The following is a 72089-nucleotide window of genomic DNA, read 5'->3' on the forward strand; positions in this document are numbered from 1 at the left end:
ACTCGTCGAGCTGTTCTTCAGACTCGGCGAGTGGAGTCGGGGTGGCCCCGCAATTCTTCCACGAGGAACTCGTCGAGTCAAGAGGGATACTCGATGAGTAGAAAGGGAACATCAAGAATTGGTGAGGACGTCTAGACTCGCCGAGTCGCTTTAGCACTCGCCGAGTCCGGTCAAGTTGACCGTTGACCGTTGACCGTTGACTAGAGTCGACCTACATGTGATTTATTAGGGTCAGTTCTCTTGAAAGATAAAAGTATTAATAAGGGATATATGATATTATAGGGAGTCTGTAGCTCGGCGGATTGAGTGCGAGTGATTTCAGGAGTCGCTAGCTTTCATTACCCACGAGGTGAGTCTTCTCACTATACTGTACCCGGAAGGGTTTGACTGTGTGACCGGAAGGTCGGATATGATATGTGTTATACATGCTATAAATGGTAAGGTATTTGCTATGCGTGCTATGTATGTCTATATGGGCCGGAAGGCAATATGTTATGTGACCGGAAGGTCGGATTTGCTATATGATATATGTGCTATATGTGGTAATTTCAATGTATTATGTGCTGTGTATGATTATGGGCCGGAAGGCAAAATGTTATGGGCCGGAAGGCGAATATGTTACGGGCCGGAAGGCGAATATGTTATGGGCCGGAAGGCGTTGCGTTGTAGACCGGAAGGTCAGGGCCTGGAAAGGCGTATATGTGTAAGTAGTATACTGGGGAACTCACTAAGCATTATGCTTACAGTTGTTATGTATGTGTTTCAGGTACTAGCGAGGACCGTGGGAAGGCGCCGGTGTGACGCGTACACACTGTTGATATTTTGAGATCTTGGGGATTTTATGATTGTATTTTGATATGAAATTTGGAATAATTATATTTGGGTTGAAATAAATCACGTTATTTTAAATGAAAATTTTGTTTGAAAATTTGCGTTGTTACATCTCATGTCGATCTCGTGAAGTTTTCAATTGTTCTCGGGTCTGGATGATCTTCTCGACGGTTTCACGGATGATTTTAGAACAAATTGTGGGTACTACTGGGGAATCGACTTTTGGCTAGCTGCATGTCTTCTACCTTGACCTTACACAAGGGAATCTGCACTTTTGGCTTTAGAGGGTTCCAAATGGTGTAGTCTGGATACTGGTGGGATAACCGTTATTATTCGAGGGCTTGATCAAAGGTAAAGGGGTATCCCAAGTCGCTCAGTAATTTATGATACATGCTCCGAGCATGTACTCCATGACCTGAAAAATACTCTCTCTCGCTCTATCCAATTGTCTGAGGATGATAAGTTGTACTCATGTGTAGCTTGGTTTCGTGAGTTTTTTGAAGGAATCTGCCTAAATCTTGAGGTAAACCTGCTATCTCTACTAAAGATAATGGACGCAAGTATACTATGCAGTCGGACTACTTATTGGATGTGGGTTCGTGTGAGTCTTTCCATCTTGAATGATTCTTTGATCGGAAGGAAGTGAACGGATTTTATCGAAATCGCTCGGGAAAACTGGATACCTTGACGGTGAAGTCCATGTTGGTCATCTTTTATTTCCATTTGGGTATCTCGGGCTGCTGGAGCAATGTCGTGGGTTTCTAACTAGGTTCCTCAGGTTTGAGCGAGTAAATGGGTCTAGATGGTCATTGTCAATGTCTTAGTCTTGTTGTCTCAGCTTTCCTTTCGGCTAAGGGTGCCTCATGTTCATGTCTTTATGATCGAAGCTATGTTGTAGTCTCTTAAGGTTAGTGAAATTTGCATACTTGGTTCCATAGAGATCATGTTTCTCATTCTTCAATGCAGGGACTGCTGCTCCTAATTTACAAGTCGTGAGTTGTGTTGTTAACTTTGTGTGCCTTTTGTTTGTCTCAAAGCGTGAATGACAACTTTTCTTTCTTGCCTAGGCATATGATCTAAACTCTGATTGGACGTACTGCAAAGGACAATGAAGTCCTTTGTTTCTTCTGGCAGGGATAGGTTAGGTGTGATGTATAAGTCTTACTTCAATGCTTGGAATGATGTATCTCACTTTTTACTCCAACATAAAGGGTATACCTTTCTGTGTCGGAGTGGTTAGGGGTTTGGTGATTCTGGAAGAATTTTATGAATGGGTCTGCAATACTAGCCGGCGAAACCCAAGATGTGACAGGTTTTATATGGGTGTCTTCGGTGCCAACCAATTCTCTATTGCTTCGACCTTATGAGCATCCATGTGTATGTCTTCATCGCTCACTACATGACTAAGGGAAAATGGTTTAACCGAAGGATATCAATACGAACTCTTAGTGATCATACCGAATCCTGAATACTGTCTTGGAAACATTATCCTCGCGAACTCATAGCTGATGATGTCTCGACCTAGGGTCCATCTTCGAGGAGTAGCTAGCTCCTGAATTCTATCGAAGAAGTCATCTACTAGGGAAAGACGATATCGGTTTTGACTGTTAACTCATTAAGTCGACTGGATAACTCCTGGATTTCTCCTGGGGGAAAATGGTACGGAGATTTGGTTACGGGGGTAGTATCCATGGATTTAGTCGATACGAGGCTCGACTTGATGTTCAGAAGGAATTCTCGGGAGCTCTTCGGGAATATATCTGGAATACTACAGTTTTCGGGGACGCTATAGAGGTCTTTAACTTCTTGGTTCTCGCTGATTGCATGGACTAGGAATACCTAACACTCCTTTTTGCAGAAGTTTTCGAGCTTTGATACAGAAAATGATGCGAAGATTTGGGCCAAGCTTGACACCATATCTCATGAGGGTCCGGTTAGAGAGGAAATTGATACGAATAGCTTTTTCATAACAAAGTGTATCAATATGATCAGGACTCAACTGATACATGCCAAAGATAACATCAAAGCTCTTTATTGAAATTGACATCATATCAATGAGGAAAGAATGATTACTCAATGTAAGGATATAGCTTGGGGATAAGTCGTTAGTGCACTCATTCTCACTGGTAACCATATTGATGACAAATGTTTCGGTTATTAGACGAGGACTATGTTTATGAAGATATTCAAGTGAATGACTAATAAAAATTTCTTGACACTAGATTCGAAAAGAATGCGAACATAAGAATTGTCGAGAAGAAATATACCCGCGGCGGTGGGATCAGCGGCTGCTTGCTCTTGCTTCAGAGCTAAACCCATCTTGGTGTTGTTCACGTTGTTGGTGGTTGCTGCCTTTGGGCAGTTTCGCTTGAAATGCCCGATTTCTCCACAACCATAGCAGGCTTGTCCGGTACTCGATCCGGAAATCTTGATTGATTAGCTGAACTGGTGTTTTGCAGTTTTGAGCAGAGTGGCCCTTTTTGCCACATCTTTTGCAGATCTTCTCGAGGCACGGGCCAGGGGTATAATGGTGATATTTGCACTTGTTGCACCAAGGGAGATTACCCGCATACCTAGTGGTAGGTTCTTGAGCTATAGGCACAGCAACAGGAGTAGCAGCAGCTTGAACTGTAGACACAACGACAGGAGTAGTGACAACTTGAACTGCCACAGTTTCGCGCCTCTTGGAGGGTCCTTGGGAACTCTGACCCTTCCGCTTTGTACTCTTATCACCTTCATTTTGATGTTCTTGAACATTTTCATGGTTTTGGAGGTTGGTGTTACTTCTTGGTCCACTGAATTTTTCGGGGCAGAAGTATGTCACTGCGGTTGTCACTGCAGCAGAAATAGCCAACTAGAACATCACTGGGACGAATCGAGAAGGAGGTGGTCACAGAGGGCAGTTGTTACTTGAACTGGACCGTTTCTTCGAAGACATTTCGATCTAAAGTGATTAGGAAAAAGAGGATGGTAAGTCCTCTACATTAAATCAAGAGATATGATACAAGGGGTATCTCTTTATGACATACATATAATTCTATTAAGCGATAAAGTAGGAATGACTTATCAAGGCAGATAAACTATCGCTAAAGAAATGATCGAGGGGCAATGCTTGAATGAGAATTTTCTACAACATAGTTGGATCTAGAAATACTCCCATAGCATTTCATGATTCACTGCGACGACTGCTCGTTGTTTGGGGTGCTTTGGTAAGTTTTAGGCATGCGGAACACCACAGTCACTCCCAGGCACATGTTGGTCGTGTCTTGAATGAATATTGTTGATCAGGCTATATTGACCCTAGACACGACTACATAACTGCCCAGGTTTAACCGCAGCATACAACACCCATTTACTTATGTTTTGTTCTACTTGTAGTTACGGATGTCGGCGGTTAGGTATACTTGTATGTTTTTGAAAATACTTATTTTGAAACATACTTTTAGTTCAGAGCACTTAGGCCCCTTAATGTTTATAGTCTTATACCATGTAACGTTTGGTATACTCCGAAACCGAAGGCGGAAACGTCCTGGGGCAGAGGTGACTTCATGTGAATATCATAACCAACGTACATAGTAAGTGAAGTAAAACACAAAACATTACATTTTATAGATTTCATTACATCAGTTGAAAAGTAAAGTGTTACAAGTTTTCATAGATACATAAGTTTAAACAAAAGAAAGACGTGACTTCCAATCGCTTCGTCTTCTGCAAAAGGATGCGGGGTACCTATCTTAGTAGAACCTGAGAATACAAGCATTTTAAAAATCAGAATAAAGCTGGTGAGTTCATAAGCGGTTTGTTTTTATAAAATTGTACAAGATTCCTTTTAATTTCTGAAAATGTTACAACCCAAGGAAAATCCCATATTTTCGTAATGTGAAAGATGTATACTGAAAACCTAATTAACCCTGCAAAGTGTGTTTGTTTACCAACCCAAAAATGTAATGTAAAAGATGTATACTGAAAGTAATGTTTAGTAGTTCTGTTATGTTACACTGTTCTGGTTATGAATTGTGATTACCCCAGGAAAATCCTATATTTTCCTAATGTGAAAGATGTATATTGAAAGCCTGGTTACCCTTGTGAAGTGTGTGTTAGTTTACCGACCCGATAAGTAATGTAAAAGATGTATGCTGAAAATGTAATAGTTTTAACATGTTTATAAAACTAATATATACCAAGTAAACTAGTTACTTAGCCCATTATTACTATAAAGTAAATCTTTGTTATCCAAATTGCAAGTTCTATAACCATACTGAAGACTAAATATGGCAAAGGAAGGCCAATATTTTCTATGACTTTTGTTACCCTTGAACCTTTCGGTTCGACTGTAGCTAGCAATCCAGGTGCAGGATAGTCAATCCCGTATAGATCTATGCACTCAAGTCCCTCTCTCCTCTGATCGGAAATTCTGGTTACAGGGGCGGTCCTCCACTCGTGTATCTCTGTGGAGTGTTTTCCGAGGACGTGTCTCCAATTTATAGGAATAACAAATCTAAAAGATGATCCTCCACTCGCGTATCTCTGTGGAGTGTTACCGAGGACAAGATGATATACTAAGTTTCTAGTCCAATGATCAAAGATTATGTTTTTAGCTATTATATTGTGGAAAACCAATTGTGAAAATATAAGGTACAACAATGTATAATGTTTTTCACAAATAATAAGATAATGAAATCTGCAAGTTCCACCGGTTATCAGTGTTATGAGTAACAGTGTTAAAAACATAAGTAGTATAAAACACAATACATATAAAATAGTTTTGAGTACACGTATTACTTGTACTTTGCTTGTATTCCCCCCCTGAAAACAGTGAAAAACATTGAAAAATGGTAGGGGTATGAACTCACCAGATGAGGAAAGGTGTCGACTAGGATGCCAAACATCGGATCAAGGCTTGAAAATGTGTGAGGCTCCTATGTAATATGAAATGATACACAAATGTACCTAATTAGACTTTAAATCACTAATTAGATAAGCATTTACACTCCAAGATGCGAAAATACATTAATTAAGTGTTAGGAGTGACCCGGGTAGCATCTAAGGGTGTGTAGGGCATAGATAAAGAGTTTACTCTTCAAAAGTAAGCCCTTAGGGGAGTTTACGGTCCTATGACCATATTATCATGAGTTTATGGCCGTAAACTCATGGGTGGTGTGATCTTGGATGCTAAATGTTCTTACAACGCACAAAGGAAAGTTCTAGGGTTGATTCTATGGCTTAAGAGGTTGATTCTATGGCTTAAGAGGAGTTTACGGTTTATGAAGATGCTCTTGGGGAGTTTAATACCTTAAACACATGAGTTTACTACCTTAAACTCGTATATGTCTGTGAATCATGCGTTTTTGTGGTTGAAGGTTAAGCATACAAGGTTCTGGGTTCAATTCCAAGCCATACAAGGTGTTAAAGGCACTTTAACACCCATTTGAAGAGTTTATGGTCCAAGAAGATGAGTTTATGGTCTAAGGAGACGAGTTTATGGTCTGAGAATGTTCTTCGACCATAAACTCAAGTTTGATCGATTTACATAAGTCTTGGTGCATCACATGAAGGATTATAAGGTTCTACACTCTCATGGAAGCATCATGGAAACATTTGGAAGTGTTTAGGGGCATTTTGATACTTTAAAAGGAGTTTATGGTCCATGAATGTGGTTTTATGGTCCAAGCATGTTCTTGGACCGTAAACTCATGTCCAATACTCAAATGGGACGAATTTGGGGTCCTAAGTTCATGCATGCAAGTTTCTAAGCCATATATAAGCACTAGAATGGGTTTGGAGGGGTTTTAGGGCTTCAAAACCCTCTCAAGGGGTGTTCACGGTTTTGGGAGGGTCCCTAAACCATAAACACTTGTTCTTGGGTGTTTTTGGAAGTTTCAAACATGAATTTGCATGCCAAAAAAGTTAAACAACTAGCTAGGATGAAGTACTTACCAAATTGAAGCTTGAAATGGGGTTTTTGGATGAATTTCGAATTCTAGAGAGAGAGTGTAACATCCCGGAATCGCAAGAGTAGAGTTGAAGGGCTAAAAGTGTAAGTTTTATAGGGTGACTCGGCGAGTCCATGGATAGACTCGGTGAGTCAGGTCGCGACTATGGTTGCGTATCAAGTGGCCTACTCGGCATGTCCAAAGATGGACTTGGCGAGTAGGTGCTGTATAGAGAAAACCCTAATTTTCGAGGTTGAGCCCCATATAAAGAGCATTATACCCCTCCACAGCCTCCCTTATCCCCCCCCCCCCTTGAGTTCCAGAAACCCTATATTCGTGGAGAGTTCATTTGTGGAGCAAATTAGAGCTTGGAGAGGCGTTGTTTGTAGAGATCTTGAAGGAGAAGTGGTTTGGATCAAAGGGCTTTGCTTGGATTCGAGTTTGGTTGCTATTGAGGCACCTTTTGGAGGTAACACTTTCGTTCTTGGGCTGTATCTTTCTAGTTTCATCATTTTGGGGTTTGTGGGGAGTATATCTTCGTATGTTTTGGAGTTTGGAGGTTAGATCTGAGGTTGCTACCTCAGATCTGGAATATTGAAGGCCTAAAGTGCATTAAAGTTCCTGTGTTTGAGTGCTTAGTAAAGCCACCATGTCCCAAACCTTGGGTCTAAGGTGAATAAGGCTTAGATCTCCTTAGATTCATGTAAAGTTTGCCACTTTACGTGATGGATGGATTGTAGGAGGTTGGATCTATGTTTTGGATCAATTGCATGGCCTGAGATGCTTCTGTATGGATTCAGACCGGTGGTACTCGACGAGACACATGGGTGGACTCGACGAGTTACTTGAAGATGGCCTGGAACTCGACGAGTTGGAAGAACAACTCGGCGAGTAGGTTGAAGATAGCCTTGGACTCGACGAGTCCATTTGGACTCGGCGAGTCTTGTCGAGGAAGTCCCAATATTTCTGGTTGAGTCGAGGAATCGGTGAGTCAAGGGATGACTCGGTGAGTTGGGTGCGAGTGGACTCAGAGTCGTTAGACTCGACGAGTCTTGTGGTGACTCGGCGAGTTGGGTCGCTGATTGAAGGAAGTTCTGAGCGTATGGACTCGGCGAGTCATCGGGTTGACTCGGTGAGTAGGGACAGTCAGGGGTTGACTTTGACTTGTCCAAGGTTGACCAGTTGTCTTCCAGGGGTATTTTGGTAATTAAGGGTATTTATTGAGTTGTATGTTTTGATGTTCAGTGGAGGAGTTCGTGTCAGAGTTCGGAGCAACGGGATCTTATCCTTTCAGCCGACAGTTTCGAGGTGAGTTATCCTCACTATATCAACAGGGTCTAAGGCACCAAGGCCGGCCCTTTATTGTATTGAGATTCGGTTAAGGTTATTACGTTATTGTTTGATGTGTTTGCATCCTGGTAGCTAGGATGGTACATGCTAGGAGGCCTTGCTTAGGTCAGTTTCCCGATATACAGAGTGATGCTATGCTAGTGACCGGTTAGGTCGGTAACCCGGTTAGAGTAATGATATGCTATGTGATCTTCTTGCTCAGTTTGTTGACTATGACTGTTATATGAATGTATGTTTTGTGCACATGGTTTTTGGACTGGAGATGGGTTGAGGCGGGTCCTGCTTTGTGCTGTAGGCCAAGATACCCAGGGCGGACCGGATGTTCCAAAGGCCCAGCGAGCGGTCCGGATAGGCTGTAGGCCCCACGAGGGCGGACCAGACGTGCCGAGGCTTGGAGAGTGGCCCAGGCCGACTGAAGGCCCAATGCGGGCGGACCAATCACACTGTAGACTCAGAGAGTGGACCAGGTGGGTTGAAGGCCCGATGCGGGCGGACCAACCCCACTGTAGACTCGAAGGACATGACTAGACCTGGAGGATGGACCCGATGGACTGAAGGCTCGATACGGCGGACCAGTCACACAGTAGACCCGATATGCATGGCTATTCTATGTTCTGTTACGTTAAGTATGTTTTATATGTTTTGGACCAGAAGGGCGTATGCGTGGTTGGTATTTTGGGGGTATCTCACTAGGCTTTCGGGCTTACAGTTGTGGTTTAATGTTTTTCAGGTTCCTCAGGAGAGCGTGGCAAGGCGAAGGCGCGATCGTACCATTCCTCATGATTTTGTAGCAATATGATTTTGGGAATACTCTAATAATTTGTATTAAAAACCTTTTTGTAAACATTTTAATGAAAATCGGGTTGTTTGGAAATATTTAAAATTGGTTGTATTTTTTTTTCGGATGTTACAAGTTGGTATCAGAGCCTTGGTTTGAGTGAATTGGAGGAACACTTGTGTGACTCCAGTCTCAAATCGAGGAGGGTTTTCAAAATAGAATCTAAAATGGTTTTCAAAATAAGTGAAGGAGGACGCGGAGGTACGATCAGCCGGAGCCAATAAGTAGCCCCAAAATACCATACATGACAATTGTTTTCTTGAACTTTGATAGAACAGCATGCTAGAGTTAGGCTAGGGATCTTCAGGATTTCTTGATGAGTTGTCTGATTTATGATGCCTGCTAGCCTAGGGTTCCTTGTGAGAGATTTCTAGTGTTCCTCTAGTTGTGAGGATAGAGCATTGTTATGTATGTCGCTAGGGTGTTTTGGGAGTACTTCATAAAAATATGGGTTGGTGTGGAAGGTAGTATGGGCCCGTACTACTTTAAGCACGGACTCATACGCATATCAGGGAAACCATGACCTCTGGGTTTGGGATGAGAACTGGTTCCCGGGATAGTGGAATATGTCTGAGATTTGGTGTTTTATTTTCAATATAGAGATTTCAGGGCACGCTGAGAGTGGATCCGGGTCAGGATCAGGAGCAGGAGAGGGAGTTCCGGGTAGGTCTGTACAACCCGAGGTTGTCAGCCAGATGAGTACGCACGAGTTGGATGCGAGGATTCGTGAGATCTTGCATGATGAGGTTACTGCATTGTTTCGGGCTGAGCTGCCGGAGTTGTTTGGGTCGATCAAGACCGCCATGGTGGAGTATTTTGATGAGCGCTATGCGGCTCTCACGGAGACGGCTGCCGCGGCGGCTACCGCAGCAGTAGCAGCGGAAGGGGGAGGAGCCAGTAGAGGTTTTCAGTATCGGGACTTCGATAATACGAAGCCTCCCACTTTCGATGGAGTTCAGGATCTGATCGTTGCTATGAGGTGGTTATCAGATGTGGAGGGATGTTTCTTCACGTGTTCATGCCCTGCTGATCAGAGGGTGAGGTGTGCTCTGAACTTGTTGAGGCTCGGAGCAAAGGATTGGTGGAGATTGACCACGGGGTCATAATCGGATGCGCAGAGGGCTGCGATTTCATGGGATCGGTTCAGAGAGATGTTCAGCACCCGTTATGTTCCGCAGGTTGAGAGGGAGAGGTTGGCTCAGGAGTTCTTAGAGCTGAAACAGGATTCGGAGTCGGTGACGGAAATCAGCAGGATGTTTACTGAGAGGGCGATGTTTTGCCCTGAGTTTGCTTCGGAGCAGGCTCAGATGTCCCGATATCTGAGTATGCTAAAGAGGGACATCAGACAGTTTGTGTCTGCGCGGAGGTGCGAGACTTTGCTGGAGTTGCAGGAGGCCGCCAGGCGGCGTGAGTTAGAGATTGAGTTACAGATGCGTGAGCTGAGGCAAGCTCCGGTTCAGTCGCAGCCGGCGACGAAACGGTCTAAGACCGTTGATTCCAGGATGGGAGATCAGGGTAGCCACGTCTGTGGAAAGTGTGGAAGGGGTCACGCCGGGGTTTGTCTGTCCGGTGGAGCATGCCGCAAGTGCGGAAAGGAGGGACACTATGCGAGGGATTGTCGGCAGTCAGTGCCGGTTCGGGATTTGAGGATATGCTATCATTGTCATCAGGTTGGACATGTGAAGGTCAACTGTCCACGGCTTGCTGCAGGACCAGTGCAGGCTCCAGCACCGGCTACGTTGAGGATCACAGGTGGAGATCAGGGTGGAGCGGAGCCCCCAAGGGCTTAGGGTCGTGTTTTACAGCTTGCTGCTACGGGTATGTTCTTTCTGCTGTTTTGATTATTTATGATTGTTGTGGAGTATTGTTATCTATGGTTTTGTTGGTTGGTTATGGAATTGCGTTTCGGGTTTTCGTGTGGTATCCGTTGTTCCTGGAGGGTTTGGCGAGTTGTGATCGAGATTTCGTTTAGTATCTTTTGTTCCCTGAAGGATCGTTATGGTTATGGATTTGTACTTCGAGCTATCATTGATTATCCTTGTGAGGATTGGTGGCGGATGTGGCGTTGGTTTGAAGGCCGGGTGGATTCTGCAGTCTGAGGAATGGATATTTGAAGATTGCGTTCCTTTCGAGCGGGTTGTTCAGTGTGGGAACATGATTTTTATGAAATCTGTTGGCGCTGGTGAGAAACATTTTGCGTGTCAGTGTTGATTTTATGCAAGGTTACTTTGGGAGATCGGTGATGGCGACCGGTGATTTATTGTCAGTATCTTAAGTGGGGGAGAATTGGAGATTCTCCGGATGATCGTTGGGTCTGAGAGGTTGTTTAGCTGCTTGGGGAAATTCAACGATATTTCTATCAGTCGGGAACAGGCTCGTATGGGTGAGTAACAGGCGTGCGGGGCGGAATACAAACCTAGAGCAGTTGATTGTGGAAGGCATGGGAGTAGGCCGGGATCAAGGATGTATGATGGAGATAGAGTTCGGAACCCCTAGAGGGATAGAACGGTATGCACGGGAGGATTTCCCAAGGGGATAGTTCGGAATGATGAATGTTAGTTGAGCGGTCCAGATAGACTGAAGGTCGGTAGGCGTACCAGTCAGGTCGAAGGCTCGGAGGACGGTCCAATCAGATTGACTGAAGGTCCTGAGAGTGGTCCAGATTGGCTGAAGGCCTAGGAAGGCGGTCCAGTCATGCTGAAGACTCTGCGAGTATTGTTGGATCGGTTCGAGGTTATGGGTTGCGTATGTTGCAGTGGGATTACATTGGGAGGTCTGGCCCCGGGTAGTAATTTTGAGCAGTGAAGGTGGTGCATGTGCTTGAAAGTCCCTGCGATGAGAATCAAAGTAGTGGTGATGCATGGATTTCGGGAACGCTTTAAAGAGGTAGCGTAGCGTGGGATGAGCACCGTATTTCCTGTTATGGTGACTGGGCGGATGAGTGGTTTCCTTGGTAAGGAAAGAGGGAGGAATGAAATTCTGAAAGGGGACTGCGAATTCACGGAAGTGAAAGCGGCAGTGTAGAGTTACGATCGGAGTGGTCCGTCGATGGTCTTTGAGTAGTGTGTTGCGGCGGTAGAATAAAAGCTCATTCGACTTGATATGTTGCTCTGGGCGCGGAGGGAATACCGCGGCGTAGAACCTGTGAGAGGGGTTTGGAAGGGATGCAGAGGAAGAGTCTTGGACTCTCGGTGACATTCTGATCAGGGTTTTGGGTATGTATCAGCGGTTCGTCCAGGAAGAATGGGTCTTTCGGTCGTCATGGGATGGATGGAGTGGAATTCGGATCGGGAATCCGATGGTTCGTGGCTTTATAGCCATATGAGTCAAGTGAAAGATGAGAATTGGAGCAGTAAGGCATCATGGGTAATTCTCGGTTGTTGAGTGTGGATTATCGGAGCGTACAGCTGGTGCCCGGTTTGAGTAGGTGGATGGGACACCGTATGGAAGGAGAAAGTGAGCTTCTGGTTTCTATGATTGTGCCTTGAGGGACTTGGTTCGGTCAAGGTCAGGTGGCGCGTCGTGGGAAGTAATTTGAAGATGAGATGCCGTAGGCTTCGAGGACGAAGCCTAATTTAAGTGGGGGGGAATTATAACATCCCGGAATCGCAAGAGTAGAGTTGAAGGGCTAAAAGTGTAATTTTTAGAGGGTGACTCGGCGAGTCCATGGATAGACTCGGCGAGTTAGGTCGCGACTATGGTTGCGTATCAACTGGCCTACTCGGCGAGTCGAAAGATGGACTCGGCGAGTAGGTGCTGTATGGAGAAAACCCTAATTTTCGAGGTTGAGCCCCATATAAAGAGCATTATAGCCCTACACAGCCGCCCTTGTCCCCCCCTTGAGTTCCAGAAACCCTAAATTCGTGGAGAGTTCATTTGTGGTGCAAATTAAAGCTTGGAGAGGCGTTGTTTGAAGAGATCTTGAAGGAGAAGTGGCTTGGATTCGAGTTTGGTTGCTATTGAGGCACCTTTTGGAGGTAACACTTTCGTTCTTGGGTTGTATCTTTCTAGTTTCATCATTTTTGCGTTTGTGGGGAGTATATCTTGGTATGTTTTGGAGTTTGGAGGTTAGGTCTGAGGTTGCTACCTCAGATCTGGAATATTGAAGGCCTAGAGTGCATTAAAGTTCCTGTGTTTGAGTGCTTAGTGAAGCCACCATGTCCCAAACCTTGGTTCTAAGGTGAATAAGGCTTAGATCTCCTTAGATTCACGTAAAGTTTGCCACTTTACGTGATGGATGGATTGTAGGAGGTTGGATGTATGTTTTGGATCAATTGCATGGCCTGAGATGCTTCTGTATGGATTCAGACCGGTGGTACTCGACGAGTCTCATGGGTGGACTCGACGAGTTGCTTGAAGATGGCCTGGAACTCGACGAGTTGGAAGAACAACTCGGCGAGTAGGTTGAAGATAGCCTTGGACTCGACGAGTCCATTTGGACTCGGCGAGTCTTGTCGAGGAAGTCCCAATATTTCTGGTTGAGTCGAGGAATCGGTGAGTCAAGGGATGACTCGGTGAGTTGGGTACGAGTGGACTCAGAGTCGTTGGACTCGACGAGTCTTGGGGTGACTCGGCGAGTTGGGTCGCTGATTGAAGGAAGTTCTGAGCGTATGGACTCGGCGAGTCATCGGGTTGACTCGGCGAGTAGGGTCAGTCAGGGGTTGACTTTGACTTATCCAAGGTTGACCAGTTGTCTTCCAGGGATATTTTGGTAATTACGGGTATTTATTGAGTTTTATTTTTGACGTTCAGTGGAGGAGTTCGTGTCAGAGTTCGGAGCAACGGGATCTTATCCTTTTAGCCGACAGTTTCAAGGTGAGTTATCCTCATTATATCAACAGGGTCTAAGGCACCAAGGCCGGCCCTTTATTGTATTGAGATTCGGTTGAGGTTATTATGTTATTGTTTGATGTGTCTGCATCCTGGTAGCTAGGATGGTACATGCTAGGAGGCCTTGCTTAGGTCAGTTTCCCGATATACAGAGTGATGCTATGCTAGTGACCGGTTAGGTCGGTAACCCGGTTAGAGTAATGATATGCTATGTGATCTTCTTGCTCAGTTTGTTGACTATGACCGCTATATCAATGTATGTTTTGTGCACATGGTTGTTGGACTGGAGATGGGTTGATGCGGGTCCTGCTTTGTGCTATAGGCCAAGATACCTAGGGCGAACCGATTGTTCCTAAGGCCCAGCGAGCGGTCCGGATAGGCTGTAGGCCCCACGAGGGCGGACCAGACGTGCCGAGGCTCGGAGAGTGGACCAGGCCGACTGAAGGCCCAATACAGGCGGACCAGTCACACTGTAGATTCAGAGAGTGGACCAGGTGGGTTGAAGGCCCGATGCGGGCGGACCAACCCCACTGTAGACTCGAAGGACATGACTAGACCTGGAGGATGGACCCGATGGACTGAAGGCCCGATACGGCGGACCAATCACACAGTAGACCCGATATGCATGGCTGTTCTATGTTCTGTTACGTTATGTATGTTTTATATGTTTTGGACCGGAAGGGCGTATGCGTGGTTGGTATTTTGGGGGTATCTCACCAGGCTTTCGGGCTTACAGTTGTGGTTTAATGTTTTTCAGGTTCTTCAGGAGAGCCTGGCAAGGCGAAGGCGCAATCGTACCGTTCCTCATGATTTTGTAGCAATATGATTTTGGGAATACTCTAATAATTTGTATTTAAAACCTTTTTGTAAACATTTTAATGAAAATCGGGTTGTTTGGAAAAATTTAAAATTGGTTGTATTTTTTTTTTCCGGATGTTACAAGTTGGTATCAGAGCCTTGGTTTGAGTGAATTGGAGGAACACTTGTGTGACTCCAGTCTCAAATCGAGGAGGGTTTTCAAAAGAGAATTTAAAGTGGTTTTCAAAATAAGTGAAGGAGGACGCGGAGGTATGATCAGCCGGAGCCAGTAAATAGCCCCAAAATACCATACATGACAATTGTTTTCTTGAACTTTGATAGAACAGCATGCTAGAGTTAGGCTAGGGATCTTCAGGATTTCTTGATGAGTTGTCTGATTTATGATGCCTGCTAGCCTAGGGTTCCTTGTGAGAGATTTCTAGTGTTCCTCTAGTTGTGAGGATAGAGCATTGTTATGTATGTCGCTAGGGTGTTTTGGGAGTACTTAATAAAAATATGGGTTGGTGTGGAAGGTAGTATGGGCCCGTACTACTGAAAGCACGGACTCATACGCGTATCAGGGAAACCATGACCTCTAGTGTTGGGATGAGAACTGGTTCCCGGGATAGTGGAATATGTCTGAGATTTGGTGTTTTATTTTCAGAATGGAGATTTCAGGGCACGTTGAGAGTGGATCCGGGTCAGGATCAGGAGTAGGAGAGGGAGTTCTGGGTGGGTCTGTACAACCCGAGGTTGTCAGCCAGATGAGTACGCACGAGTTGGATGCGAGGATTCGTGAGATCTTGTATGATAAGGTTGCTGCATTGTTTCGGGCTGAGCTTCCGGAGTTGTTTGGGTCGATCAAGACCGCCATGGTGGAGTATTTTGATGAGCGCTATGCGGCTCTGACGGAGACGGCTGCCGCGGCGGCTACCGCAGCAGTAGCAGCGGCAGGGGGAGGAGCCAGTAGAGGTTTTCAGTATCGGGACTTCGATAATACGAAGCCTCCCACTTTCGATGGAGTTCAGGATCCGATCGTTGCTATGAGGTGGTTATCAGATGTGGAGGGATGTTTCTTCACGTGTTCATGCCTTGCTAATCAGAGGGTGAGGTGTGCTTTGAACCTGTTGAGGCTCGGAGCAAAGGATTGGTGGAGATTGACCACGGGGTCGTAATCGGATGCGCAGAGGGCTGCGATTTCATGGGATCAGTTCAGAGAGATGTTCAGCACCCGTTATGTTCCACAGGTTGAGAGGGAGAGGTTGGCTCAGGAGTTCTTGGAGCTGAAACAGGATTCGGAGTCGGTGACGGAAATCACCAGGATGTTTACTGAGAGGGCGATGTTTTGCCCTGAGTTTGCTTCGGAGCAGGCTCAGATGTCCCGATATCTGAGTATGCTAAAGAGGGACATCAGACAGTTTGTGTCTGCGCGGAGGTGCGAGACTTTGCTGGAGTTGCAGGAGGCCGCCAGGCGGCGTGAGTTAGAGATTGAGTTACAGATGCGTGAGCTGAGGCAAGCTCCGGTTCAGTCGCAGCCGGCGACGAAACGGTCTAAGACCGTTGATTCCAGGATGGGAGATCAGGGTAGCCACGTCTGTGGAAAGTGTGGAAGGGGTCACGCCGGGGTTTGTCTGTCCGGTGGAGCATGCCGCAAGTGCGGAAAGGAGGGACACTATGCGAGGGATTGTCGGCAGTCAGTGCCGGTTCGGGATTTGAGGATATGCTATCATTGTCATCAGGTTGGACATGTGAAGGTCAACTGTCCACGGCTTGCTGCAGGACCAGTGCAGGCTCCAGCACCGGCTACGTTGAGGATCACAAGTGGAGATCAGGGTGGAGCGGAGCCCCCAAGGGCTTAGGGTCGTGTTTTACAGCTTGCTGCTACGGGTATGTTCTTTCTGCTGTTTTGATTATTTATGATTGTTGTGGAGTATTGTTATCTATGGTTTTGTTGGTTGGTTATGGAATTGCGTTTCGGGTTTTCGTGTGGTATCCGTTGTTCCTGGAGGGTTTGGCGAGTTGTGATCGAGATTTCGTTTTGTATCTTTTGTTCCCTGAAGGATCGTTATGGTTATGGATTTGTACTTCGAGCTATCATTGATTATCCTTGTGAGGATTGGTGGCGGATGCGGCGTTGGTTTGAAGGCCGGGTAGATTCTGCAGTCTGAGGAATGGATATTTGAAGATTGCGTTCCTTTCGAGCGGGTTGTTCAGTGTGGGAACATGATTTTTATGAAATCTGTTGGCGCTGGTGAGAAACATTTTGCGTGTTAGTGTTGATTTTATGCAAGGTTACTTTGGGAGATCGGTGATGGCGACCGGTGATTTATTGTCAGTATCTTAAGTGGGGGAGAATTGGAGATTCTCCGGATGATCGTTGGGTCTGAGAGGTTGTTTAGCTGCTTGGGGAAATTCAACGATATTTCTATCAGTCGGGAACAGGCTCGTATGGGTGAGTAACAGGCGTGCGGGGCGGAATACATACCTAGAGCAGTTGATTGTGGAAGGCATGGGAGCGGGCCGGGATCAAGGATGTATGATGGAGAAAGAGTTCGGAACCCCTAGAGGGTTAGAACGGTATGCACGGGAGGATTTCCCAAGGGGATTGTTCGGAATGATGAATGTTAGTTGAGCGGTTCAGATAGACTGAAGGCCGGTAGGCGTACCAATAAGGCCGAATGCTCGGAGGACGGTCCAGTCAGATTGACGGAAGGTCCTGAGAGTGGTCCAGATTGGCTGAAAGCCTGGGAAGGCGGTCCAATCATGCTGAAGACTCTGCGAGTATTGTTGGATCGGTTCGAGGTTATGGGTTGCGTACGTTGCAGTGGGATTACATTGGGAGGTCTGGCCCCGGGTAGTAATTTGGAGCAGTGAAGGTGGTGCATGGGCTTGAAAGTCCTTGCGATGAGAATCAGAGTAGTGGTGATGCATGGATGTCGGGAACGCTTTAAAGAGGTAGCGTAGCGTGGGATGAGCACCATAGTGCCTGTCATGGTGACTGGGCGGATGAGTGGTTTCCTTGGTAAGGAAAGAGGGAGGAATGAAATTCTGAAAGTGGAGTGCGAATTCGTGGAAGTGAAAGCGGCAGTGTAGAGTTAGGATCGGAGTGGTCAGTCGATGGTCTTTGAGTAGTGTGTTGTGGTGGTAGAATAAAAGCTCATTTGACTTGATATGTTGCTCTGGGCACGGAGGGAATACCGCGGCGTAAAACCTGTGAGAGGGGTTCGGAAGGGATGCAGAGGAAGAGTCTTGGACTCTCGGTGACATTCTGATCAGGGTTTTGGGTATGTATCAACGGTTCGTCCTGGAAGAATGGGTCTTTCGGTCGTCATGGGATGGATGGAGTGGAATTCGGATCGGGAATCCGATGGTTTGTGGCTTTATAGCCATATGAGTCAAGTGAAAGATGAGAATTGGAGCAGTAAGGCATCATGGGTGATTCTCGGTTGTTGAGTGTGGATTATCGGAGGGTACAGCTGGTGCTCGGTTTGAGTAGGTGGAGGGGACACCGTATGGAAGGAGAAAGTGAGCTTCTGGTTTCTATGATTGTGCCTTGAGGGACTTGGTTCGGTCAAGGTCAGGTGGCGCGTCGTGGGAAGTAATTTGAAGATGAGATGCCGTAGGCTTCGAGGATGAAGCCTAATTTAAGTGGGGTGGGAATTGTAACATCCAGGAATCGCAAGAGGAGAGTTGAAGGGCTAAAAGTGTAAGTTTTAGAGGGTGACTCGACGAGTCCATGGATAGACTCGGCGAGTCAGGTCGCGACTATGGTCGCGTATCAAGTGGCCTAATCGGCGAGTCCAAAGATGGACTCGGCGAGTAGGTGCTGTATGGAGAAAACCCTAATTTTCGGGGTTGAGCCCCATATAAAGAGCATTATACCCCTCCACAGCCTCCCTTATCCCCCCCTTGAGTTCCAGAATCCCTAAACTCGTGGAGAGTTCATTTGGGGAGCAAATTAGAGCTTGGAGAGGTGTTGTTTGAAGGGATCTTGAAGGAGAAGTGGCTTGGATCAAAGGGCTTTGCTTGGATTCGAGTTTGGTTGCTATTGAGGCATCTTTTGGAGGTAACACTTTCGTTCTTGGGCTGTATTTTTCTAGTTTCATCATTTTGGGGTTTATAGGGAGTATATCTTGGTATGTTTTGGAGTTTGGAGGTTAGATCTGAGGTTGCTACCTCAGATCTGGAATATTGAAGGCCTAGAGTGCATTAAAGTTCCTGTGTTTGAGTGCTTAGTGAAGCCACCATGTCCCAAACCTTGGTTCTAAGGTGAATAAGGCTTAGATCTCCTTAGATTCACGTAAAGTTTGCCACTTTACGTGATGGATGGATTGTAGGAGGTTGGATCTATGTTTTGGATCAATTGCATGGCCTGAGATGCTTCTGTATGGATTCAGACCGGTGGTACTCGACGAGTTACATGGGTGGACTCGACGAGTTGCTTGAAGATGGCCTGGAACTCGACGAGTTGGAAGAACAACTCGGCGAGTAGGTTGAAGATAGCCTTGGACTCGACGAGTCCATTTGGACTCGGCGAGTCTTGTTGAGGAAGTCCCAATATTTCTGGTTGAGTTGAGGAATCGGTGAGTCAAGGGATGACTCGGTGAGTTGGGTGCGAGTGGACTCAGAGTCGTTGGACTCGACGAGTCTTGGGGTGACTCGGCGAGTTGGGTCGCTGATTGAAGGAAGTTCTGAGCGTATGGACTCGGCGAGTCATCGGGTTGACTCGGCGAGTAGGGTCAGTCAAGGGTTGACTTTGACTTGTCTAAGGTTGACCAGTTTTCTTCCAGGGGTATTTTGGTAATTAAGGGTATTTATTGAGTTGTATGTTTTGATGTTCAGTGGAGGAGTTCGTGTCAGAGTTCGGAGCAACGGGATCTTATCCTTTCAGCCGACAGTTTCGAGGTGAGTTATCCTCACTATATCAATAGGGTCTAAGGCACCAAGGCCGGCCTTTTATTGTATTGAGATTCGGTAGCTAGGATGGTACATGCTAGGAGGCCTTGCTTAGGTCAGTTTCCCGATATACAGAGTGATGCTATGCTAGTGACCGGTTAGGTCGGTTACCCGGTTAGAGTAATGATATGCTATGTGATCTGCTTGCTCGGTTTGTTGACTATGACTGTTATATGAATGTATGTTTTGTGAACATGGTTGTTGGACTCGAGATGGGTTGAGGCGGGTCCTGCTTTGTGCTGTAGGCCAAGATACCCAGGGCGGACCGATTGTTCTGAAGGCCCAGCGAGAGGTCCGCATAGGCTGTAGGCCCCACGAGGGCGGACCAGACGTGCCGAGGCTCGGAGAGTGGACCAGGCCGACTGAAGGCCCAATACGGGTGGACCAGTCACACTGTAGACTCAAAGAGTGGACCAGGTGGGTTGAAGGCCAGATGCGGGCGGACCAACCCCACTGTAGACTCGAAGGACATGACTAGACCTGGAGGATGGACTTGATGGACTGAAGGCCCGATACGGTGGACCAGTCACACATTAGACCCGATATGCATGGCTGTTCTATGTTCTGTTACGTTATGTATGTTTTATATGTTTTGGACCGGAAGGGCGTATGCGTGGTTGGTATTTTCGGGGTATCTCACTAAGCTTCCGGGCTTACAGTTGTGGTTTAATGTTTTTCAGGTTCTTCAGGAGACCGTGGCAAGGCGAAGGCGCGATCGTACCGTTCCTCATGATTTTGTAGCAATATGATTCTGGGAATACTCTAATAATTTTTATTAAAAACCTTTTTGTAAACATTTTAATGAAAATCGGGTTGTTTGGAAAAATTTAAAATTGGTTGTATTTTTTTTCGGATGTTACAGAGAGTAGTGAGAGAAAGTCTTTAGAGAGAGAGAGAAAAAGCTTCAAAATGATGTCACTCACTCCCTTATATAGGGGTTGAGTTTATGGCCCGGTGGAATTCTACCCGATACTGTTATTAAACGGTGCTTTTGGTCGTACCCGATAAATTGTCGTAATCACGACTTAAATGAAACTAATAATTTTCCAAATAAATATGAAAAATATTTTAATGTTTTTAATGCATCCCGACACTTATGAAATCGAATTAAAACTCGCTATTAATTTAATTTAACTCTAAGGTTAACGCAAAATTTTGAATACGAACGGTTTTATTTACCGGGAACGGTTTATAGGGATGGAATAAATTACGGGTTGTCACACTATGGTTGTGGAGAGATCGGGCATTTCAAGCGAAACTGCCGAAAGACAGCAACCACCAACAACGTCAATAACGTCAACAACGTTGAGATGGTTTTAGCTATGAAGCAAGAGGAAGCAGCCGTTGATCCCACCGCCGCGGGTAATTTTTCTTCTCAGCAATTCCCATGCTCGCATCCTTTTCGAATCCAGTGTCAAGAAAGTTTTATTATTCATCCATTCAAATATCATCGTAAACATAATCCTTGTCTAAGAAAAAAAACATTTACCGTCAAGATAGTTACCAGTGAGAATGGGTACACTAACGACTTATCTCTAAACTGTATCCATACCTCGAGAAATCATTCTTTCCTCATTGACCTGATGTTAGTTTCAATAAAGAGCTATGATGTTATCTTTGACATGTATGAGTTGAGTCCTGAACATACTGATATACTTTGTTATGAAAAAGCTATTCGTCTCAATTTTTCCCTTTGACCGAATCCTCATGATATATGGTGTCAATCTTAGCTCAAATCTTCACATCATTCCATGTATCATAGCTCGAAAGCTTCTACAAAAGGAGTGTCAGATATTCCTAGTCCATACAATCAGCGAGAAACAAGAAGTTAAAGACCTCTAGAGCGTCCCTCAAAACTATAATATTCCTGATATCTTCCCGAAGAGCTCCCGAGAATTCCTCCCGAATGTCAAGTCGAGTCTCGTATCGACTTAATCTCTCGAACTACCTTCGCAGTCAAATCTCCGTACCATTTTTGCTCCGGCAGAAATGCAGGAGTTATCCAGTCGATTTATTGAGTTGACCGTCAAAACCGATATCCTCTTTCCCGCGTAGATGACTTCTTCGATAATATCTAGGAGCTGGTTACTCCTCGAAGATAGACCCTAGGTCAAGACACCATCAGCTATGAGTTTCGTGAGGATAATGCCTCCAAGATAGTATTTAGGACTCGAGAGGATCACTAAGAGTTCGTGTTAATATCCTTCGGTCAAACCATTTTCCCTTGGTCACGTTGTGAGTGATGAAGACATATGCGTAGATCCTCATAAGGTCGAAGCAATAGAGAATTGTCGGCACCGAAGCTACCCATAGAAAACTTGTCAATTTTTGGGTTTTTTCCGACTATTATTGCATACCCATTCAGAAATCTCTTCCAAAATCATCAAATCCGTAACCACACCGACACAGAAAGGTGTACCCTTTATGTTGGAGTGAAAAGTGAGATACATCATTGTCCCTGCCATCAGAAACAAAGGACTTCATTGTCCTTTGCAGTACGTCAAATCAGAGTTTAGATCGTATGCTTAGACAAGAAGGACAAGTTGTCGTTCACGCTTAAAGACAAAATAGAGGCACACGAAGTTGACTACACAACTCACCACTTGGAATTCAAAGCAGCAGTCCCTGCACTGAAGAATGAGAAACATGATCTCTATGGAATCAAGTATGCAAAATTCACTGATCAAAAGAGACTACAACATAGCTTCGATCAGAAAGATATTAACATGAGGTGCCCTTAGCCGAAAGGAAAGCTTGGACAACAAGACTAAGACCATTGACAATGACCATCTAGAACCGTTTACTCACTCAGAACTGAGAAGTCTAGTTAGAAATCCTCGGGATTGCTCCAGCAGCACAAGATACCCAAATAGAAATAAAAGATGACCAACATGGACTTCACCATCAAGTTACCCAGTTTTCCCGAGTGATTACGATACCATTTGGAAATGGTCGATCCTTCGATAAAATCTGTTCACTTCCTTCCGATCAAAGAATCATTCAAGGTGGAAAGACTCACGTGAACCCACATCCAAGAAGTAGTCCGACTGTATAGTATACCTGCGTCCATTATCTTTGGTTGAGATAGCAGGTTTACCTCAAGATTTAGGCAGATTTCTTCAGAAAACTCACGGAACCAGGCTAGACATGAGTACAACCTAACATCCTTAGACAATTGGATAGAGTAAGAGATTTATTCAGGTCATGGAATACATGCTGGGAACATGTGCTATAAATTACTCAGCGACTTGGGATACCCCTTTACCTTTGATCGAGCCGTCGTAAAATAACGGTTATTCCACAAGTATCCAGACTACATGATTTGGAACCCTCTACAGTCAAAAGTATAGACTCCTTTATGTTAGGTCATGATGGGAGACACGCAGCTAACCTAGAGTCGATTCCTCGGTAGTACCCACATTAGTTCTGAAATCATCTGCGAAACTGTCTAGAAGATCATCCAGACCCGAGAACAATTGAAAACTTCACGAGACCGACATAAGAGTTATGCCAATGTACAATGAAAACCTCTGGAATTCTAGGTTGGAGATCGTGTCCAGTTAATGGTCTCGCCCTGGAAAGACATGACATACTATGGAAAGCACGAAAAGTTTAACTCATGGTACATTAGAACATTCGAGATCCTCATTAGGATCCATCTCGTAGCCTTCGAACGAGTACCATCAGAACTTAAAAGCATACATCCTATCTCCCACATTTCGAATCTTTAGAAGTACTTGTCCGATGAAACCTTAGTAATTCCTCTTGAACAAATCGAGACCATAGAACGAGAGATCAAACGTATGAAACAAAGCCATGTCCCGCCAGTGAAGGTTCGCTGGACTTCCAAACGAGAACCTGAATTCACCTGGGTGCGCGAACACTCGATACAGCAGACACATTGGCATCCTTTTCCATAACTTGTATCTTAATCTTTGAATTTCGGAACGAAATTCCCTCTAACGGGGGGATAATGTGACAACCCGAAGTTTTTCCATCGCCGCAACCCGTTTCGTCCGTAAAACTCGTTTTAATCGAATTATTCCGATTTCGTTTTTGGATTAGTTCAATTAAGTTAAGACTTTTATTTGACCTTGTAAGTATCCAAAGATGTTGGAAACATGTGAAAACATTCCAAACTAGTAATTAGAAAAAATTTAGTTTCGACCATATCGGGTGACGACAACTTAATTGGGTGCGACCAAAAGCCTCGGTTAACATCAGTATCGGGTAGAATTCCACCGTGTATCAAATTCAAACCATATTTAAAGTGAATTAAGACTCCCTTGGAGCCTTTTCACTCTTTCTCTCTAACCTTTCTCCTCAACTAAAGAAATTGGTCCAAAAATCATCCATTTCAAGCCTCAAAACACCAAGGTAATCATCCTAGCTCCTAGTATAACATGCTTAGCCTTCATTTTCATGTTCAAATCATGGAATAGGACCATAAACATGTGTTTATGGCCCTGTAACAGCCTTAGGCCGTGAACGCATGTAAATTGGGTTTTTGAGCCTTAAAAGCCATCCAAATGACCATAGGAGCTTAGATGTGGCTTAAGGACTTATTGAATTGGACTTAGAACACCTTGGATATCATTTTTGAGGAGTAAAAATGAGTTTACTGCCAAAGAACAAGCTTGGGCCGTAAACACCTTTTCATGGAGAGTAAAATCCTTTTTGGGTGTTAAAATGCAACTTACACACCTCATAAGCCTTCGAATAAATCTTAGAACCAACCAAAAATTATTTCGGGGCCTTAAACATAACAAAAACCCTTCATTTGAGAGTTTACAGCCATAGCATATGCTCCAGGGCGGTAAACTCCTAAATATGTGTCATTTGATGCCCTAAACTCACCCGAAGTCTTGTAAAATTAAGTTGAATCATTTGTGATTAATCATTGACCTTCAAAACAATTAAGAATGATGTGGGTGAGAGTTTACAACCATAAACACTTAGTTTACTGCGGTAGACTCATAAATTGGTCCATATGGTTGAGTTAATTCCTTCATAATTCCCTAGAACCAAACCTAGCAACACCCCTCAATTGATTGAAGGCCATTTAGCACATAAGAACACCATCCATGAGTTTACGGCCTTAAACTCATGGGGATGAGGTTTTTACGGCCGTGAACACCCCCTAGAGTTTACTCTTGGAGACTAAACTCCATATCCTAGCCATTCATGTCAAGAAAGGTCACCCGAGTCACTCCAAACACTTAATTTGAAGTGTTTTCGCATCTTGGAGTGTATAATCGTATCTGATTAGTGTTTTAAATTCTAATTAGATACCTTTGTGTATCATTTAAAATTACATAGGAACCTCGGACGTTTTCAAGCCTTGATCTGACGTCTAGCCTCCCCGTCGACACATTTCTTGTCCGGTGAGTTCATACCCCTACCCTTTTTCAATGTTTTTCACTGTTTTCAGGGGGGGGCGATACACGCAAAGTACAAGTAATACTTGTACTCAAAACTATTTTATATGTATTGTGTTTCATACTACTTATGTTTTTTAACACTGTTAATCATAACACTGATAACCGTTGGAACTAGCAAATTTCATTATCTTCTTATTTGTGAAAAACGTTATACATTGTTGTACCTTATGTTTTCACAAATGGTTTTCCACATTATAATAGTTAAAAACATAATCTTTGCTTATTGAACTAGAAGCTTAGTATATCATTTTGTCCTCGGTAACAATCCACAGAGATACGCGAGTGGAGGATCATCTTTGTAGATTTGTTATTCTTATAAATTGGAGACACGTCCTTGGAGAACACTCCACTGAGATACGCGAGTGGAGGACCGCCTCTGTAACCAGAATCTCTTAGGTAGAGAGCATGACTTGAGTGTATAGATCTATACGGGACTGACTATCCCGCAACTGGCTGATAGCTACAACCGAACCGAAAAGGTTCAAGGGTGACAAAAGTCATAGTGATATTAGCTTTCCTTTGCCATATCTAGTCTTTAGTATGGTTATGGAACTCGCAATTTGGATAACAGAAATTTACATTTTTAGTAATAATGGATATAGTAAATTAATAACCATAAGAATTAGTTTACTATGATAATCAAGTATTCAGTATACATCTTTCACATTAGGAAAGTATAGGATTTTCCTGGGGTAATCACAATTCATAATTAGAACAGTGTAACATAAATGAACAACTAAACTTTACTTTTAGTATACATCTTTTACATTACATTTTTGGGTTGGTAAACAAACACACGTTACAGGGTTAATCAGGTTTTCAGTATGCATCTTTCACATTAGAAAAATATGGGATTTCCTTGGGTTGTAACATTTTCAGAAATCAAAAGGAATCTTGTACATTTTCATAAAAACAAACCGCTTATGAACTCACCAGCTTTATGTTGATTTTTAAAATGCTTGAATTCTCAGGTTCTACTTAGACAGGTGCCCCGCATCCTTTTGCAGAAGACGGAGCGAATGGAAGTTACGTCTTTATTTAGTTTAAACTATGTATCTATGAAACTTGTACTACTTTACTTTCAACTGATATAATGAAATATATGTAATGTAATGTAATGTTTTGTGTTTTACTTCGCTTACTATGTACATTGGTTATGATATTCACATGAAGTCACCTCCGCCCCGAGACGTTTCCGCCTTCGGTTTCGGGGTGCGACATAAACTATCTCTAGGAAAGAATGAGTAGCAACACTTGGAATGAATTTATACAATGTATTCGCCATTGACTAAGATACTCCTATAGTAATTTATGATTAATGTTTTGTTTTATCGATTTCTTGTGGTAATAACACTTGGTAAATTTTAGGCATGTTGTAACACCGCAGACACTCCTAAGCAAAAGTTGGTCATGTCTCAAATAAATATAGTTGATTAAGGTATATTGACCCTAGACAAGATTGCATAATTGCCCAGGTTTAACTATAGTATTTAACATCCAAATACTTTTGTTTTGTTGTACTTATGATTCTGTTTCTGGTATGTCGGTATACCTGTCTACTTGGAGTAAAATACTTATATTTTAAAGTATACTTTTAGTTCAAAGTGCTTCGACCTTAGTGTTTATAGTTGTATACCATGTAAGGTTCATTATACTTAGATCACTATAAACAACAGCTCTGATACCAATCTGTCACACCCCCGAACTGTCAGAAAAACAATGGCGGAAACATCCAGGGGCGACAACGTCATGCGTAGTATCACAACAATCATAACATAGCAACCAAAGTAAACACAACCATTAAATTACATTAAGAATATTTAAATTAGTTTGAAAACATAGTTTCTACACATCGATATAAACAAAAGATAAAGAAGAGACTCCAAAATACAAACGGTTTTAAAAATATATCAACATAAAGTTGGTGAGCTCATAAGCATGTTTTTGTATTGAGAACTAGTCACTGAGTTTGTATATACGATTTCTTTCCATTATAAGTAAATTGTCGTTTGTATCGAAAATTGTTGTCATCATGTTCTGAATATGAAAGTATGTTTACCAAGAAAATCACATATTTTCTAACATGGTATGAATAGTATATTATGTCTGAAAATCTTGGTTACCACCAGTATGTATAGTAGTTTTATTTCTTAAAATAAAACGTAGACCATGTCCGTGGAATACCCTCCAGTAAATAGATATGTAGTTTTATTAATTCAATAAAACTATGGAAGAATGAAATCCCATGAACAAAGGTTAGTTTATACTTATTGTGAGTCGTATAAGCATACTAATATGACCGGTGACCTCCTTGACGTTTCTTCAGGCGTCGTATGAATACAAAATTTGTCACCCCAGGCATGCCCGCCTAACTGTAGCTAACAGTTCAGGTGTGGGATTGTCGATCCCAAATAGATCTATTCACAAATTTCACTCTCTCCCTCCAGGAGACTCTGGTTATACTACCGGTGAGGATTTATTGGTACCCCGAGGGGCATAATGAAGATAAGTCTCACAATCTTGTAATAACTAGTTTACATGTTGTTCGGTTGTTCTCGAGTTCGGAATTGTTTGTAATGGTGTAGAGTACGAATAATTATACATAAGTAATTATTTAGCAAGATATTCTAGGTTTGTATTCATAGAAATGAATAAACTAAATCTGACATAGTTTATATGTTTTGACTTTGCATGATGTTTATGCAATCCCAAACTATACCAATTATAGTTTGAATATTTACTTACGTCCATGTAATGTTTCGAAAACGATGCAATTATAACTAGAAAACGTCTCTTATGCTCCGCATGTTACAAAAGGGATAAATATGTCTAAATGTTTGATAGAAAACCATTGTAATTGCATCAATTTTTAAGTTACGAAAGCTTTTATGTTTGGCTTGTATTCCCCCCTAAAAACCTGAAAATTTCGGAAAAGTGTAGGGGTATGAACTCACAGGTTGTCGGATGCAGAGGATTCAACTGGACGATCCTTGTGTTGATGTATGTTGCACTTAACGGAGCCCTAATATCAAATAATACATATGTTTATTTAAATTAGCAATTTTCCTATATAAAGTGCTAGATAAACACTTGGTTTCGGTTAAGGAATGTAATCGGGAATTGGTTGGATCGAAGAAAACAAACTTTTTCCCACGAATAAGTTGTTTACGGCCGTAAAGGGAGTTTACGTCCGTGAACTGGGTTTGCGGTCCATGGGTTTACTACCCATGGGTTTGCGGTCTAAGGGTTAACGGCCCAAGGGTTTACGGACGTAAACACTGGACTAGATGTGTGATTTTCGGTGTTTCAGGGCCCTTTCTAGGCTCTTGGAATTATTATAAACCTTGTGCAAAGCTCAAAGTAGGGTTTAAGTGCCAATATTCGTCCTAAAATGGAGTTTACGGCCATTGATGGGTGTACGGCTGTAAACCCATTATGAGCTTATGATTTGGGTCGATTTTAGGTCAAAATAAGTGGTTTCTAGTAAAGATTAAGAATGGATGGTAGTTACTTACCGAAAGAGGCTTGGATTGAGGCTTTTAGCCACCAAACACTAGTGTGTGTTCTTGGTGTTCGTTGTGAGAGAGAATATCTAGCAAAGACGAAGTTATATGGAATGAATCAAGGATTCAACACTATAAAAGGGATTAAAACACAAGAGAGGTGAGGAATCACTTACATTCTTGAGGGTTCTTGGTCAAACTCAAAATTGTTGAGAGAGAGTAGAGAGAGAAAGCTTCTTAGAGTGTGAAAAGTGTGAAATGAAGGCCACTTAACCCTTATATAGGATGAGTTTACGACCATGGGTGGGGGTCCACCAGGCACTGACCGCAAACGGAGTTTACCCCCGTACATGAGTTTACGATCGTAAACTCTCCCTAGGCCTTGAACTCGTGGCTTTTCGAGGGAATCAAGAGTTTTTTGCGTGATTTTTTGTTTTTCGACATGTATGTAATTTTGACGATAACCCTAGTTGACTTACTTAACCCAAGAATTTGACGGATAATTAAATAAAAATTAAATTTTATTAACAGGAGTGGTTTACAATAACAAAATAAATTCGGGTTGTCAAACCAGGTGCAATTGCCCCAAGGGTAACAATCAAGGAGCAGAAGGATTAGGAAGGGTCTTGACATTGGGTCAAGGTAAAGCAGTCCAAGACCCGACATTTATTACTCATATGTTCCCACTTAACAACTCTTTCTCTTACCTCTTATTCATCGCTGAAGTTGAGCGGAGCTTTGTTAGTAACATATTCAAACACTTGCTAAAACAACAACCCCAGAGGCTAAACTAAGCCTTAACGTTGGAGATGAGTAATGGTCAAATTGAATGAACCAAAGATATTAATGTAGGGTATAACTTAACTCTAAACAACCATTCATTTCAAATAAAATTTAATGATAGTAAATATTAGGAGTTTTGATGTGACAATCGGCATGGTCGGGTTAAGCCTCCACCGTGCTGATACCATGTGTCACTAGAAGGTCGTTTTCCCTCACCTTCCCAATCGTGAAACTCTAATAATCAATGGTGATAAATCTGGTGCCAATCCTCATCCTATCTGGTGCATCAAGACACAAAAGTGACTGCACCAAAAGAACTACGTTTTCCTCTCTCATGTTATGGACAAGACCAAGGAAGAGGTAAGCATACAAGGTATTCCAGTAGTATGTGATTTTCGGATGAATTTCCTGAAGTCCTTCTGGGAATGCCCTAGAGAGATAGGTCGAATTTCTAATCGACCCCATACCGAGAACCACATCAATTGCCAATTTACCCTAGAGGTTAGCTCCCGCCGAAGTTCAGAAGTTATATAGTCAATTGAGAAGAATTTTTGCGCAAAGGATTCATCAGACCAAGCTTCTCACCCTAGAGAGCCCTGGTCTTGTTCGTCAAAAGGTACAACGATTTTAAGGAATTGAATAAGCTCACTATCAAAAGCCGATAGCCACTCCCTTGGACTAACGACCTATTTTACCAGCCCTATAGAGCTAGTTGCTTCTCCAAAATAGATCTAAGAACCGATTATCATCAGCTCCGAGTTTGAGAAGAGGACATTCCAATAACTGCTTTCTGAATTCGTCATGACCATTTCAAATTTGTCATGATACCCTTGGGTCTAACGAATGCTCCCACGGTTTTCAAGGACCCTACGAACCGAGTTTTCACAACCATTCCTAGTCACCCTTATCATTATTTTTTAATCAATAAATAACGTGTCTGCTCACAAAGCAAGAATAAAACATTGTCAACACCAACGACCGGCCTTGGAAAGCATCAAATCCGGAGAATATCACGGACAAAGAACTGCGTGAATCGAGATAACAAAATTACTCCAAGATTTTAACAGTCCCTTCGGAAGGCTATAGGAATATAGCTAGTCATGAGCATTGTGTACCATCCTTAAACTAATAGCCAAAGTGAACAGACCATTTCACCACTCGAAGTCATGCTCCAAGTCTGGATGTTTGAATTCAAAAAGTCATGGGATACCCAGTTACCTTTGATTGAATTCTCATACCGTAACAGCTATCGCAAGAGCATCAAGGTTGCTCCTTTTGTGACTCTTTATGGTCATAAATGCAAATTACTTGCTCGTACTATCATGGGACCAGAGACCATTCACGAAATCACAGATAAGACAATCCAAAACAGAACCCGACTTCAAGCATCACGAGAAAGAGAAAAGAGTTGTGCTGACAAATGACGAAAACCTCTGGATTGCTAAGTCGAAGGCCGGATACTATCGAAAGTATTTCCCTAGAAAGGAATGATTCGCTTAAGGAAATGGGAAAACTAAACCTGCAATACATTCGTCTATTTGATATTCTTGCCCGGATTGGTCGAATAGCTTATAGGCTACAACTACCTGCTGAAATTAGCAACGTACACCCTATGTTCAGTGTCTCGAATCTAAAAAAGTGCCTATCAGGCAAAACTCTTGTTATTCCTTTAGTAGAGATTGAAATAAACAAGAATCTCATGTTCATCAAAGAACCAATCGAGGTAGTGGATAGGGAAGTAAAGCATACAAAACAAAACCGTGTTCCGATTGTGAAGGTTTGATGGAACGCCAAGCGTTGATCAGAATTCACATGTGAACGTGAAGACCAAATGAAGCAGAAGTACCCTCACCTATTCTCTCATTCATGATCCTATCTTTCGAAAGAATTTTGGGATGAAATTCCCTCTAACGGGGGGATGATGTAACAACTAGCATTTTGCTAGGAAATTCTATTCCCATGTAAACATCATCCATTGTAAAAACATGTACTCTAAATGAATATCATGCTCTATATTCACTCAATACATCTCTTATTGTCAATTATGTGTTGAATACCCTAGAGATTTCGGTTCAAGTTTAATATGAACTAGGATTCTCTTATTGGGCCTAATGGCCTAATAAACTTTCAACTTGATCACATTGGGCCTAGGAAAACTAATTGGACTCTAAATAGACCATATTCATAAGACTTCAGCATTTTGGGCCTTGTGGGCCTAAAATAATCCATCCTATCTCTAACAGGCCCTATTGGGCCATAAAATATTCCATTTTACCTAATGATCCATAAACTCTTTAATTGGGCTTCAATTGGGCCAAGAACCTTAACAAGGGGCCCAATGGGCCAAAAAGTATTCTTAAACTTCATAAAAATCGAGCAAAGCCATGACTGAGCCCAAATGACTTCAAATCGTTTCTCCTTGCCCAAGGTGTTTATTACACAAAAAAATAAATGAGAAATTATGTGCAAGTGCCACCTCAATATTGCATGGTGGTCACACGTGCAACAAAACCCTACACACAACTCTTTGCCCAAGATCTCATATAACTAGGCAAGTCTTCTCTCTCCCTCTCCCCTCATCAAAACTCACGGCCATAAAGCCTCCTCACCATTTTTTTACTTTCTCAAACTCTCACAAGAAGTCCCTTAAGAACTCTCCTACATTTTCCCTCTAAATTTTCGCGTTTTGGTAAGATCTCACAAACTAAGTTTATTTACTACATCTTTAAACTCAAATCACTCCTCTTACACCATATTTTCCTGGATCGTGATTCGTAGAACCATCTAAGTTCAAGATCTACTCAAGAAAGCTTGTTAGGATCAAAAATCTTCTTCCACTTCTTCATCAAAACCGATCCATCACCCCAAGGTGAGTTCATACTCCTTGTTTTAGGATTTCATATGATTTTGGGGGAGAATATGAATTGTTTTGTGTAGATCTATGTGTATATGCATGACTATGTGTGTTTTCCATGAATTATTTGGTGATTATGCGTTGATTACTTCATTAATCTAAAAATATGTTAAGAACTTAAAGTTTATCACTTGGATCTTCATAAGAACCTTGAGAAAAGTATGTTTTATCACATACATTACAAATGAACTTGTAGATATGAGAATTATACACTTAAAATAGCAAAAATAAGCGTTGTGCTCAAATATCTATAACTTATACTTAAAAATCAGCTTTTGACGAGAATGTTTTAGCCCAATCTAGAACTATTTCAACCCTCTTAATGGAAGTATTTTTCAAAAAAAATTTCATGGATAATTTTCAGATTTATACCTTTAAAATTACTACTCTCACTTTTTCATACGATTTTCTACAATTTTTGGCGAATTTTACAGAACTTCCTATCAGATTTGAAATAATTTCGGACCAGCCTGAGAAGGTGAGGAATTTCATACTTATTACAAGATATTAATAATTATGAGAAAAATTGTGAACAAGTTAGATAAAATTTACAAACTTCCAGAATTGACGGATCCAAATTTTGACTTACGATGATTTTTCTACAAATTTTACAACAACTAAGTCGGAAAAGCTAATAAACCAGAAAATGTGTATTTTCACAAAAATCAAGCCAAGAATCATCTTTTTGACAAAAATGGGTTTTAAAATGTTATTTTTACCACAAACTAGTCATCAACTCAAGTTTTAACCAAAATAGAGACTAAAGTGTATTTCTTAAAAAATCGGGCCTTAATTGTAAACTTTTGGCTTATTGGGAGAAGAACATCATTTTTACAAAACGTGGGCTTTTATGCTATTTTAGTGGATATTTGAACCAAAATCAACGATAAACTTACAAACAGATTAATTTGATGATTTTCTAGGTTATTGGGCCCTAGTCGTCCATTTTTATGTGTAATAGGTTATGTATACAATTTATATGTTTATTGGGCCTCATTGACCCATTAACATATGCGACGGACCTAGTTTCTATTTGTGTGCTATTTGGGCCTGTAAATACCTTACATGTGAAATGGAACTTAGTTGTCCTTTCATATATATATTTCGGGCCCATGTTATATAATTTCACTCCAATTTAGCCCTTTAAATGATTTACATGTTTGGCGATGTGTTAGTGGTTCACTTAAATGGTTTGCTGGGCCATGAATGAGATTATACATTTCTTCGCGTAAATTCGATTAAGGATCTAGTGAGTTTTGTTGGTAGGCCCTTATTAAGTGTACGATCATAGCCTATAGTTATAACCAGAGTCTCCTGGAGGGAGAACGGGGAATTCTGTATAGATCTATATGGGGATGACACCCTACACCTGAGCCGTTCGCTACAGTTAGACTAACTAAGTCTAGGGTGACAAAAACCTTATAATCAAAAATCAAAACCAGCATCCAAAAACGCCAAGACAGGCGAAATTGTCATTATTTAATATGGTTATGATGTCTCACTTAGAGGAATTAACGTTATGTAGTTTACGGAAGAACATTCTATTTCCTCTTGTATTACTCGAAAACATTCTCGTACTGGTACTCAACCTCAGGGGTTGTATGGCAACTTTCTCTTTTACAAACAACATCAGGTTGTCTGGGAACATGCTCTTTACATGCTCTTTACATTCTCTCGACATTCTCTTTACCCCTTCTAGACAAATAAACAATAACATGCATGCATTAATACAAGATCTGACACAAACATACTGAGCAGTTTGCAGAAAATTTAGGATTTTCTGGCGCTTATCAAAGTTATACAGATCATTTTCACAAACATGCTTATGAACTCACCAACATTTTTATGTTGACTGGTTCTAAAATAACTTATATTCTCAGGAAACCGTTGAAGCAGGATGAACGAAACAAACTAATGGATATCGTGTTATATTTTGTTTCATCATACTCTTACTATTTTGGCATATAATATTCAAATACAATACTCGATGTAAACAATTAATGTTGGTATTTACATGTGTGATGATGATGATGTTATGTTTCAATTATATTCAATGTAATTAAATTTCAAGATGAATTCACACGCAAGCCCTCGGACGTTTCCGCCCTCTGGTTCGGGGGTGTGACATTGGGGCACCAAATATCAACTGCATGTTGTCCAGCCAATTTGAATAGCAATGCGGCCTAACAAAAGGTGATTAGATGTTAACTAATATATAACCAAACATAGGATTGGGAAGCTACATATACAAATTTATGGACAAAATTACCCTTCTAAGTAGAGCATGTGACCTGATCATATCCTACTCCTTTTTTCTTGCTCTTCATTCTTTCTCAAGTCCAATGTGTATCGGAAGCGACGTGAAGCATTAAGCACAATGGCAACTAGCTGTATATATATATATATATATATATATATATATATATATATATATATATATATATATATATATAGGACAACAAATTACTATGAGTTCAATTTCTAAAGTTACATCCAGTAGTAATAATCTCAGTATTTCAGCATATCACTTTCAGAACCAAAAAGGTTTAACGATAACTAGATCAGACGTGTTATTCATTCACTATGAGTGATAATTTTTTTTGACCTTTCAGGATGTAAATAAACTCAAATCACAACATAGTAGTAGGAGTGATTAATATATAATGTTAGTCTTATATAAAAGGATTAAAGAGTTATAAGTTGTTTAATAATTCAGCATGTTGGTTATCTATCAATTATGTGTGCATAAACAGGGGTACAAAGGTCATTTGATCATGAAAAGAGAATGGGAATGACTTACATCTTTAGGTCTTGATTGTCTTGAAGGTGGCATGTGAGTGTGAGGAGCATGTGACATCCTACCTTTGCATTCCTCTAGTCAAAATGATCAAACTCATGTCTTGCAGCATCCAAAGACTTTAATAACCTCAGGCAACGATGTTTTTATCAGCCTTAAATTTTCATCAGCCTGGAATGGAATAAATTGATATTGGAAGTTAGAAGGAAAGAAATAAATGTAAAGTCTAATTCAAAGATCAAAGTGACACCCTACCTTTGCATTCCTCTTGTCAGAATGATCCAAAGCATCATACAATAAAGTTGTTGGTTCTGTGCTCCCAATCTTGAAGATAGATTCAGTAGAAGCTGGGACCCGTTGAAGAAGCTCAATGTTTAAGTTAGACAATATCCTAGCTCCATCACACTCTAGGATAAGGATAATGGGTTCATCATAAAGATAGCGAACCAGATCTCCATAAGTGTCCACCATCAGAAGCATATCATCCGAATACAGCAATACACTATCCATTCCACACCAAACAAGTTGCTCTGGAGCTAGGGTAGAATGTAGAAGAAAAAAAAACAAGAAATCATTATATAAGGAGAAGATAATGAAACCTGATTGAAGCCTTGAAGTTGCAGGGACGTGAAACTCAAGACAGAAAGAAGAAAAAAATTGTGAGAGAAGACGGATGAAGAATGTACCTTTTGGGAGTGAACCAAGAAAGAATGGGATCAGATAGGTCTCCTTGACGGCCAGCGCATAGGTCAGCGATGGTGGCGAAGAGGAGATATGGGTTGGAGGAGAAGGTGCAAGTGCGTGCTTAGGTTGATGGCGAGCTTCGGCTTTGATTTCGTTCTAGACCCAGTCGCATTCGTTTTCTCATCTACTAATGGCGGTTTTTGGAGACGATGATGGCATCATAGACTACGACATGGCATTATGATCTTGAACCGGTATCTTAAGATGGCGGAAGTGTGTGCTTAGGTTACTAGATGCACTCCAAACTCTTAAAGCTTATCAGTTTCGATGTTGGTGGTGGCAACTTAGGGTTTACACACACACACACAGTAGAGGTAAAGAAGGCGAGCTGATTCAAAAGGATGTGCTGATTCAAAATGATTATTAAGGTTCTATTGTAGGATTCTAGTGCGTATTGACTTTCTAAGGTTCAATGGCGGTGGCAGCGGCGATGGCTTAGGGATTATAGAGAGAAGGAAGGAGTGAATGAAAAGGGAGATACTGAGGAGAGAGAGTAGAAGTGGGATTCTTCAAAATTTTAGAATTTCATACAATTTCGTTTTCCCCCTTTAAAATTGCTCGTTTAGGAAAAAATATATAAAGCGACACATTTAGAAGACACACATTTTATGAAAGGCGCCCTCTACATTTCTTTTTTTTTTTTTTCTTTTCTGACATTAATTTTAGGGCACACACAAATGCGAGTCCACTATCCTTCAAATTTTGCAAAATTCACATTATTTTTTAGGGAACACACCAATGCGTGTCCTCTATCAGTGAGTGTCATTGCTTGCGCGTCATTAAAGGGCTGTTTTATAGTAATGGAAAATTCAAAATTTTCAAAAATATTTTTTTTTCTTTTTTTTGTGTGGTTTTTTTCTCTCTTCTTCCTTAATAGGTATCAAGTGGACAGTCATCATATGAACTCGTGGAGGGGCTGGTATATCAATCTTACTATAAACTAGCTAAAAAATTGAGTGAGGCCTTAATGATTTGATTTGTACCTATCGTTTCTTCCCAATTAGGCGATAACATTCAGTCAAGTCCTAAGCTACCATACTCTTCGTAAATGAGTCAAGAGTTTTCTGTTATGTCACTCTTTTAAAGTAGGGGTACATTCTACTCATTAACCACCTCATCTATATTCTCCATCTACTTTCAGTTCATCAATGTAACCCTTGAGACTCTCAGAAATTACCACTAAGGTTTATGGTTACACAAACTTTGTGTTTATGATCTTAGATGCATACACCACGTACTGTGTGAGACCCAAAATCCAACGCAAATCCTAAATTGATGATGAATACTTATATTCAAGAACTCACTTGTTACCAAAAGAAATCTCTTTTATTTTTCTTGCGTGATCTTTATGAAATTGTCTAACACCATGACATTTCTTCCCAAAAGATCCAGTTTAGTTTTTGTTTTGGAGATTTCTATTATCAATTTTGTTACTTCCAAACTATCCAACCTACTTGTTCAACAGACCACATCGGTCTCACAAATACTTCTTCCAACGTTCGGTCTTATGTAAAGTATCGAGGTTCAGTTGAATATTAGCCACCCTTTATAGCCTATGATTAAGAAGAAGCCTTGCAATGTTTCTTAACAAACATTTGATAGTATTCTCATAGGAAACCACACAAGCACTTCAAGTCTCTCTTGACTTTGAAGGAAGAGATTCATGCCCATGATCCTTGGCTTTATGTCATATTTGACATCACACACATCCCATACACTTGATTGCTTTATTTCTTATTTGTTGGCACACTAATGCACGAAAATCTTTCTGATTTTCCAAAACTCTGGTTCTTGATCATTGTGAGTTGTTTTTACTTTTGGCTCTAACCATTAAACAGATTTATGGAAGTAATAAGGTATTTTGTATCATGAGTGCGTACCGGATAAGAGAAGTTAAATGGATACGAAGTTACAACGTGTCTTTGGATAAGTTAAAAAATGGGCGCGTGAAGTTGAAACAGCTCCTAAACCTTCGTCGTATGACGTGTATCTGGGGAAAACCAAGCTGTCTAATCCCCCTTTTACAGGCGCCTTTTCAGAGATCCTTTCATCATTATGGCAGATTCTTTCTCTCTCATGGCAATCGTATAGAAAGGATTTCTCGCTCTATTGTACCTTTTACCACACTACAATTCTCTCAAACACACCTGCGTTTTTAACAAATGTTCATCTTCTTCACAAGCTTAACAATGGCGGATTATTCCTCTCTTAATGATCAGACTGCGTCGTCCACCCTCCTTTCGATCAAGCCAAAATAGAATATGATCATTCAACTGAATCCATTCGTGTATGATCCATACATGCTTCAAGTTGTGGAATGTCTCATATATTCCCCTCTTGTAATTTCTCTAACTCAAGGGGAATCCGTTCCAATGTCACTACTATCTCAATTATACTCCATAGCAACTTACGACAAAAGTAAAGAGCACATCTACTTTCAGAGTCATTCTCACAAAGCCTCTATTTCCAAAGGACGGTTTTTCTCTCCACTAGGGCTTGTAGTAGACACCTCAGTTATCTCACCAGACTTTATCACCACCACTCAACTGTTCTTCATGTTCTATAAGATGGGTTCCACTGAGGTGCATACCACCTTCTCCAAGTTCAAGAAATCTTGCTTACCCCTTCAATGGAATAGGTTACTCACCCTTCTTCACAAGGGATTAGTTGAGCATGTTGGTAGATCTGATGGGTCGAACAAATGCTTTATGAAGATCCTATACAGACTCTATAATGGAATCAATCTGGACTACGGGTCCTTGATATGGTACCAAATGGTAGAGAGTCTATCCTCCTTGACTAAGCATTCTGAAATCTCCTGTGGTTGTTTTTGGACCATTGTCACTTAAAGGGCAATAACCACCCTTAAGGTTCCGGTCATGAAGGATTCTCTGCTCTCCTCTGTCTCCTCCTTCCAGACCAAGATGATCATTGTAGCTGATCCAACCAAGTTTTCCCATAATTGTTCCATTCTGGAGAAAATGTACCGGTCCGTTTCATAGGAGAGTAGGGTTATCTCTGAATGCAAATTGGTTCCTCCCAAGAGTCCACAAATATTGACTCCTAAGATGCAAGCTTCCTTAGACGAGGTGGAGAAACCTGTTAAACTAGGGAAGAAAGCAATTGTTAAGAAAAAAGCAATATTTTGGATTTGGTTCCACCTCCACCTATATCTCGAACATTTCCTACAATTGCTCCACCACCACCTGTTAGTTCTCCTCCTATCACCACTGCTCCAATACCACCTCCTATTTTTTTCCCAATCCACATTCACCACTCCACCAATCATCACCTCTACCAGTTCTTAAATGTGGGATTAAGACTGAAGATCCGCCTAAAATTACTACCGAACCAATTTCCCCAACTCCCTCTAGTGACTCTAATCCAGTTCTTATAGGAGCTGAGTTTGAATTTGATTCCACTTACTACAGTCCTTACCGAATCCCTAGTGAGGAAGATGATTTTGCTCCAGCAACCAAGCAGAAGATCGATAATGTTAATGAGAAGCTTGATACGTTTATCGAGACATCCAAGAATTGCAATGATGTTGTCATGAAAGCTTTTATGGACATTTCTCTCCATCAATATCATGAGTCTATTGACAATGGCACTGTAGTTGTGGATCATTCTACCTCTCTGTGAAAACGAGCTACATCAGATAATAAAGAACTCATCCAAGACTCCAAAGTTTTTATTGACTCTCTCAAGGGTCATGCGGAGATAGATGCTGCGAAGGTGACTGCATCTGTTGATTCCCTATCTCAGTCTCTTCAAGGGGAACAACCCAAGTTCGACACTCTACGCTATGATATTTTTACTGATAACAAAACGTTTCTGGCTTCTGTTGACTATCGGTTAGAAAAGCTCCTTGCTAACTTCCAGGGTGAAAGGCAACTTCGAGATGATCTTGCTTACCAGATTACTAACAATGCAGTACAGAAAGTCGAACTTGCCAAGGCAAAACGAGAAGTTTCCTTGTTAAAAACCGAATGAGCCATTTTTCGCAGTTGTGCTGGGAATGTTCTTTCTCAGTTGCACAATGTATTTAATGCACACGATCCCATTCTCACACTTACAATTCGCAATCATTTAGCCTCCAAACTCGTTCCCTCACTTGAACTCTTACGCTAAATGAAGAGTGTTTCAAAGAAGATGTCTATTCTGCACCAAGGGGAGAAGGTCTTGTGATTCCTCCTGAGGACAAACCGAAGGTGACTATGAAAACTGAACCAAAGATTAATGTAGCTTCGGGTTCTAGTAACAAAGAGAATAAGAAACATGCTATCGGGGAAAATGATGACAGTGACGAGGATAAAGAAACTATTTATGAAATCCTAAAGCAAAAGAAAAGGGATCAGGAGATTGATGAAACTCTTCGTGTCGCTAAGGAAACTGAAGATAGAGAAAGAAAGAAGAAAGAAGAGGATGATGCACTAAGTTGTAAGAAGATATTGTTCCCTCCTTGGACTATGGAAACACTGATCACAGATGCCATAGAGTCTCCAAGCACATTATAGCTGGAACCTGTGACTTCGTTTGACTGCGATAATAGAATGGACTCACAGTTTGATATGCCTATAACACGAAAGGAATTCATTTTTCATTTCTTTGATTCAACTGCAGAAGCTCCTTCACCCCATCCTCAGATTGACCGGGAACTTATTAACTTCTATCTTCAGTTCGGTCAGCCTCAGTACCTGACCTGGAGCGTACATAAAATCACAAGGGTCAAGGTGCTGAAGCAATTGCATGTAGTGAAATTCATTAACATTCAATTCAAAATATCCCAAGGTTCAGATAACTCGGTGTCTTTGATACCCCTGGCAGATCTTCCCAATTTGAATCCACATGATTGGATTCTATTGTTTAACATCTTGCTCAAAAATGTGAAACAATATGATCTGATCCATAATCATTTGAAGAGAATGTTGGCTTCCTACATCCTTGAGGTTGCCAAGATGGATCAAGAAGTGGCTTCTGTTTTGAGGAATAAGCCACCGGTGAAGCCTACTGGAAAGCCAAGTGATGTCGCTAAAATGTATTTTGGATAGATTGATTCGGCACACCTCACCGTTATGTTTACAAGAGCTAAAGGTGAGAAGTTTTTGTTTGCTCTTGTTGACAAGCACTTGTTTTCAACCGATTGCCTGGAACACATTATCAACATTATTCATCGGTGCAAATAGAACTCTGCTTCAGATAAGAACTTCACGGAAATGCTTCAATGGTACCACACATTATCTCTTTTCACCATCATACCGAGCATCTTCAAGACAATCAAGAAGTCAGTTGAAGCTCAACCGAATTGAGCTCTCGGCTCCATTGATGCAAAGGGCTAAATTGTTGAGTATTATGTGTTGCGTCATGGGCCAGTCTTTTGTATACCTGGTTTGGGCTGTCCAACTGTGATTATAGATTTGGGTTACGTAGCATTATATATAGTGCATGCATGTATGCCTTAGGAGATAAAATAGTCATTCGTTATCTTTGCTGATTTGTAACCCTAAACATCTCTACATTCAAAGTTCTAACGATCATTAAGGAGTTTATATTCCAACAATATTCAACTTCCGAGTACAACTCTGGAACTATATCGCACATGAAATATATATAGAATCCTAAGTATAACATAATATCTACATTAGTACAAGAACATGGTAACAAGTTGATAATAGTTGTATATGTTCAAAATATTATATTTATAACAACTATATCCCGGTTATTATAACTATCTACGTTGATACTAATATATTATCATATAGAAACAATAGTAACATATATATAGTAATTAGCATGAGTTTTCCCCTGAAAAAATTAGAAAGCGGGGATGTGAAACACACCTTAATAGCATGATTTTATGTAATCAAAGCAGAAACGGTCAGCGGCATGCCAATGCTAAATTGACGTTGAATATTTATATTCAAGAACTCACTTGTTACCAAAAGAAGTCTCTTTTATTTTTCTTGCGTGATCTTTATGAAATAGTCTAAGACCAAGACATTTCTTAACAAAAGATCCAGTTTAGTTTTTGTTTTGGAGATTTCTATTATAAATTTTGTTACTTCCAAACTATGCAACCTACTTGTTCAACACACCACATCGGTCTCACAAGTACTTCTTCCAACGTTCGGTCTTATGTTAAGTATCGAAGTTCAGTTGAAGATTAGCCACCCTCTATAGCCTATGATTAAAAAGAATCCTTTCAATGTTTCTTAACAAACATTTGATAGTATTCTCACAGGAAACCACACAAGCACTTCAAGTCTCTCTTGACTTTGAAGGAAGAGATTCGTGTCTGGGATCCTCACCTTTGTGTCATATTTGACATTACTCACCTCTCATACCCTTGATTGCTTTATTTCTTATTTTTTGGCACACTAATGCACGAAAATCTTTCTGATTTTCCAAAACTCTAGTTCATGACCACTGTGAGTTGTTTTTACTGTCGCCTCTAACCATTAAACAAATTTATGGAAGTAATAAGGTATTTTGTATCATGAGTGTGTACAAGATAAGAGAATTTGAATGGATGCGAAGTCACAACATGTCTTTGGATAAGTTAAAAAATGGGCGCGTGAAGTTGCAACGGCTCCTAAACCTTCACCGTATAACGTGTATCTGGGGAAAACCAAGCTGTCAAATCCCCCTTTTATAGGCGCCTTTTTAGAGATCGTTTCATCATTATGGAACATTCTTTCTCTCTAACGGCAATCGTATATAAAGGAGTTCTCACTCTACTGTACCTTTTACCACACTCCAATTCTCTCAAACACATCGGCGTTTTTAACAACTATTCATCTTCATCACAAGCTTAACAATGGCAGATTCTTAATCTCTTCATGATCAGACTGCGTTGTTGACCTTGATTTAGATCAAGCCCAACTAGAATATGATCATTCAGAGGACTCCATTCTTGTATGATCCATACATGCTTCAAGTTGTGGCATGTCTTAAATATTCCCCTCTTGTAATAGCTCTAACTCAAGTGGAATCCGTTCCAATGTCGCTGTTGTCTTAAGTATACTCCACAGCAACTTATGACAAAATCAAAGAGCACATCTACTTTCAGGTTCATTCTCACAAAGCCTCTATTTCCAAAGTTCAATTGTTCTCTCTTCAACGGCTCGCAGTAGCCACCTCATTCATCTCGCCAGACTTTATCACCACCACTCAACTGTTCTCGATGTTCTACAAGATAGGCTACACTGAGGTGCTCACCACCTTCACCAAGTTCAAAAAATCTTGCTTACCCCCTCAATGGAATGGGTTACCCACCCTTCTTCACAAGGGATTAGTTGAGCGTGTTGGTGGATCTGACGGGTCAAACAAATGCTTCATGAGTCATGACGATCCTATACGGACTCTATAATGGAATTAACCTGGACTACGGATCCTTGATATGGTCCCAACCTTGTACAAAGCCTATCCTCCTCGACCAAGCATTCTGAAATCTCATGTGGTCGTTTTTGGACCATTGTCACTCAATGGGAAATAGCCTCCCTCAAGGTTCCGGTCATGAAGGATTCTCTGCTCTCCTCTGTCCCCTTCTTCCATAACAAGTTGATCATTGTAGCTGATCCAACCAGGTTTTCCTATAATGGTTCCATTCCAATGACAGTGTACCGGTCTGTTTCATAGGAGAGTAGGGTTATCTCTAAATACAAATTGCTTCCTCGTAAGATTCCACGAAAATTGACTCCAGAGATGCAAGCTACCTTAGACAAGGTGGAGAAACCTGTTAAACGAGGAAAGAAAGCAATTGGTAAGAAAGAAGCAACCTAAGATCCCTCTTCCAAACACACTAAGTCAAAGAAAATGCAATTTGACATAGGTGATCGCTCTGCACCAAAGAAAATAAAGAAAATGGATCACTGAAAACAAACTCCTTCACCTTCCCCCTTAGAATAGACACATGAGGAGTCTGAAAGTGAGGATGACGAAGAACAACACGAATGTTCATCTAGGGGGACTACACCTCCTCGATCTCTAAGTCCAGAAAAGGTTGTTAATGACCATATTCCCACTCCTCCTCCATCTCCACCCAAATCCACTATTCAGGATTTGGTTCCACCTCCACCTATATCTCGACCCTTTTAAAAAATTGCTCCACCACCACCTGTTAGTTCTCCTCCTATCACCATTGCTCCAGTACCACCTCCTATTTTTTCCCAATCCACATTCACCACTACAACAATCATCACCTCTACCACCGATTCTTCGGTCAAAGTCAACATATCAGATAAAGGGGTTAAGACTGAAGATCTGCCTAAAATTACTACCAAACCAATTTCCCCAACTCCCTCTAGTGACTCTAATCCAGTAGTTTGAATTTGATTCCACTTACTATAGTCCCTACCGAATCCCTAGTGAGGAAGATGATTTTTCTCCAGCAACCAAGCAATAGATCGACAATGTTAATGAGAAGCTTGATACATTGATCGAGACATCCAAGAATTGCAATGATGTTGTCATGAAAGATTTTATGGACATTGCTCTCCATCAATATCATGAGTCTATTGACAAGTGCACTGCAGGTGTGGATGATCCTAAAACGAAAGAAAAGGGATCAGGAGATTAATGAAACACTTTGTGTCGCTAAGCAAGTCGACGAAATAGAAAGAAAGAAGAAAGAAGAGGATGATACACTAATCTGCAAGAACATATTATTCCCTCCTTGGACTAGCGAAACACTGATCAAAAAAGCCATAGAGTCTCCAAGCGCATTCTGGCTGGAACTTTTGACTTCATTTGACTGTGATTATACAAGGGATTCACAGTTTGATATGCCTATAACATGAAAGGAATTAGTTTTTCATTGCATTGATTCAACTGCTGAAGCTCCTTTACCCCATCCTCAGATTGACCGGGAACTTATTGACTTCTATCTTCAGTTCGGTCAGCCTCAGTACCTAACCTGGAGCGCACATAAAATCATAACGGTCAAGGTGCTGATGTCGTTGCCTACATGGAAATTCATTAACATTCAATTAAAAGTATTCCAAGGTTCAGATAACTTGGTGTCTTTAGTTGCCCTGGCAGATCTTCCCAATTTGAATCCTCATGATTGGATCCAGCTTTCTAACATATTTCTCATAAATGCCAAAGAATATAAACCGATCCTGAATCATTTGGAGAGAATGTTGGCTTCCTACATCCTTGAGGTTGCCAAGATGGATCAAGAAGTGGCTTCTGTTTTGAGGAAGAAGCCAACGGTAAAGCCTACTGGAAAGCCAAGTGATGTCACTAAAATGAATTTTAGACAGATTGATTCGGCTCACCTCACCGTTGTGTTTACAAGAGCTAAAGGTAGAAAGTTTTTGTTTTCTCTTGTCGACAAGCACTTGTTTTCAACTAATTGTTTGGAACACATTATCAACATTATTCATCGGTGCAAAGAGAACTCTACTTCAGATAAGAAGAACATCACGAACATGCTTCGGTGGTACATGACATTTAGGCAATCTCTTTTGGCCATCATACCGAGCATCTTCAAGAAAATCAAGAAGTCCGCTGAAGCTCAACTGAATTGAGCTCTCGGCTCCATTGATGCAAAGGGCTAGATTGTTGAGTATTATGTGTTGCGTTATTGCCCAGTCTTTTTGTATATCCAGTTTGGGCTTGGCCATCCGTGAGTATAGATTAGGGTTATGTAGTATTATATATAGTACATGCATGTATGCCTTAGGAGATATAATAGTCATTTATTATCTTTGTTGCTTTGTAACCTTTAGCATCTCTACAGTCGAAGTTCTTAATCGAGCTCTTCTGAGGTGTTCAAGTTAATCATTCGACATCAGTTTAATCATGCTTTGGTCTTAATTCTTTATCTTTCTGCCTGAATCTAACGATCATTAAGGAGTTTATATTCCAACAATATAGAGCTTCCGAGTACAACTCTGGAACTATATCGCACCTGAAATATATATAGAATCCTAAGTATAACTTAATATCTACATTAGTACAAAAACATGCTAACAAGTTGATCATAGTTGTATATATTCAAAATATTATATTTAGAACAACTATATCTCGGTTATTATAACTATCTATGTTGATACCAATATATTATCATATAGACACAATAGTAACATCTATAAAATATTTAGCATGCGTTTTCCCCCGAAAATATTAGAAAATGCGGGGATGTGAAACTCACCTTAATAGCGTGATTTTATCTAATCAAAGCAGAAACTATCAGCGTTACGCAGTCGTTGGGGTCGAGATGCAAGAGGGCTTCGACAAATGAGAGAAAGGACATAAGTAAAGTTGTAAGAATAGATGAAGTCAGAACTGTAATTTATAGTAAGATTTTTGGCCCTCGTGACGTGAGAAACTCCTTGTTCACGTCGTGAGTTTGGAACTTATCTCTTCGTAGACTTGCCATCCGTCTTCTAGCTTCCGAAGGTGGCCATATGACTCCTCACATCGTGAAAAACTCCTTGTTCATGTCGTGAGTTTTGATCTTATCACTTTGTAGCCTGGTCACGCACTTTATAGATATGTATAAGTTGAAGAGGTTTAGATACATTGTGTTATATAAATACTTTTGTGAGGATATTTGGACATTTTACTTTTTTCACAGGCATCAGAAATGTAACAGCCCGAAATTCAGGTACAACCAATTAGCCTTCATCTTTTATTTAATTGTCATTTTTTTTGGGCCTTTGGGTTGGGCGAGTACGCAGGGCGTTGAAGGAGTACGCTGCGTGTACTCGCATGCCTCATTAAAACGGGTTATCAATCGGGTACGCTGGGAGTACCCAAGGTTACGTTGGGCGTAACCGGTTCAGACCCAAAACCCTAATTTGGGTTTGTTGGTTATAAAATGAATGAGATGGCTTGGTTCCTCAGCCACCATCCTTCAGAAAGAAACCCTAAGAGAGTTGTTCCCTCATGTATAGCTTGAGTGTGGGTGTTCTAAGCTTTGAGGTGTCATTTCACGGTAGCAAAAGAGAAGAGGAGTCCATTGTGGAGGATAGAAGTTGGTGTACAAGTGTAGATCCATGGATAGCAAAGGTTGGAGCTTCTTCCTGAGGTAAAAAGGTAAGATCTTGCCTTGTACCTCTTATGGTATGCTTCTTGGACCAATTTCTAGAGTTTTGGTGCCAAAGATGGAGACTTTGTGAGCAAATAGTCTCCATTGGCCTAGATCTATCATATTCCAGGTCCATTTGAATTGTATGTTCATAAAAATGTAATCTTGGACGTAAATGATTAGCCATTCATGAGATCTAGATCCTTTGAGTTGAAAAGGAAAGGTATTAGAGAGTGCAGGAGCCTTTACAGCCATCCCAAGGCTTAAAGGTTCCGACTTTATGGGTTAGGAGACTTAAAGGGAGCCGGATCTAGAAGTTGAAGAAGTGTCTTAACCATTTAAAACCAAATATAAGGTGTGGCTGAATCTGGGAATTACGTTGGGCATAAATCCTAGTATGCGCAGCGTAAGGGGTTGAGACCCCGATTGTGGTTCATTGAAGTACGCCCCGCGTACAGAAGCCGGTACGCCCCGCGTACTGTGGTATGTTGACTTTTTTTGACTTTTAGGGTTTTGGTCAACATGTGGACTTTGAGTCAAGGAGGGGTGAAATGGTCTTTTTGTTGGATAAGGTGTCTAAGTCCATAACTATTTCTGGTATGTACTTGACCCGACCCGGCATGATCCATTTGGGTTGCATGGCACCATGCAATTGGATAGACTAAATGAGAGAAATAACGCTTGGAGATTATTAATATATTATAAGTTCTAATATATTAATAATATTATTTGATTAGTTTGATCAAGAATTAATTTAGAATTAATTAAGTGATCAAAAGATAACTAATTAAATATATGGGTTGATTAAGTAAATCATCCATATCTTGTATAGTGGGCTAAAAGGCTCCATGGATCATCAAGTTGGGTTCCACCCATAGGATGCTCCATGGATGCTCCATGGGAGTTACAAACCCATGGGTCATGGAAATGAAGAGTCATGACACATTAGGGTTTAACCCTAGATGTGTCAACACTATATAAGTAATATGATCTCCTCCCAAATCGGCTACACTAAGTAATAGAGGGCTTGGCCGATTTTTGAAGAGTGTGTATTCTCTCAAAAGTTCTTCCAAGAGCATTTGGTGTTGTGTGAAGCATTTGAGGCATCACACTTGGGGTGCTAGGCTCACAAGGTTTCAAGGAACACAAGCAACAACAAGGTAAGTTATTCTATCTATACTTTATGTTAAAATTGTTCCCCATGTATGCTAGATAGGAATATAACCTTGGAAATCAACTTTGCATGACAAATTAGACAAACATAGATCCAAGGTTATTAGGGTTGCATGTACACTTAGGAAGTGTTAGAATGCTCAAAACCCATCACTTTTACCCCTCTGTGGGATAATTAAATGGGTGTAGCCTAGTCTTGGAAGCCTATATTAATTAGAATGATATTTCGTTATGATTAGGCAGGGTTAGGTCTTCGTTTCGAGATTTGGAGATAGCGAGCACGTGAGATTCTAGACTTCCTACAAGGTGAGTCTTCTCACTATACTGTACATGGAAGGGTATTTATGTGTGACCGGAAGGTCGGATATGTTATGAGTTGTATGCATTGTATACGAATAAGTTAACCGTTTGTATGTGCTATGTATATTATGCTTGATATGGGCCGAAAGGTATTATGTTATGGGCCGGAAGGCATTTATCTATGGGTCGGAAGGCATTGTGATGTGGACCGCAAGGTCGACGTGGGTAGGACTGGAAGGTTACCGGGTCGGGACGGAAGTCCCCTGAGACACATGGAACGGAAGGTCATGGCCTAGAAGGGTGTATGTGCATAAGTAGTATATTGGGGAACTCACTAAGCATTTATGCTTACAGTTGTTATGTTATGTGTTTCAGGTACTAGCGAGGACCGTGGGAAGACGTCGGCATGATCTGTACACACTAGCAGAGGATTTATTTTATGATCTTGGGATTTATATGTTTTCTATGATGATTTGATACTATGGATTTTTATGACTTGACTTGGATGAAAACATGTTTAAGAAAAGAAAAAATTGTTTTGAAAATTTAAGTTGTTACAACAAAGTATATTATTGTCAAGTTTTAACAATGATAGTCCTCTCACAAGATCCTTTCCAATGAGTTTGTTGATATAACCAAGGTTGAGGTGACCGGGTCTTCTATGGCACAACTAACTGATGTTAGAAGCAGCATTCAAAAGAAGACAAATATTTGGGGCTCATTTAGTTAGTTTAACATCAAGAGGATACATGTTCCCATTTCATGGGGAATCAACAAGGATGCACGTGTTTCTATACATGCTCAAACTCTTGGCTCTGGTAAATAAAACCTCATGATCATTGTCACACAATTGTGCAACACTAATAAGGTTGTGCTTAAGACCATTTACATACGCTACATGTTTAACGGTAAAGTACCCATTCAATATGATTCCATGTCCTATAAAATCTACCTTCATGTTGTTTCCAAAAATAAGATACTGACTTGGCATTGTGATCTTGAAATCTCTTAGGTAACCATTATGCTCAGTCGTGTGACAGTAGCATCCGAAGTCAAGGCATAATGTACCCTTGTGTGGTACCCGACACAAAGAGCCTGGATTTAGATATAAGGCTTAGGTGCCCATGTTCGTTTGGGTCATTAAGTGTTAGCTTTCTTTAGATTTGTTAGAGTTGGGATAATCTTTTCTTGTTTATCATTAACCATTTAGTCTTTCTCCTATTTTTTAAAAGACGTTTTTTTAGCTTTCTTATTGCACATCTTTTTAGGTTTGGTCGATGGAAAAGATGGAGAGTTAGTGAAATGACTAGGAATTCCTAGATAAGGAAATTTGTAGTTCACAAGCATTACAAATTGATCCAACATGGGAAACTAGGTATTTTCCCCCAAACTAATTGATCATTGGAAACCATGATTTTCCCCAAACATGTGATTCCCTCATATGGATAGATAAAACCACAATATGGACCACGAATAGAATTTATAGGGTAATTACAATTCCGATACATCCATGGTTTGGATGGAACATCTCTTGGTCTAATCATTTTACAAAAATCACGAAGATTCTTGGGCTTGAAACAATTATGATAGTGATTTCCAGTTTGGTTCGGAAATCCAGAATTTGAGAAACCATGATTTGAAGTAGAGATTCTTTGATTCTTTGAGGTTTTAGGAGGACTGGTGTATCTGGTCTTCCATTGGCTTGACTTATCCTTTGGTACATATTGGTCTTTCTTTCCTTGTCAGTATTTGTAGTCTTTGCCGCATTGGGTTTTGAAGGATCGACTATAGTTGGACCTTTTTCTTTAGAAACATGAACATTCTCTTTTTCCTTAACTTTAAGGATATTAGTTAGCTTTACAAATGTCTCTTGTTGTTAGAGACTTGGTCAAGAGATTTTTATTGGAATGAAAGGTCTCTTAAGTATTTCAACAATAGTTTCACCCTTGTTGACTTGAATTGGAGATTTCCTAGTCTGTTGTTTCTTAGTATATTTACATCCTAACTCCTTTGTTCCAAAGACTGAAGCACTAAGAGATGAAAATGTTTCTTCACTAGGGAATTTAATGGGTTCATTAGTAGAATATTCTACCGGTTCATATGATTTGGGTTGTTTACCATTACATTTTGAGCTACAGATATTTGATTTTTCAGAAGTGGCATCTTCTGCATTGAAAATTTCCATTGTGGGACATTCAAGAGAATATTCAACTTGAGAGTTACACTTAGTGTTCAGGTTTGGAAGATCATAGGATGATATCACCTCGAATGGGATGCTTGAGAACAAAGTGCTAATTACATCACTACTACAAGCTACCACCTCTTGTTGATCCTCATTCTCTCTAGTGAAGATACTTGGATCACATGACAACAACTCTGGTTGAGTACTGGGACTCATGATTTGTTTTTTCATTTCATCATAACTATAAGAACAATAAAGATTGATAGATTCTATATGATGAGAATAATCAATGACACTGAACGACAATTATTGAAAAGGTGTCGAATGTATGGATCAAAGAAATAGAACAGTTCATGGAGGCGAAACTATTCTGGAATTGCTTCAAAAGTTGTAACCCCAGATGTTACATGCACACTATATACAGACAAAATAAAGCAGAGATTTCAAACATGTACATATCCATTTTGGAATCTGAATTAAACAAAAATCTGAAATAAACAATTTGAAACAACTCTAACTTACACCTAACAATCCCCCGCTTTGTGTCGAATGGAAAGAGGTCTTAATTTTTTTCTTTGTGCATCAAAAACTTTTGGCATAATCTTCAGAAGCGATAATCGGAAAGACAGGTACCAAAGAATCATATTTGAAACACACTTTACATTGGCACCAGTATTGGCTTTGTGAGCTTCAGTCGAAGATAAGATTGTTTTGAAAGCCGTTGTTGAGTACAAGTGTTTTTCCCTTAAAAACAACATGCAATTCAAAATTACGTCACCTTCCTTCCTTTTGTAAATGATCCTTCAGGGCTTCTTCCGAATTATCCATGGCTTCAAAATGTTGGATGTCTTCTAGTTGTTCATATGGCTTCATAATAGGCCTCTTCTTCATAGCCAAAGCAATCTCGACATCCATTTTTGCGGTTTCAAGGATGTACCACTTGATAATCCACTTCAAGTGTTCAATAATGGGCTCATAATTTTGGACATCCTTAGCCACAATGTAAAACATATACAACCAATCATAAGGCTTAGTGAATGGCAAATCACCCGAGGTGAACTTGTGAAGAATGTGATTGGCACCTCGGAATCCTTTCAACTGGATATTGAAGAAGTCTTATGTCTAAATCGGTAATCCAACTTTTACTACCATAATTATTTTCAAAATCCATGTCATATACTGCGGTTTCACAAACAACATTGTCAGAGATCACGTATTTCTCAATCTTATCGAAACATCAGAAGAAAAATGCCTTGGGAGTTAAGGAAAAAATAAAAATGGCACTCCAAATCGTTATATAGGTCGAAGGCAATAGTTGGATACAGCTAGTAGAGATTTGGATCATCAACGGCTTCTTTTTGTGTGCGCTCGACAGACCAGGCAAGAAACATTGATTTCTGAGTTTCAAGAATTAATTTTGAATTCTTGGCTTCAACTTCTTCTGCTTCAAGTTTATTTCGGAGAGCATGGAGATCATTAAGCTCTTTTTCTCTTTTCTCTCTAGTAACGCTTTCCATTTTGAATATATTCATATTTTAATCACTATCTTCTTTAGAAACACCTTTTCCTTTATATTTTTCTGATCCAGAAGCTTCATTATCCTTCTGATCAGACACATTTTCCAAGATTTCCTCCTCTTTTCACCCTTGTTTCACAAAAGCACTGCTTCCAGAAACACCCTTTAATTGATTTACGATTGGAAATACAGGTTGGAGTTTTTCCACGAGATTTTGGCTAATAAAGTTTGTGAATAAAGAGTCACGAGTATCAACAATTCGCAACAAATATTGTTTAATTTTTGAAATGCACCCTTTAACCAAATATTTCTCTTCTTCAAGTTCTGAAATGTTGAGATTTTCATTATTCACCTTCTCATAAAGAACCTTCGTTTTCTACGTCTGTTTAGCTAAGGCATCCATTATCTTATTTTTAATAGCCAAGTCATTTTGTAACTTGATGAGCTATTTAGTGATGGTTGTGTTAAGATCAACATTATCAAGTTTGAAATCTGCATGGAGAGTAGAAAGAGCTTCTTTTTCAACTTTCAACGATGATTTGAAGCCTTTGATGACCTTGTTCATATAAGTAATACTCTTGTTAGAAAAAGTCCAAAAGTCAACACTGAATTCCTTGACATTAGTTTGTAATTGTTGAACATTTTCAGAAGCTTATGTGATTCTCTTTTCAGAAGCTTAAGCATCTTTTGATGATTGTTCAATGACTTTGGAATTTGAAGATTTGGTCATTTCCACACTTGTTCGATGGGTTTTTAGAATGTTTTCCCATTTTGTAGAAGAGAAGTCATTGTAATACTCCATGATAGAATCAAGCTTCTCATTTAACTACTTGAATTAGCCTTTCATCATAAGTGTGTTGTCATCATCAATTGAAAGATTTCTGAAGACATGTTGAAAGATAAAATCTATAACTGGTTCTTGATCATCTCCATATAATATCTCATTATCATCATCAACTGGTGGAACAGAAATTGATGAAGTTGGAGGAGCTATGAAATCTATGAAGATATGTGAGGAAAGTGGGATTGAGACCTAAGGAAATGAAATTTCAACTATACTTTTTTGTGGGAGTATAGGGACGGATGAAATCTAAATTGTGGAGGTGACTGGTGTGGTTGTCATTGGTAATGCCGGTTGAGTGATTGGAGGTGGTGGAGTAGTAGTGAGGTTCATAAATGGTTCTTGTAGAATACTTTCAAAAATATCAGATGTGGGTATGGAGGAAGATGGTGGAGAAGATAACTTCTTAATTGTTTCAATATGTGCCAGAAAAGAAGTGTGAGCGGTATCTTCTTCATTTTAGAGTGTGTTAACCACCTAGACTTCTGTCACTGTTCTCTCTTTCTATTATTATTAAATTATCGGAGATGGAGAACTCGGTTTCTGAAATGGTTTCTTTCTCCTCTTTGTAATATTGATTGTTTATGAAGTAGCTAACTTTGCTTTCCTTTTTCATCCCCTCTTAGGTTTATCACCTTTCTCTATAATATGTTGCAATTCCGTTGTGTCACACCCTGAAAACCGAAGGCGGAAACATTTTCGGGGTTGACTCCATGTTGAGTATCAAATCCAATGCACATAGTAATCAAAGTAAACAACCATTACATTACATATATGAAAGTTTACATTTGTTTCAAAATTATGTTGTACAATTGTGATACATAGTATATATGAACAAAAGAAAGACGTGTCTTTTACGCATTCCGTCTTCACCAAAAGAGATCACCAGGTACCTGTCTAATGCAGACCTGAGAATACAAACAGTTTGAAAATCAGCATAAAGTTGGTGAGTTCGTAAGATGTTTGTTTTCTGAAAAATGTACCAGTTTCCTTTAGTTTTATGAAAAGTTTTGTTACCCAAGAAAATCCCATATTTTCTTATGTAAAACAGTTTAGTTATCTTTCATTACCAGTTCAATTATGCGTTATATGTTACCCCAGGAAAATCCCATATTTTCCTAAATGCAAGACCGATTGAATATCACATTGTATAGTTTAATACACAAAACTATATATTGAGAATCATAGGATTACTATCCCGAATTATATATAAAATACTTTAATATACATGAACTGTAGAAGAAAATTAGTTTGAAAACCTTGGGACTAACATCCCGTACTACATATAAGATAGTTTGATATACATGAAAAATATAGATTAAAACCCATGGGACTACCATCCTAGACTAGACATAGATTCGAACCCATGGGATTATCATCCCGTACAAGATATAGTTTCAAAACCATGGGACTACCATCCGGTACAAGATATAGGTTGAAATCATGGGACTATTATCTCGTACTAGATACAAGATCAATAGACTGAAAACCATGGGACTATCATCCCGTACTAGATATAAGATCAATAGACTAAAAACCATGGGACTGTCATCCCGTACTAGATATGGAAACTATAGATAGAAAGTAGATATGGAATCGAAACAAAGTCAAAACCAAACCCAAAGCGATACCGTGAATAAACTTATATTAATACGTATTGTGAGTCGGGTAACCATACTGATACAACAAAGAGACCTCCTCGACGTTTGTTAGACGTTGAAACTCTACCCAAGAATTTTTCACCCCAGGCGTGCCCGCCTAACTGTAGCTAGCAGTTAAGGTGTGGGATTGTCAGTCCCGAAGAGATCTATTCACAAATTCCTCGCTCTCCCTCCAGGAGACTCAGGTTACACTTCCGAGGAGGATTTACTGATAACCCAAAGGGTAATGACGAAACTCAAAAGCTAGTACTAAATTATTCACAGGGTTCTCATACGATATTAAAAGTACAAAAGATTACGAAACAGAATACATACAATGAAACTATCTGGCAATACATTCAAATGAAACGGAGATAAACTGAATCAGACATAGTTTATCTAATAACTTTATATATATACATATATATATATATAAGTACATGATTAAACAAGAACTAAAGAACCCTAAATTATTCCCATAATAATTTAATTAGTTTGGTTATTTCCTTAACTGAAATTCATTTAGTTGTGGCTGATAAATCACCCCTTATGCTCAGCATAATACATAAGGGGTAAAGATATTTATAATTTTCCAAATATTTATTGAAATTCATCAATGTCATGTTTTGAAAACATTTGTAATTTGCTTGTATCCCCCCCCCCCCCTGAAAACATTGAAAAACCATTTAAAAAGGGTAGGGGTATGAACTCACAAATCGCAGAATATGTCGGTTTGGATGCTAAACATCGTTGCTGGGTTTGCAAACGCACGAGGTTCCTATGAATTATGAAAAGATACACATTTGTATCTAACTAGGAGTTAGATTATTTATTTGTCAGCGAAAAACACTTCTAGTTGCGGAAACACCTCATTACAAGTGTTTGGAAGGACCCGGGTGGCGTTTGAAGTCACGTAAGGCTTGGATATGGAGTTTACTCTTCGAGAGTAAACTCATAGAGCAGTTTTTGGCCCCTTAACACCACATCCATATGAGATCACGACCGTGAACTCATAGATGGTGTTTTTTTTTGTGCAAAATGGCTTCACAACATTTGGGATTAATGCTAGGCTTGGGTTTTAGGCTTTGGAAGGAATTAAAACTCACTTAGGGACCATTTGTTGGAGTTTACGGCAGTAAACTTGGAGTTTACGGCCGTAAACTCCCCCACACGTAGAATCCTTAATGTTTTGGTCCTTAAACAATCACATGTGATTCCAATGGTTTTTCCTAAGCCTTGTATGGATTTTTAGAGGACTTTTAGCATGAATTTTGGAGTCTACGGCCCATGAACCCCCTCATGGCCGTGAACTCTTTAGATGGGGGATTTAATATGTTTTAAGGTCCAAATCTTGTTTGTAGTCACTTCTATAATTTATCCCAAGGCTTATGGTGTGTGTAAATGGCATTTTAACACATTAGAAGGAGTTTACTCCCCAAGATAATGAGTTTACGGCCCAAGCATTATGTTGGGCAGTAAACTCAAGTTTACTCCTCTAAATTAATGTTCAAGGTGTTCCAAGGCTAAATCCAATATTCTAAAATTCATATCTAAGCTACAATGGAGTTTTGGAAGGGTTTAAGGGCATAAAAACCCCATTTATATGAGTTTACTGCCCAAGCATGCTCTTGGGCAGTAAATTCATGTTTACTTTTCAAACTCCATGTTTAAGGCATTCTAAGTCCAGTCCATTAAGCCATTAAGCCATATCTAAGCTCCAAAGGTCGATTGGAAGGGTTTTTGGGCTCCAAACCCCATTTTATCTGAGTTCACGGCCTAGAATTGTTCTAGGGCCGTAAACTCATAAATATGGTCCTATTCCATGATTTGAACTCGAATTTGAAGGCCTATGATGTTATACTAGGAGTTGGGGTAGTTACCTTGGTGATTTCGAGCTTAAATTTGACGATTTTGGACCCTTAAACTTGGTTTGAGGAGAGAGGTTAGAAAGAGAGTAGAGAGATGAAGCAAAAGCTTCAAATGAAAGCTTGAACATGTCTAACACCCCGTTCTTCAAGTGTTTAATTATGAGACCCTGAGATTCAAGTGGAAATGTAATTCAGGTCCTTTTCGAGAAATGAGCTTCATCCGAGTATGTTTCGGGCGGGGGTATGTGTAGAAGTATTGTGCTTCGAAGTTGATCATTGTTTATAGCTCTTTGTGGTATAAGTGGAAAAAGGATCCCATGCATGCATGGCATGCATGTAATTTTTGGAAGGTGGCTGGCTACGCCCAGCGTAAGCTGGACGTACACCCAGCGTAATGGGACGAAAGGTTGCGGGTGGTCGGGTGAATACGCCTAGCATACCAAGGAGGTACGCCCAACGTACTCTCAGAAACCCCAAACCCTATTTTTAGGGTCAGCCACTATATAAGGAACATGTTGGTTCACCCCTCAGCCCCCTTATGCTCGTCTTCAACCTTAGAGAAACCCTAGATCTCATATCCTCTCATATTTGGGTGTGTTTGACCTTGGAAAGCTATTGTTGGCAAAAGAAAGGCTTGAAGGAGAAAAGGGAAGTTGTTAAAGAACAAGAAGAACGTGTGGAGCTTGTAGATCTGAAGAAATACCACCCTTTGGAGCTTGTTTGAGGTATAAAGCTTCTTTCTTGACCTTCATATTGCATAAATCTATGTATTTTGAGGCTTTGTTGTCATTCTTGTCCCAAAAGTCCCCACCTTGTTGCATATTTCGATTTGGTCAAGATTATATGTCCTTTCAGACCCTTGGAGAGGTTTTGAGTGATAAAAATGAGGTCCCAAGGGTTGTAGTTGTTCCATGTATGAGTTATATAGGTCTTAATGGATTAAGAGCTTAAGAACATCCCAAGTGATAAAGTCTGAGACTTTATGAATTCTAGTCATATTTGACCTATGGATCTGAAGTTTGGGCTTAGGAGCTTAACCCATTAAGAGGTTGGAAAGTCTTAATGGATCAAGCAGTTACGCCCCGCGTAACCTTCGAGTACGCCCCACGTAGCGGGCCAGTGCCCCGTATTATATTGGCGATCATTGCAGTACGCCCAGCGTACCAAGGAGAGTACGCCCAGTGTACTCCTCCTGTGGACTTTCTTTTGGGCTTTTGAGTTTGGCCATTTGTGGGTTGTTGGTGTTTGGGCCAAGTCTGGAAATTATGAATAGAGTATTTTGGGCCCAATTAATATTATGGATATTGGATCTAGGCCCATTTGGTGAGGTAGGCCCAATTTGGTAAATTGGGCCAATGTTGGACTTTGCGTGAGATTTGGACTTTAGTCTTGGTCCGATAAGTGGAAGTATCTTTGACCTAATGCTTATGCTTATGCTTGTTATGTTAAATTTGTTTGGGATTTGCGGTGAGTTCGTGGTTCGAGAATCTGCTTCTTCTGTTCAGAGTATCGGCATTCGCGAGGTGAGTTATCCTCACTATATCGACAGGGTCTAAGGCACCAAGGCCGACCCTTTATTGGATTGTAATTCGAATATGGTTGTTATGTTATTGCTTGATATGTCTGCACCTTGGTAGCTAGGATGGTATATGCTAGAGACCTGATTAAGGTCGGTTTCCCGATATGTAGACTGATGCTATGCTAGTGACCAGTTAGGTCGCTAACCTGGTTAGGGTAATGATATGTTATGTGATCTGCTTGATCGGTTTGTTGACTATGACTATTATATGATTGTATGTTATGTGCACATGCTTGTTTGGACTTGAGATGGGTTGAGGCGGGTCCTGATTTGTGCTGTAGGCCAAGATACCCAGGGCGGACCGGTTGTTCCGAAGGCCCAACGAGCGGTCCGGATAGGCTGTAGGCCCCACGAGGGCGGACCAGACGTGTCAAGGCTCGGAGAATGGACCAGGCAGACTGAAGGCCCGATGCAGGCGGACCAGTCATACTGTATACTCAGAGAGTGGACCAGTTGAGTTGAAGGCCCGGTGCGGGCGGACCAACCACACTGTAGACTTGAAGGTCATGACTAGACTCGGAGGGTGCATCCGGTGGACTGAAGGCCCGATACGGCGGACCAGTCACACAGTAGACCTGATGTGCATGGTTATTCTATGTTCTGTTATGTTATGTATTCTTTTTATGCTATGGGCCGGAAGGCAATATGTTTTGGACCGGAAGGTCGTAGCCTGGAAGGGCGTATATGTGGTTGGTATTTTGGCGGTATCTCACTAAGCTTTTGGGCTTACAATTGTGGTTTAATGTTTTTCAGGTTCTTCAGAAGACAGTGGCAAGGCAAAGGCGTGATCGTACCGTTCCTTGTGTTTATGTTTTATGAAATGGACCTGAGAATACTTTGATAAATAATGTATTGAAAACCTTTTTGTAATAATGTTATTAAAATGGATTGTTTTGAAAAGTTTAAATTATGTTGAAATATTTGTTTGTTACAATTTGGTATCAGAGCCTTGGTTTGAGTGAATTGGAGGAACAATCGTGTGACTCCAGTCTCAAATCGAGGAGGATTTTAAAGAGAGAAATTAAAATGGTTTTCAAATTAAGTAAAAGGAGGACGCAGAGGTACGATCAACCGGAGCCAGTAAGTAACCCCAAATTACCATTCATGATATTTGTTTTATTGAGCTTTGATAGAACAACATGTTATTGTTAGGCTAGGGATCTTTGGGATTTCATGATAATGTTGCCTGTTTTGTGATGCCTGCTAGCCTAGGGTTTTCCTCTATTGAGATTTCCAGTGTTCCTCTAGGAGTGAGGATCGAGCGCTTGCTATGTATATTTGTCGCTAGGGTGTTGTGGTAGTACTTCATACAAATATGGGTAGGTGTGGAAGGTAGTATGGGCCCGTACTACTGAAAGCACAGGACCCATATGCGTATCAGAGAAACCATGACCTCTAGGGTTGGGTTGAGAGTTTGTTCCCGGGATAGTGGGAAGTGTCTGAGGTTTTGTGGTTTATTTTTAGTATGGAGATTTCGAGGCATGCTGGGAGTTGATCCAGGTCAGGATCGGGTGCAGGAGAAGGAGTTGCAGACGGGTTAGTACCGCACGAGGTTATCGGTCAGATGAGTACGCACGATTTCGATGCGAGGATTTGGGAGATCCTGCATGATGAGGTTGCTGCATTGTTCCGGGCCGAGATGCTGAAACTGTTTAGGTCGATCAAGACCGCCATGGTGGAGTATTTTGATGAGCGCTATGCGGCTTGCAAAGAGATGGCTGTCGCGGCGACTACAGCAGCTGTAGCAGCGGCAGGGGGAGGAGCTAGTAGAGGTTTTCAGTATCAGGACTTCGATAATACGAAGCATCCCACCTTTGATGGAGTTCAAGATCCGATTGTTGCTATGAGATGGTTATCAGACGTGGAAGGGTGATTCTTCACATGTTCATGGCCTGCTGATCAAAGGGTGAGGTGTGCTCTGTACTTGTTAAGGCTCGGGGCAAAGGATTGGTGGAGATTGACCACGGGGTCATACTCGGATCCGTAGAGGGCTGCGATTTCATCGGATCAGTTCAGAGAGATGTTCAACACTCGTTATGTTACGCAGGTCGAGAGGGAGAGGTTGGCTCAGGAGTTCCTTGAGCTGAAGCAGGATATAGAGTCGGTGACGGAAATCACCAGGATGTTTACTGAGAGGGCGATGTTTTGCCCTGAGTTCGCTTCGGAGTAGGCTCAGATGTCCCGATATCTAAGTATGCTAAAGAGGGACATCAGACAGTTTGTGTCCGCACAGAGGTGCGAGACCAATTTGGAGTTGCAGTAGGCCACCAGGCGGCGTGAGTTAGAGATTGAGTTGCAATTGCGTGAGCTCAGGCAAGCACCGGTTCAGTCACAGCCGGCAACGAAACGGTCTACGACCGTTGATTCCAGGATGGGAGATCAGGGAAGCCACGTTTGTGGAAAGTGTGGGAGGGGTCACGCCAAAGTTTTTCGGTCCGATGGTGCATGCCGCAAGTGCGGAAAGGAGGGGCACCATGCGAGGGATTGTCGGTAGTCAGTGTCGGTTCGATATTTGAGGATATGTTATCATTGTCATCAGGTTGGACACTTGAGGGTCAACTGTCCACAACTTGCTGCAGGACTGGTGCAGGCTTCAGCATCGACCATGCTAAGGATCACAGGTGGAGGTTAGAGTGGCACAGAGCCTCCAAGGGCTTAGGGTCGTGCTTTTCAACATGCCGCGGAGGAGGTTAGAGCAGTGTCGGATGCAGCTGCGGGTATGTTTCTTCCTTGTTGTCTTGTTTATTTATGATTATTGTAGAATATCGTTTATCTGCTAGTCTCGTTGGGTGGTTTTCGTTTTGGTATCCATCGTTCCTTAAGGGTTTGGCATGGTGATGGATTGGTGTTTCGGGCTATCGTTGGTTATCATTCGTGAGGGTTATTAGTGGAGATATGGTGTTGGTTGAATGTCGTGTAGCATCTGCAGTCTGAGGAGTGGTTAGCTGAGGATTGAGTACTTTTGAGCGGAATGATCAGTGTGGAAATGTGTTTTTGCGAAGGCCGCTAGTGCTAGTGGGAATCAGTCTGCGTGTAAGCATTGGGTTTTGTGCAAGGTTATTTTTGGGAGGTCGGTGATAGCGGCCGGTGGTTGATAGTCAGTGCCCTTAGTGGGGGAGAACTGGAAATTCTCCGGATAACCGATAGACTTGAGAGATTGTTTAGCTGCTTGGGATTCAGCGGTATTTCTATCAGCTGGGAGAAGAATCATATGGGTGAGTAACAGGCATGCGGGGCGGGATACAAACCTATAACATTGATTGTGTAGGGCCTAGGATCAGGCTGGAATCGAGTATGTATGGTGGAGATAGAGTTCGGAACCCCTAAGGGGCTAGAATAGTATGCAGGGGAGGATTTCCCGGAGAGGTAACTCGGAATGATGAATGCTAGTTGAGCGGTCCGGATAGACTGAAGACCGGTAGGCGTACCAGTCAGTCCGAAGGCTCGGGGAACGGTCCAGCGAGACTGAAAGCCCTAGAGGGCGGCCTAGATTGGCTGAAGGTTTTGAGAGTGGTCCAGTTTGACTGAAGACCTGGTGAGGTGGCCCAGTCATGCTGAACACTCTGTAGGTATTATCAGATCGGTTCGAGGAAATGGGTTGGGTGTGTTGTGATGTGTTAGCAGTAGAAGGTCTGGCCCCGGGTATGGATTGTGAGTAGTGGGGGTGGTACATGGACTCGAGAGTCCTTGCGAGCAGGTTCAGGACATGTATGTCGCATGGTTAGCGGTCATGCTAAGGGAATGTAATTCCACGGTAATGGAAGTACCAGCGCAGGAATATGATGGGGGTGGTCCAATTATGGTCTTTGAGCAGCGAGATTACGGCAGTGGTATGGAGCACATCCGGGTTGGATGGTTGCTGAGGCTTGGCAAGAATGCATGGATGGAAATTTCGGAATTCTAGATAGATTTGTTTATGTGGTGAAAATGCATCCGGAAGGGTGTTTGGAAGTGTCAGAAGTGTATCGGGGTTTTCCTAACCCAAGGACACTAAAGTCAGTTTGGTGTGGTTATGAGATTGTGATGGAGAACTCATGGGAGTTGCTTTATGGCTATGGCTCGTTTCATCCTGTCGGCAAGAAAGGTAAAGTTGGGTTTCAGATCTCGATGGTTGAGTCTTGGGAAGCCTGGTCCAGTGAATGCCAGGCGGAGCATTGCAGGGATAGTTTCGGAGTAGAGTTGTCGCAAGCTTCGAGGGCCAAGCCTAGTTTAAGTGGGGGACAATTGTAACACCCCGTTCTTCAAGTGTTTAATTATGAGACCCTGAGATTCAAGAGGAAAGGTAACTTTTGGTCCTTTTCGAGAAATGAGCTTCATCTGAGTAGGTTTCCGGCGGGGGTATGTGTAGAAGTATTGGGCTTCTCGTCACCCTCGTATGGATGTAAAGTTATTTAAGAGTGGGTTTAGATTAGAGGAGTTGTGGTGCTTCGAAGTTGATCATTTTTTATAACTCTTTGTGGTATAAGTGGAAAAAGGATCCCATGCATTCATGGCATGCACGTAATTTTTGGAAGGTGGCTCGGTACGCCCAGCGTAAGCTGGACGTACGCCCAGCGTAATGGGACGAAAGGTTGCGGGTGGCCGGGTGAGTACGCCTAGCGTACCAGGGAGGTACGCCCAGCGTACTCTCAGAAACCCCAAACCCTATTTTTAGGGTTAGCCACTATATAAGTAACATGTTGGTTCACCCCTCAGCCCCCTTATGCTCGTCTTCAACCTCAGAGAAACCCTAGATCTTGTATCCTCTCATATTTGGGTGTGTTTGACCTTGGAAAGCTATTGTTGGCAAAAGAAAGGCTTGAAGGAGAAAAGGGAAGTTGTCAAAGAAGAAGAAGAACGTGTCGAGCTTGTCGATCTGAAGAAATACCTCCCTTTGGAGCTTGTTTGAGGTATAAAGCTTCTTGTTTGACCTTCATATTGCATAGATCTATGTATTTCGAAGCTTTGTTATCATTCTTGTCCCAAAATTCCCCACCTTGTTGCATATTTCGATTTGGTCAAGATTATCTGTCCTTTCAGACCCTTGGAGAGGTCTTGAGTGATAAAAATGAGGTCCCAAGGGCTGTAGTTGTTCCATGTATGAGTTATATAAGTCTTAATGGATTAAGACCTTGGATTAAGAGCTTAAGGACATCCCAAGTGATAAAGTCTGAGACTTTATGAATTCCAGTCATATTTGACCTATAGATCTGAAGTTTGGGCTTAGGAGCTTAAGCCATTAAGAGGTTGGAAAGACTTAATGGATCTCGCAGTTACGCTCCGAGTAACCTTCGAGTACGCCTCGCGTAGCGGGCCAGTGCCCTGTTTTATTTTGGCGATCATTGCAGTACGCCCAGTGTACCAAGGAGAGTACACCCAGCGTACTCCTCCTGTGGACTTTCTTTTGGGCTTTTGTGTTGGGCCATTTGTGGGTTGTTGGTGTTTGGGCCAAGTCGGGAAATTATGAATAGACTATTTTGGGCCCAATTAATATTATGGATTTTGGATGTAGGCCAATTTGGTGAGGTGGGCCCAATTTGGTAAATTGGGTCAATGTTGGACTTTGCGTGAGATTTGGACTTTAGTCTTAGTCCGATAAGTGGAAGTATGTTTGACCTAATGCTTATGCTTATGCTTGTTATGTTGGTTAGTTCGGGATTTGCGGTGAGTTGGTGGTTCGAGAGTCTGCTTCTTCCGTTCAGAGTATCGACATTCGCGAGGTGAGTTATCCTTACTATATCGACAGGGTCTAAGGCACCAAGGTCGGCCCTTTATTGGATTGTGATTCGAATATGGTTGTTATGTTATTTCTTGATATGTCTTCATCCTAGTAGCTAGGATGGTATATGCTAGAGATCTGATTAAGGTTGGTTTCCCGATATGTAGAGTGATGTTATGCTAGTGACCGGTTAGGTCGGTAACCTGGTTAGGGTAATGATATGTTATGTGATCTGCTTGATCGGTTTGCTGACTATGACTGTTATATGATTGTATGTTATGTGCACATGGTTGTTTGGACTGGAGATGGGTTGAGGCAGGTCTTGCTTTGTGCTGTAGGCCAAGATACCCAAGGCGAACCGGTTGTTCCGAAGGCCCAGCGAGCGGTCCGGATAGGGTGTAGGCCCCACGAGGGCGGACCAAACGTGCCGAGGCTCGGAGAGTGGACCAAGCAGACTGAAGGCCCGATGCGGGCGGACCAGTCATACTGTAGACTCAGAGAGTGGACCAGGTGGGTTGAAGGCCCGGTGCGGGCGGAACAACCACACTGTGGACTCGAAGGACATGACTAGACTCGGAGGGTGGATCCGGTGGACTGAAGGCCCGATACGGCAGACCAGTCACACAGCAGACCTGTAACAACCCGAAGTTTTCTATCGTCGAAAACTTGTTCTACCCGTGACATTTCGCCGTTAGTCGATCCGTTTCGTTCTCGCTTTGGGTTAATTAATTAAATTTAAACGTTTATTATAATCTAATGAGTGTTCAAATCCCTTAAGAACTCATAAAATTAACCCAAAAGTGTTTACTTCAAAAAGTTATGAAACATTCCTGCCGGGTGACAGTAACTTAATCGGGTGCGATCAAAAGCCCAGTTTAATGTCAGTATCGGGTAGAATTCCACCGCGTCCAAGTTTTAGGACCTATATAAACGTGTTTTGGCATCCATTTGAATCTTTTTCCTTCTCTCTCTACACTCTCTAACCTCTCTCCTAAAATCCAAGATTTAGGGTCCAAAACCTCAACTTTAAGGTCTCAAATCCTTAAGGTAACTTCCTAACCTCATTGTAGGCCGTAAACACCAAAATTGAAGGCTTTTGAGCCCTTAAACCCCTCCTTGACAATTTTGGGACCTAGATATGGCTAAATTACTTCAAGATATGGACTCTAAACATTTATAACATGGATTTTGTGAGGTTTGACGGAGTTTACGGCCAAGGCATGTGCTTGGTCCGTAAACTCATATAAACGGGGTTTTCATGCCCTTAAACCCTTCCAAATCACAAACAAGGCTTAGATATGAATTATAGAATATTGGTTTTAGCATTTGGACACCTTAAACATAATTTTTGGGGGGTTTGTGTGAGTTTACGGCCAAGGCATATGCTTGGGCCGTAAACTCCTTATAAATGGGTATAAATTCAATTCTAAGGTGTTAGAAAGCCATCCAACACCACCAAAAGCCTTGGAATAAATCAAAGGACCAACCAAAAATAGTTTTAGGGCTTTAAAAACATCAAAACCCCACATTTGAGAGTTTATGGCCATATAACATGTCTCATGGCCGTAAACTCATAAAAAGGTGTCAATTGGTGCCCCAAACTCATTTCTAGGCATGTGAGAATTTTTAGAATCACATGTGATTAATTTTAAGACCTTAAAAACACTTAATCAAAGGGATTTGAGAGTTTACGGCCAAAGACCCCATGCCTAGGCCATAAACTCCCTTAAGTGTTGCAAATGGTGTTTTTAATTCAATCCACGCCTTAAGTAAAATTATTCCAAGCATTTCCAAGTGTCCATATCCATTTATGACCCAAATTTGCACCATAAACCAACCCACCATGAGTTTACGGCCGTAAACTCATGGGGAATGGGTTTTTTGGACCAAAAACTCTTGTATAAGTTTATTCATGGGGAGTAAACTCAAGTCCCATGCCCCTCGCTTCAATTCCCGTCCTCAAACGCCACCCGGGTCCCTCCAAACACTTGTATCGGGGTGTTATCGCGACTAGAAACAATTGTCCCTACCAAATAACCAATCTAAGTCCCAATTAGATACAAATGTGTATCTTTACATCCTACTTAGGAACCTCGTGTGTTTGCAAGCCCCGGACCAACACTTAGCATTCGAATTCACCACATTTCTCGTCCGATGAGTTCATACCCCTACCCTTTTTCAACTATTTTTACTGTTTTCAGGGGGGGAATACAAGCAAAAGTACAAGGAAATCTTGTACTCAAACTTATTGTTTTCAGTTTAATCGTTTTCATTCTGTATGTTCTAATATCAGTAACTGTGTTTATCAAATAGTTCGAATTACGAATTTAGCTTTCAAACTAATCAAAGATTTCTCGATAAAATGCTCTAATCTAGACTATGTTTCATAGACTACGAATAACTTGTACAAATTTTCAATCATAACTAGTTACGAATACGAAAACGAATACTAAACTATAATTAGGAATAGAACGAATACGAAACTTTAATCAGGAACAGAACAAATAACGAAACTACAACTAGAAACAGAACGAATAACACATCTATAACTAGGAACAGAATGGATAATGAAACCATAATTAAGAACAGAACGAATACGAATACGACTGCGAATACGAATACGACTGCGAATAGTATTAGGAGTAGGATTAGGAATAGGAATGCAACTACGAATACAAATACAAATACGACTGCGAATACAAATACGAACACGAATAGTAATAGGAGTAGGAATAAGGAAACGAATACAGTAACGAATACGAATACGAACACGAATAAGTACAATTGTAACTAAATAAGAATAAGAACACGAATATGAAGATGTGAATCTAACTATATTCCGAGATATTATCATTAGGATATCAGCATACCTAGTTAATACAATAGGTACGAATGGAAATAAATCGGTATATCGAAATCAAATAACTAACAATTACTTTAGGAAAGTACGAGACTTTCCTGGGGATAACAAAACATTACCTAATCACGTCTACATCTTTTACATCTTTAACACCATTCACATTAGAACCAACATGTAGGAAAGCATGGGGCTATCCTGGGTAACACTTATATAACTAGTAAGAGTAACAAACTGAATAACATTACATCTTTTACAATTGGTAATATACAATAAGGAAAGTATGGGACTTTCCTGGGATCATAGTTAAACATAACCAGAACCGCGTAACCTAATAATAAATCAACTTTCTCTTTTAAGAAAATATGGGATTTTCTTGGATAATAACTTTTCGGTAAACTAAAGGAAACTCGTACATTTTCACAAAGCAAACATCTTATGAACTCACCAGCTTTATGTTGATTTTCAAACTGCTTGTATTCTCAGGTCAACATTAGATAGGTACCTAGCGAATCTTTTGGATAAGACGGAGCGTACAGAAGACTCGTCTCTACTTTTGTTCATATATACTATGTATTACGAATGTACAACTTTACGTTTGAACAAATGTAAACTTTGATATGTAATGTAATGGTTGTTTACTTTGCTTACTATGTACATTGGAATTGATACTCAACTTGGAGTCAACCCCGGAGACGTTTCCGCCTTTGGTTTTTGGGGTGTGACAAGACCCGATATGCATGGCTGTTCTATGTTCTGTTATGTTATGTATGTTTTTTATGCTATGGGCCAGAAGGCAATATGTTATGGGCCGGAAGGCAATATGTTTTGGACCGGAAGGTCGTAGCCTGGAAGGGCGTATATTGTCACACCCCAAAACCAAGAACGGCGGAAACGTTCTGCGGCGGAGGACGTCATGTACAGTGTCACAAAATAGTAAATGTAAATAAGTAAACAACATCATCCATTGCATTAAATATAGAATTTTAATACAAGCGTGTTCTTTACAGTTTTAGACACCAAAAATATAATGTGAATCAAAATAATATGATGAGTCTTGAAATGCGCTCCATCTTCTCAAAAGCTGGGATCGGTACCTGCCTACTGATGACCTGAGAATACAAGTTATTTTGAAAGAGTTTATCAGCATTAAGCTGGTGAATTCCTAAGTATTTTAGTGTCGATGTTTGTTATCCAAACGTTTGAACCTGTCGTAAGTATGAGTTGTAAATGTATGTAAGTGTTTGTAAAAGTTTGAATCTCTCAGAAAAACCTATATTTTCTGTTAAAGTAGCCCTCTACCAAGGCTTAACTGTTTTGTATGCTCGTTTGATGTAAAAGTGTGTAATTTCCCAAGTGTAACTATCTTTTAACAATATATACTTTGTACATTAAAGTTTAAGTGAGGTTATCACCAAAATGTAATGGGTAAATCATTGTAGTACTGTAGTTTTGTTTTATAGGAACTACTGTTGTACTAACTACCTTAAACTGGGTTTATATTAAGGTATCATGTGATAAATTGCACCATACTATCGACTGGTAACAACGACAACGTATAGTCGAAAAATAAGGTATGACTTTTGGCACCCGCAGACCTATCGGTCCCGTTGTAGCTAGCAGCGAGGTGTAGGATAGTCAATCCAGTATAGATCTATACGCAAACTCACGCTCTCCCTCCAAGAGACTCTGGCTACAACTCAGGTAATGACAATTAAGACATGCTCCCATACAGTGGATCACAATTGTTAACGTATTCGTGTATATGCAATATAATGTTACTTGTTCTAGTATCGTTGTATATGTTCTCTTAGTAATAAGTATTGACTCGTGAATGAACTGACTCGTTGATCTAGAAATTGTAGTAGTATGATCCTGTGTTACCCCGATGGTAACTTACTAATGATGTGCTGATAAGTATGAATATGGAAGTACTTTTATGTCTATACATGTATATATGATATATAACTAATATTGAAACGACCCTCGGATGGTCACCCAAAATCCCACCAGACCACATCTCAGTGCGCGAAAAGGAAATAGGGCGGATGCCCTTCCTAAGCCCTTTAAACATTTCTTCTATATCTATACATATATGGGCATGCAATTTAAAAGTAGTAAAACAAGTTTAAATAAAAGCATTTGATAAGTAAAAGAGTTTGTAAAACATTTTGAAGTAAAATAGTTTGATCAATGATAAAATCATTGGTTTCCTAGTTATTAATCACATGTGATTAATGCAATCACATGAGATCCAAGCAATAACTATAAGTGTTTAACTTGTATCCCCCCCCCCCCCCCGCCCATAAAGTATTTAAAACATTTAAAGCATTTCAAAGGTTAAATAAAGGGGTATGAACTCACTTGGAAGTTTGAAGATAGCGAGATCGAAAACCGGGTAGAGTTTCGTCTCGGGAAACGGATTTTTCTCGGGATTCTCGGGAATCTCGGGAGTAAAATCGACCCTCGGGACTTGAGCAAAAATGACCAGGGCTTCGGGGTAGTGCGAGCACGGAAAACAAGGTAAAACGCAAGAAAAAGGAGAGTGAATGAGCAATTTTTCCGGAACCCCTCGCACCCCTTTTATAGGTGGCTGGAAGGCCCTCGTACGCGGGGCGTACTCCCGTACGCGGCGCGTACGAGACGTCACTGCTTACGTATTTCGGATGGGGCGGGTCGGATGGGACGGCGGGTTGGGTAGCTTCGCATAGGGCGATGTGGACGATCCGAGGCCGTGGCCTCGAGTACGCGGGGCGTACGAAGGTACGCGGCGCGTACCTCGGTCCTAGGCTGACTCCCCTTCGGATATTACCAACATTTTTAATAAAAATTATATATAAATTATTCATCGAACTTCAAAAATTCATATCTCCTTCATACGAACTCCGTTTTTGACGTTCTTTATATCCCCGTGAAGGTGAGACTACGATCTACAACTTTCATTTAGATTCCGTTGGCAAATTCCAAAATTATTTTTATTATTTATTTATTAAAATGACGTGATTAAGGAATTTCTTTAAAAATTCATAACTTCTTTATCTGACGTCGGTTTTTGCCAGAATTTTTACCATTGAAATATCATTGTCGAGACCTTCGATTCTCGTTTAGGTCATTCTGGCCAAATGTAACTCGATCTCCGATTCGAGTTTTTAGTTGTCTGTTGCTAAGCTGAACATGGAAAAATCATAACTTCAATATACGAAGTCGGATTTGGGCGTTCTTTTTACGTACGATCATGGTTTAATGATATTTAAACATAGAAGAATTTAAATAGAAACTTTTTGGACATTTTATTATCAAAGTTAATTTTATTAACTCAAAATGTTTACAATACTTGACCTATTAGTCCATTTACAAAGAGTTGAAATATCGGGTTGTCACATCATCCCCCCGTTAGAGGGAATTTCGTCCCGAAATTCAAAGTAAGAAAACACTCGTGGATTTGGGAAACAAATGTGGGTACTTGTTTTGCATCTGATCTTCGCGTTCCCATGTGAATTTAGGTCCCCGCTTGGCGTTCCAGCGAACCTTCACGATGGGTATGCGACTTTGTTTTGTTTGCTTGACCTCTCAGTCCATGATTTCTACTAGTTCTTCCACAAAATTGAGGCTCTCGTTGATCTCGATCTCGTCGAGTGGGATTACGAGAGTCTCGTCGGATAGACACTTTTTCAAGTTAGATACGTGGAATGTAGAATGTACGTTACGAAGTGCGCCTAGTAGATCGAGTTTGCAAGCTACGGGGCCGACCCTTGCAAGAATCTCGAAAGGCCCTATGTACCTCAGATTAAGCTTCCCACGCTTGCCGAAGCATATCAAGCCCTTCCAGGGTGAGACTTTGAGAAGGACTCGGTCTCCCACCTGAAATTCCAAGGGTTTCCTTCGTTTATCTGCGTAGCTCTTCTGTCGGTCCCTAGAGGCTTTCAATCGTTCACGGATTTGAACGATTTTCTCTGTCGTTTCCCGAATGATCTCCAAACTGGTGAGAGTACTGTCGGAGGCTTGCCCCCTAGCTAATTGGGTATCACCCACCTCAGCCCAGCACAGAGGAGATCTGCACTTTCGGCCGTAGAGAGCTTCAAATGGAGCAGCCTTGATGCTCGTATGATAATTGTTATTATAGGAAAACTCGACAAGGGGTAAGTGAGTATCCAATGCCTTCCCAAAGTCAATCACGCAGGCTCGCAACATATCTTCCAGAGCTTGGATGGTCCTCTCACTCTGTCCGTCGGTCTGAGGATGGTAGGTTGTGCTCATGTCCAGCCATGTTCCTAGGGAATGTTGTAGTGATTGCCAAAATCTTGAGGTGAACCTACTATCTCTATCGGAGATAATGGACCGAGGTACACCATGTAGCCGTACGATTTCCCTAATGTATGTTCTCGTATGTTTCTCCATCTTGTCGGTTTCTTTGATAGGCAGGAAGTGTGCAGACTTGGTCAATCTATCAACGATGACCCATATGGTGTCAAGTCCACCCATTGTTTTGGGCAACTTGGTTATGAAATCCATAGTGATCTGCTCCCACTTCCATTCTGGGATCTCTGGTTGTTGCAATAAACCAGAGGGCTTCTGGTACTCGACCTTAACCTTTGCGCAAGTAAGGCATTTACTCACGAAGGTAGCAATCTCTGCTTTCATATTAGGCCACCAGTATAGCTTTTTAAGATCCAAATACATCTTATTTGATCCTGGGTGGACGGAATACCGGGAGTTGTGCGCCTCGGTCATGACCAAGTCTCGAAAAACACCGTGTTTCGGTGTCCAGATCCGGTCCATGAAATATAAGGCTCCATCACCCTTGGCTTCTAAATTCTTGTCCATTCCTCTGAGGGATTCACATGTCACATTATCAGGTTTCCTGGCTTCAAGTTGGGCCGCCCGAATTTGATTAGACAAGTGTGAATGGATGGTTACTGACAATGAGTTGACTTTGCGACCAGAATATTCCTTCCGATTTAGGGCATCTGCTACTACATTGGCTTTACCCGGATGATAACGAATATCACATTCGTAATCACTGAGTAGCTCGACCCACCGTTGTTGTCTCATGTTGAGCTCCTTTTGATCGAAAATGTGTTGTAAACTCTTGTGGTCGGTAAAGATAGTGCTCTTTGTTCCATACAAGTAATGTCTCCAGATCTTCAGAGCAAACACCACTGCTCCTAGTTTAAGATCGTTGGTCATGTAGTTAACCTCGTGTTTTAAAACTTCTCGAGGTGTAGGCGATGACCTTACCTTGCTACATCAAAACACACCCAAGCCCTTGGTTCGATGCATCGCAATAGACTACGAAGTCTTCTATTCCTTCGGGAAGGGATAGTATTGGTGCGGTGCACAAGGCTCGTTTGAGTGTTTGGAACGCTCTTTCTTGTTTCTCTTCCCTAGTCAAAGGCCACGCCTTTCTGGGTTAGGGTTGTAAGAGGTTTCGCTATTCGAGAGAAGTTCTGAATGAATCTGTGGTAGTAGCCGGCGAGACCTAGAAATTGGCGAATTTCTGTAGGCGTCTTGGGTGCTGACCAGTTCTCAGTGGCTTGAATTTTGGATGGGTCCACGTGGATTCCCTCTTCGCTTACCATGTGTCCTAAGAATTCGACTTTACGGATCCAAAATTCACATTTCGAGAACTTCGCATAAAGCTTCTCTTTTCGTAATTTCTCTAGAACTTGTCGCAGGTGATCG

The 72089-nt window shown here is 41.2% G+C and overlaps 1 pseudogene; it reads right to left on the reverse strand.

The window, feature by feature from the left end:
* Nucleotides 1–35070: 35070 nt before the first annotated feature.
* On the reverse strand, nucleotides 35071–35484 carry LOC145046148 (protein VACUOLELESS1 pseudogene; annotated as a pseudogene).
* Nucleotides 35485–72089: the final 36605 nt, after the last annotated feature.

The sequence above is a fragment of the Lactuca saligna genome, chromosome 5 (assembly GCF_052625555.1).
Source record: "Lactuca saligna cultivar CGN05327 chromosome 5, ASM5262555v1, whole genome shotgun sequence".
NCBI lineage: Eukaryota > Viridiplantae > Streptophyta > Magnoliopsida > Asterales > Asteraceae > Lactuca > Lactuca saligna.